The following is a 72,089-nucleotide window of genomic DNA, read 5'->3' as shown; positions in this document are numbered from 1 at the left end:
AAAGGTGAGTCGTGTAGCTTGTGTAGAAATTTTTTTTTGAAAACGATATGTTGGTTGTCATAGAAAAACAAATTCCTGTTTTAGGTAAAAAAAAAAGATTTTATAAGTTCATATACATAAAAATTACTTAACAAAAATTTTTTGTTTAGAGTACATTTTAAAAAATATTTAAAATATATTTGCTGCACTGTTTGGATGGAAATGAAACATGAATTATGAGAAAACATGGTGTTTAAATATAATAGTAACTTACTTGTAGTAGGAAAGAAAGAATGCTTCTCCAATGGATTGCAGTGTTCTCTCAGTGTAGGAGTCAGAGGGTCAGGTTTTTGCGTCTGGTCTCTCTGGGACTTGATAATCAACTGATTGTAAAATGGTGTCTTGCTGGTATTTATAAGTTTTAGTCAGTGTCATTATTAATTTTTTTTAAAACAGCGTTCGTTGTGTTTTTTAGTATACTTTTATTTGCTGTGGAAAATGATAATTTAAAAAAACATTAAAAGATGTGTTGTTTTCACTTATTCGCTCCGTTTTGGCATCCATTTTGGAACATGTATTTTGCTATTGTTTTCATAGAAAGTGTTGTAGGACAAGTTTTAGAAGTGGGATGGTTAAAATGACGACTATGTGTATGTGTTTTGTGTTTTAATCCGTTTACTTATTTTGTGATTTAATCATGATTTGCATGTATATGAACTGTTGTTTAATTATTCGTTATTTGTGTAAAACTTGTAAATTTGTTACATCGGATTTTTTGGGTAATAAGAGTATTAATTGCAATACTTGAGTATTAATTTTAATACCCGAGTATTAATTTTAATACTCGAGTATTAATTTTACTACACACGTGTTAATTTTGTAATGCATTTCAGTTACTTTACGTTCAGTATTGCTCCACATTTTAATACACTTCCCCACCCAAAACCCCCAAATTTCCCTGCATCCCGTGCCAGATTTTATTGTACTTTAAAAAAAATATATATATTTTGGCGTTGTAATGGTATGTGTTGTAATTGTTTTCATTGTATTTGCACTTTTAAGTAATTTACTCACTTTTGCGTTGTAACAGTATTCGTTGTAAAATAATGCGTTGTAACAGTGTTTGCGTTGTAAAAAATGCATTGTCATGGCTTGCGTTGTAATAGTATGCATTGTAACGTCATACATCCGCTTTTCACATGTACCCCTAGGGCACCATCACTACATTGATACAGGCCGTACTCACGCGTGTACGGCCCGTATCACTAGGCCCTACGGTACCCCCAACGATAGTGATAGGCACGTACTCACGCGTGTACGGCCCGTACACGCGTGAGTAAGGTGCCTATAACTATTGTTGGGGGTACAGTAGGGCATAGTGATAGGCACGTACTCACGCGTGTACGGGCCATACACACGTGAGTACGTGCCGTATCACTAGGGCCTATGGTACCCCCAAAGGGCACCATCACTACATTGATATGGGCCGTACTCACGCGTGTACGGCCCGTATCACTAGGCCCTACGGTACCCCCAACGTTAGTGATAGGCACGTACTCACGCGTGTACGGCCCGTACACGCGTGAGTACGTGCCTATCACTATCGTTGGGGGTACCGTAGGCCCTAGTGATACGGCACGTACTCACGCGTGTACGGGCCGTACATGCGTGAGTACGTGCCTATCACTATCGTTGGGGGTACCGTAGGCCCTAGTGATAGGCAAGTACTCACGCGTGTACGGGCCGTACACGCGTGAGTACGTGCCTATCACTATCGTTGGGGGTACCGTAGGCCCTAGTGATAGACACGTACTCACACGTGTACGGGCCGTACACGGGTGAGTACGTACCGTATCACTAGGGCCTACGGTACCCCCAACGATAGTGATAGGCACGTGCTCACACGTGTACGGGCCGTACACGCGTGAGTACGTGCCTTATCACTAGGGCCTACGGTACCCCCAACGATAGTGATAGGCACGTACTCACACGTGTACGGGCCGTACACGTGTGAGTACGTGCCTATCACTAGGGCCTACGGTACCCCCAACGATAGTGATAGGCACGTACTCACGCGTGTACGGCCCGTACACGCGTGAGTACTTGCCTATCACTAGGGCCTACGGTACCCCCAACGATAGTGATAGGCACGTACTCACGCATGTACAGCCCGTACACGCGTGAGTATGTGCCGTATCACTAGGGCCTACGGTACTCCCAACGATAGTGATAGGCACGTACTCACGCGTGTACGGGCCGTACACGCGTGAGTACGTGCCTATCACTAACGTTGGGGGTACCGTAGGGCATAGTGATAGGCACGTACTCACGCGTGTACGGGCCGTACACGCATGAGTACGTGCCGTATCACTAGGGCCTACGGTACCCCCAACGATAGTGATAGGCACGTACTCACGCGTGTACGGCCCGTACACGCATGTGTACGGGCCCGACACACACCCTCAGAGCGTGTGTACTGCGTTTCACTGCCTACACTGGTGATAGGAGGCGCACACGAAAGGAATGGAGGTGTCAGACTCGCACAAGGCTGTACATCAAGTCATTGTCAGTGCAGTCCTTCGTGTGCAGGGCCTAGGTGTGTCAGGCAGTGATGTGGCACATGTCTCCTCATGTTGTGGCACAATAGATGTGTGATGAGCTGTTTACACATGTCATGTGTGATTGGGCACTATGTGGCACACTTCCCCTTCACACTTTGCACATGTGTGCATGTGCGACACAGGTGTCAAGCACTGCATCACTGGTATGGCACAGTCAGCAACACCCGCAACTGTCCCCTGATGGCAGGTACACGGATAATTACACCTCACATGTGACTCCCAGTGTGCTACGATGTGACTATGTCATGTGTGTGTCATGTGTTCCCATGAGCTTTCCGTTGGTGTTCCGTCAACTCCATCTGCTGTTGCAGCATCCAACATGTGTATGTGTGCATTTGTGCATGACACACACATATAGGCACACCATGCCACATGTGGACTCACATGTTACATGTGTCATGATGGTTCGAAGATGACTTCCTGAAATGAGGCAATATCTGCGTTGTCTCAATGTCTGTGACATCAGTTTTTGACATGGTCCCCTTAATGGAAATGTGTGTCATCTGTCCATTTCCAGATAACATGTGACCTGTGCGTCTAGACTCCCGCCAGCTGTCTGTATGAGATGACATCCTTCGAATGCTGATCTGTGGATGTCTGTCACTCATGTAATGTGTCTGGCTTGTCACTTACACTGGCCCACAGCTATTTTAATGGCATGTCACGTCAACATTGCCATGCAACTATTGTGGCTGGCTCTTCGTAGGAGTATCACCTGGCTGGCCTACGTGTCCTGGATGTATTGCACAGCACAGACTCTGTATTAAGCAGATGTGTATTAGCTGGTGAACATGTGCTCACCTCAGTGACATTGGTGTGGTAATGTACTCACTCTTCGTTATTCCTTCCAAATCTCTGCAGGGCACCGCCTCTCCCCAGACGAATGCAAGACCTGGATGCCATGCGTGAACATGACTGCATACGCAGATACCGATTCTCGCAAGAGTTGATAGAGGACTTGACCCGCCGGCTTGCACCACACCTCCAACCACAACACAGGTATCCTAGAGCTCTGACCCCCAAGGTGAAGGTGATGGCAGCCCTACATTTTTTTGCCACCGGCACGTTTCAATTGACCATAGCTGATGTCGGTGGCATGTCCCAGACTATGTTCAGCTGTGTCCTGCATGATGTTATAGAAGCCATGTTGTTGCACCTGGATGAATTCATCCATTTTCCCACTTGTGAGCAGTTGACAGGTGTCAAGGGTGAGGTCTATGCCCTGGGAGGGATGCCTCATGTAATTGGGGCCATTGATGGGACACATGTGGCTTTGGTACCACCACAGGCACAGGAGGTAGCCTTCCGTAACCGTAAACATTACCACTCCATTAATGCCCTTGTGGTGTGTCTTGCTAACATGCTGATTTCCCATGTCTGTGCACGTTTTCCAGGGTCCGCACACGATGCATACATCATGAGGCGTAGCAGGGTGCCAGAAATGATGCTGCAGCTGCACGCGGAACGAGCATGTTTTGTTGGTGGGTATACTCTGTTAGTCCTGTGTTCAGCGCTATCTTTGTATCTTACGGCATCTCCTGACCCACTTCTTCACATGATGTTTCCATGTAGGGGACTCTGGCTATTCCAACATGCCATGGCTGATGATGCCTCTCCGCAACCCCAGAACAGCTGCAGAACACCGGTACAACGACACCCATGGGCAGACGAGGCACGTGATTGAGAGGACGTTTGGACTCCTGAAGAGCATATTCCGGTGCCTCCACAAGACCGACGGCGCCCTCCCATATGCCCCGGTGAAGGTCTGCAAAATCTTCATTGTGTGCTGCATGCTGCACAACATGGCAGTGGAGAAGGCCGTGCCACTCATCCTTGATCCGGATGAGCAGGATCATCCACCCGTGGAGGATGAAGGGCTCGGGCACGGGGCAAGTGAGGATGAGGATGAGGATGAGGATGAGGACATCCGGAGTCAGCTTATCCGCAACTTCTTCTCATGATGGTGAGTCCCTGTGTCTGAGTGTTCACGCTTTGAGCCTTGTGTGGCATGTGTTGCAATGTGTGTGTCGAGCTGACTGTGTGCACAGTGACTTGGAGGTGTGTTCTGATGTGTCATTCAAGTGATGATGTCATTCCACACATATTAGCTGGGACACTAAATTTGTTAAGGGCATGGTGACAACATCATTCCTGTAGAGTACATGTGCATGTCTGCGAATTACTAGCTCTTCGCTGAATTGTTGTGTGTCTGTCCTCCCCAATTTCTTGCGGCTGTCGTCTGCTCATGTCATCATTGCCCTCCTGCTATTCCTCATGAGTATTGCAACATGTGCTGGATCAGAGTTATATGCACAGACATGGTGAACAGTCATTTGGGGTAAGGAGTGCAGCAAGGCATTTTGTGGGTGGTACGTGTTTGTGATATGTGGGGACTGCTCCTGTGCATGTTGTGTTACCATGCATACATGTCGACTCACCATGGGCCACATGATGTTTTGCATGGCTCCCATGAATTGATGGTCACCCTTCCTGACAGTCATCTGTAATGGTGTGTGGATTCTGATGAAGGTATCAATGTGTGTTTAACGGCTCCAAGGAACATACGGGATGCTAATGGTGGACATAGTGTGGGACATCCCCATATGAGGCTCAATGGGGAATTGTAGAATCTCCGTGTGCAGCAAGAGGTGTTAGGCTCAACCCCTCCACTTGTGTGCCAGCTCAGTAGGATTTACACATCTGTGTGTTGAAGGGGGTGTCCAGTGTAGGTCACACATGGTCAGCCAAATGACCTGTGAATCTGTTCCAATTGATGCATTTCCCTTAGTGTGCGGCTGAGTAATAAAGGTGTTCGTCACACTCCAAGGTGCCTCATCTCTGTCAATGCAGGTCTCTTGCCATTTTGCATGCGGCATATCTGGCATAGTTGTGGAAGATTATGCATAGGAGTCCGTGTGTAGTTTAGCAACATGCATGCAGTTGCTCATGGGTTAGGCTCCCTATTGGGCATGAAGTACATGGTCGTGTATGTTTTTTTGCATGTTGGTCAGCACAATGGGCCACCAACAGCTGCTGAGGGTGTGTCTCCTGTGCGCAGGTCGGCCTTCAGTTTCCTGATCTCGTGTCATGCTTCTTTGGTGATTGTGCATGCATTGTCTCTGGGTGTGCCATGTGACACTGTACACTCCTTACTTTACACACGCGCCTGTTGCAGTTGTCCTTCTGACATCCTAGTCTATGTCTGCAAAATCTGTCATTTTGCAAGGAGATGCCGCCTGCTGCTGCGGCCCCTGCAGCAAGGGCCAACAGAGTATCCAGATTTGGCAACACACACGCCTCCAGGATGCTCCTCACTTCCTCCCTCCACCCATTCATTTTGCTGTCCTCAGCTTGTCTATGCCACTGTTGCCGCCATGTGGTGCCAAAGGCTGGACCATCAGCACATGCAAGGTGCACATTGCACCACCATCCTGTCCTTGCATTACCCACATCACACTACGGTCTGATGTATCAGCCACACTCCGAGCTATGTCCATCCGCACATCTAACGCCTGCTGTCAGACATACCCTGGGCACACACACGACACCTTTGCATGCTGAGTGTGCAACTCCAACTGCCTACACTGCGCTGCCCCACCTTCCAGGCCCTGTCACACCAACCAGGTCACGTCCCTAATACTCCCCACCGGCTCTGTAGCCCAGCAAGGGCATGGGAGTGGGACTCTAGGTTTCAGCATGTAGTATGGTGTTTATCGTCTGGGGCATGGCACAGGTATCATCTCTCAGCATGTCAATCTACAGAGTGTCCAGGACCCCCCTCTCCACCATCACATGCACACAGCACCTCACCATCAGCTCGTATGCCATTGACAGCCAGGTGCTCCTCACCCTCAACAAAGACACAGACATTGGCAGTTCCATCATTCAAGTATGCAGGAGATCTATTGATAAATGGCTGCACACAAGCCACCTGAGGCTGGACTTGTACAGGACTGAGGTGAACATCTGAGTATTGTCCCCTTCCAGCTGGGTCAAGTGCCTGTTTCCCACCCGCAAGAGCCCTGCACAAGCACCCAGTACCACACACACAAGATGGTGTGCATCATGTTTGGCTCGCTCACATATGCCATGCTAGTCCACAGCATCTGTACCTCATGCTGCAACGCCCTCTGCATTATGCACATGATCCACAGATGGATCCACTCCCAGAAAAGACAGACCATCCCCCAGGTCCATGACAACATCCGTGTCAAATACTGCCCTGCCCTCTACGGAGCAAGTACATCCAAACTCCCAGGAAACTGGTCCACTTCCAGGGGGCATCTGCACACCTCAGATTCAACCCCCTGCGCCCCAGCCACCTCACCGTCCACCATGGATAGCTGCAATGGATCACTGTCTGCTGCAGGGTGACCTCCAGCCTCCCCACCCATACTCAGGAGGCAGTCCACAACCCCGACCCCAACCAACCTTGTACGTCTGTCATCCTAGATCCCGTTGGGCCATCTCCGTGCATCCAACCTTGCCCTGGCCACCGTTCTTCACATCCACCGTACTCCAGCATACAGGACATTGTTCTCCCACCTGGCCACACATACCTGGGACTCCCTCCCCGGGAACCTCCACATGAGCCATGACCTCTACGCCTTGATTTTTTTTTTTTTTTGTCCTCATACATGCCACCAGATATTTTAAACTCTAGGTGGAAGATCCTCATACCTTCCACACTCTCCGATATCCTTACCGCCCTTAACACAGTGTGTGGAAAAAGAAAAGAGATCTCCCAGAGGTAGGCTGTCATCGTGTCCGACTCCCATTCCCATTCACTAAACTGGGCCACCCTGGGAACTCGGGAGGACTGAACCACAAACTTCTGGCATAATCATAGGACCACCCTTAGTTTTTCAACCAAGCAACCAGGGCCGACCACACCCCCTCGGCGCTTGCGGCCTCACAGGCCATATCAGACTTGCTAACCATCATGATGTTTTTTAAACAATCAGCAAATCTTGGGGGGGCCTCTGATTTCCATTCTTTACATATTTCTCTTCTGGCTATAACTATCACATAGAATATAAATTGTGAGGCATAATTATTAATATTATAATTTGGTAGCAAACCGAAGAAAATCAGACTAAGAGAACATGTAATAGGGGTTTTTAAAACCTTTTCCAAGAAACCACAGACCGCCTCCCAATAACCCGAGAGTTCTGAACATTCCATAAACATATGTAAATCGTCCGCTGCCGGGTGTTTACATCTGGGGCAATGATAATTATTGGACGTGATCTTAGATAGCTTTGCCGGAGTCCAGTAAATCCTATATGCCGTAAACAGGTGGTTTCTCCTCAGATTTGCTGGTTTAATTAAACTCTGTGAGATAGAAAATGAGTCCATCCAAATTTTTTGCACCGTCTCCAGACCGCCACCTAAAACATTGCCCCAAAGGCCCCCCAGTTCCTGGTTCAGAGTTTCTTTTACACCTAATAGTGACCTATACCAAAATGAAACCTCCCGTTTCCAAACTCCGCCTCTACAGACAGCATCTAAGATCCCCCTTTCATCTTCAAACACCAGCGACTGCCCTGACCACCAGGCAGAAAGTTGATAATATTTAAATCTTGTTAAAGACCCGTTGGTCAAAGCCGCTATAGCCTCCCTGCCCATAAGACACGAATCAAGACAGAGGTCACCCCATCTCCTACAACCTGCTTTCCTAAGTGGCTGGGATAGTTGGTCCTGCAGGCATTCCGGAGTACCTGGCGGATCTCAGATTGGGGCATGAATGTTATAATAGGGGATCCCCAACGTTCTCCGCAAATATATCCAGTTGCTTAATGCTGTCTGCAGGATCTTAAGGCGAACCTTTTAAAAAAAAATTTGATCACCAAATTTAAAAAGGAAAAATTCCTGACCCTGAGGCTGGTCATACAATAGAGCCTGAAATAGGCGACCCTGTGAAGAAGAGTCCAATTTGTTAGCCAATAATCTGAAATTCTTAAGATGGAAGGCGTGACAATATAACAACAGATCAGGTAGGGCCAAACCCCCTATCTTTAATCCCCTCCTTAATTTCTTCCATGCAATCCTAGGCGATTTCGAGGCCCATATAAAGGATCCTATTTTCCCTTGTAGGCTCGTAATATCTTTTATAGGGAAAGCCAGCGAAATAGCATTGAACAAAAAATTTCTTTTAGGGAGGATTGTCATTTTAATCAGATTGACTCGCCCATACAAATTCAGTGGCAAATTGGCCCATTTTAATAGCATTTTAGAAATCTCCTTAACGACTAACTGCCAACTGATTTTAGGAATATCAGTCAGTTTCTGGGTAAGATAAATTCCCAGGTATCTGATTTTATTTCTGGCCCCCGGGATGCCTGTTGAATTATTCCACCCAATTATTTCAGTCTTCCCCTTATTAATTTGATACCCAGATAGTCGTCCAAATTCTTCAGCTAATTCAAATAGTCTAGGGATTGCCTCAGTATGATTAGAAGTATATAGCAGAAGATCGTCCGCATACAACGCTGTTTTAAGCTCTAAATCTGCTATTTTAAAATGTGAAATTTTTTGATCAGCTCTAATAAGAGAGACAAAAGGCTCTATGTAGATATCAAACAATAAAGGGGACAAAGGACATCCCTGTCTGGTTCCGCGGAAGATGTTAAACCAATCTGATAGACCCCCATTTACCAAGACCTTAGCTCGCGGACTCTGATAAAGTGATTTGATCCCTTCTATATAAACTTGTGGAAAACCAAAGCTGGCCATTGTTGCCCAAAGATACTCCCAATTAACCTGATCAAAGGCTTTGTCCGCATCGATTGCGACTATTGCGAATGGCAACCCCCTCTACGCCTTGATGATGATCTCCCAAATAGGTCTCTCCGCACAGTTTAGCAAGCCCCCCCTCAGCAGCCAGAGGCCATCACAGGTGAGTGTTGTGCTCCATGCCTACATTGAATGATACCTTGTGACCCATGTGTGTCCTGTACCAGACTCTGATCCCAGGGTATGGATGGCTGGAGTTGGTTCAACACTCAGCCATAGTTTGACATTTCCACACACATATGTCGTTGAATAATGCAAAATGACAGGAACGTCTCATGTCCAAAGTGACATTTTTATTTACGGTGGGGTAAGTGGTTTGGTAGGTGCAATTGGGTGCTGTACCGGGGGAATAGAATCCAAAGTTCACAGGGGGAGATGGTATCCTTGGCATTGGAAGTCATCAGAGTCCAGACCACAGTGTTGGTCATCATTGGTCAGACTGTGACCAGCAAGTCCATGTGGCAGAGAATGTCATTGGATGAGGTGCTGCTGTTGCGCCAGAGGGCCAGGTGCCAGGCCAGGTGACCTGGGAGATGGGGATTGTTGGACCCGGCCTCGTAGAATGGCCCTCCGTGCCCCCGCACCACCGAAACCTGGTACATACAGCCCAAGCCCCCGGCCCCGCCGAACCTCCCCACCAGGACACACGCACCGACCCGGACATCCCCGTCCCTGGCCTCTCCCCTTTCGGCCACCCCGGGCCCGCGTGCCCACTTCATGCACCAAGATGGCCGCCCGGCCCCAGCGCGACCCGGGCATAGAGGCGCCACTCCGGCTGGAGGACATCCCGCTTCCAGGGGATGAGAGAGGGAGGAGCAGTTTCTATCGCACCTCTGAACTCCCCCGGGACGATGGGTTTCGATCGGCCCTCCGGCCTCCCTGAGGGCTGGCTCCACGCCTGCTGGGTGTCTGGGACTCCTCCCGACCCGGCCCTGAAAGAATCAAAAGACTATAGCAGGAAATCCCGACAAGCGACCCCCAGGTGACAAGACCCCTGCCTGCACAGACTCCGGACATCAAAGAGGGGTCGAACTATAACAAGGGGTGCTCTGGGGCTGTCCGGCAGATTCGACGCTGGAACAACGAGAGCCTGCTGACGTGGTCGCGGCTCCTGGAACTGGAACTCACCTGAGCCCTGCTGAGTGACTCGCGGCTCCCTGAAGATTGTAAGACCTCCGAACTTGTACCTGAGCCCTGCTGAGTGACTCGCGGCTCCCTGAAGATCGTAAGACCTCCGAACTTGTACCTGAGCCCTGCTGAGTGACTCGCGGCTCCCTGAAGATCGTAAGACCTCCGAACTTGTACCTGAGCCCTGCTGAGTGACTCGCGGCTCCCTGAAGATCGTAAGACCTCCGAACTTGTACCTGAGCCCTGCTGAGTGACTCGCGGCTCCCTGAAGATCGTAAGACCTCCGAACTTGTACCTGAGCCCTGCTGAGTGACTCGCGGCTCCCTGAAGATCGTAAGACCTCCGAACTTGTTCCTGAGCCCGCTGAGTGACTCGCGGCTTCCACAGACTCCACCGGTCCCGCCGGACCCCACGACAACCAGCCTACCCCCCCAGCTCGAGGATTGTGAGCTGTGCGCCGGGTACGTCCCCCCTTTGAACCGTTACCAGAGACAGTCCCGCTACCCCCTACCTTTCCGAGACTCTTGAGCCCGTGCTCACCTTGTACATATTTGCTGTGATACCTGTTTGATAAAACTTGTTCTGAGAATACCCAGTGTGGTCCCTCTGTGTCGTGTGGTACCAGAAGTACGATCCTAGTTGCGAGAGTCCTCCCCCTGGGGAATCTCCCGCCAGTGCCCGGCTACGATACTTTGAGGGTGGGTCTCAGGGTAGTCAGGACCCCTTTCCGGGCTCCTCTGAGGTCGCCGTCTAACATTGGTGGCAGCGGTGGGATTCGGGCCCATCACCTAGAGATCGTACAAGTAAACGACGGACGCACGACCAACAAAGATGGCAGAAGGAAGCGCCACGAGCTCCGCAGAAACCAACGCCAACAGAGTGTTCCAGGTGGAGCATCTGGAAGAATACACACACAAAGAGCTAAAACAATTTTGCAAAGAACTTAAAATCGCTACCACTGGCCTCAACACTAAGGAAGACTTGCAGAAAGCACTGAAAACTTGGGTGGAGACCGGGGCCTCCCGCCCAGAAGGCACGGGGGAGCGCCCCGACGAAGCCGAACCCCCCCAAAGTGAAAGCAGTAGCAATCAGGTGCGAGGCATCGTACCAGACGGGGGCCTATCCCCGGAAGAGCTCGCGGACAGAGAGAGAAGCCGCAGTCATGAACTCGAGTTAGCCAAACTCAAAATCGAGGGCGAATTGAAGTTAGCGGAGAAGAAGCTAGCAGTAGAGCAAATGCGTGTACAAGGCGAACTGGAAGAAAAGAAGCTCCAACGGGAGCACGAAGGAAGAAAGCTCCAACTAGAGCACGAACGGAGCTTAAAGGAACTCGAGCTCAAGGCCCGAAATGAGGACGGGAGGCCCTCGGAGAACCGAGAGACGGCCCCCCCAGCGGAACAGAAGGTCCACATCCCCAAGGATGTGGTCAAAGAATATTATAAAAACGATGACATTCAGCAATGGTTTCGGGCCTACGAGGTCGCCATGACCTCCCATCGGATTCCACAGAAGGACTGGGGGGCGGGGTTGTGGGGACGGTTTCTGAGCGAAGGAAGGGACACCCTGCTCGACCTACCCCTCTCCCTGCAGACCTCCTACAGCCACATGAAAGAGGCTCTCCTCACAAGATACGGCCTCACCCCAGAAATGTACCGCCAACGGTTCCGGGACTGCAGGAAGATCCCGGGCACCACCTGGGTGGAGTATGTAAACTTTTTTAGTCGGGCCTTCGATGGGTGGGTCAAGGGCAGCAAAGTCACCACCCTTGCCGAACTCACTGACCTCATGTTATGGGAACATCTGGCTGTGAACTGCTTCGTAGAGCTACGGCAACATCTGCTGGATAGCAAGCTCACAGATCCCCGGAAGCTGGCCGTGGAGGCCGACCGCTGGACCAACACCCGGGTCTCCCGGGGCATGGTAGGAGAGTACCCCCGCACCAGTCAGGGACTCCCCGAGTGGGTGTGTGCCACCACCCGATCTATGACAGCCCGACTCACTCCCCGGAGAGAAATCGAGCGCACCCCGGTCGAAGTAGCCAGCACCGTCCCCGCCGAGGGTCCTCCCGTTCCCCCATCGGAAGGGTCCGTCGCCAGCGACGAACCCACACCATCCGACCCCGCCTCGGTCCCCGAGTTGGGGGATCTACCCGAGTTGGCCCATTGGCGCCACGAGGGCGGGCCCACCCGAGAAGAATTTTGCCAGGAACAAGCCACCTGTCCTTCCCTGGTCGGGCTGCGGTGCCAGGCCGAGGGCCAAGCCGCAGGTGACCAGACCGGAACGCACCGAATCTATTGGGAGAATAACGTCCTGTATAGTGAGCAGAAATCAGTGGAGCTGGGATCCGGACGGGTACTGGTGGTACCCCTCCGCTTCCGGGATTTCCTCCTGGGCTTAGCCCACGATGTCCCCCTCGCCGGTCACCTGGGTCAGGACAAGACCTACAGCCGTCTCGTGACCCATTTTTATTGGCCTAAGATGAAAGCGGCGGTAGAGGCCCACTGCAAGTCCTGCCCCACGTGCCAAGCCAGTGGGAAGAGTGGGGGGAAGCGCAAGGCTCCCCTCCAACCCTTCCCGGTCGTCAGTACCCCCTTCGAACGAGTCGGGATCGACATCGTGGGGCCACTGGACCCCCCCACCTCCCAAGGTCACCGTTTTATCTTGGTCCTAGTGGACCACGCCACCCGCTACCCAGAGGCTATTCCCCTACGCACCATTACGGCCCCCGTGGTGGGCCGGGCCCTGATGGGGGTCTTCTCCAGGGTGGGTTTCCCCCGCGAGGTCGTGAGCGATCGCGGCACTAATTTTATATCCAGGTATATGACGTCCCTGTGGCAACAATGTGGGGTGTCCTATAAGTTCACCACCCCGTACCATCCCCAAGGGAACGGCCTAGTAGAGAGGTTTAATAGGACTTTGAAAGGGATGATCGCTGGCCTAGAAGAGCCCCTCCGGCGTAAGTGGGACGTCCTGCTCCCCTGCCTCTTGTTCGCTTACCGGGAGGTCCCCCAGAAGTCCTTAGGGTTCAGCCCGTTTGAATTACTCTATGGGCCCCCCGTCCGAGGTCCCCTCAGTTTAGTTAAGGAAGGGTGGGAGGCAGCACCCCAGACCACCCCCCGAGATGTGTTCCAATATGTCCTGGCCCTCCGGAACCAGACCAGGCGGTTCCGAGAACTGGCCGAGGCCAACCTGGAGGCGAGTCAAGAAGAAATGAAGCGCTGGTACGACCAGAATGCTACTCTGGTCGAGTTCCAGCCGGGCCAGCAGGTGTGGGTCATGGGCCCCGTGAAGCCTGGCGCTCTCCAGGACCGATGGACTGGGCCCTACAAAGTGGTCGAGAAGAAGAGCCAAGTCACCTACTTGGTGGACGTCCAGTCGCCTCGGGATCCCCTCCGGGTCCTGCACGTGAACCGACTCAAGCCTCACTTCCAGCGGACAGAACTGAGCCTCCTGCTGGCCACCGATGACGGGGCCGAAGATGAGTCGGATCCCCTCCCGGACCTCCTGTGTATCAAGGAGCAGGATGGCTCCGTGGAAGGAGTGAACCTCTCCCCAGCCCTCACGGCCCAGCAACAAGCGGACTGCCGCCAGCTCCTAAGACAATTTTCTGACCTCTTCTCCCTGACCCCCCGGGTCACTAACTGGTGTGTTCATGATGTGGACACCGGGGACAGCCCGCCGGTGAGACACCGAGCCTACCGGGTTCCTGACCGGGTCCGGTCCTGCATTCAAGCGGAAGTCTCGAAGATGTTGACCCTGGGGGTGATCGAGCCCTCTGACAGTCCCTGGGCCAGCCCCGTGGTCCTGGTCCCGAAGGCAGCGGCCCCCGGTGTCGCCCCCGAGCTCCGATTCTGCGTGGACTACCGGGGGCTCAATGACGTTACCCGAGCCGATGCCCACCCCATTCCACGAGCCGACGAACTAATTGACCGACTAGGGGCAGCCCGGTTCCTCAGCACCTTCGACCTCACCTGCGGATACTGGCAGATTGCGCTCACCGAAGGGGCCAAAGAGCGGTCCGCTTTCTCCACCCCCGATGGGCACTACCGCTTCCGCGTAATGCCCTTCGGGATGAAAAATGCCCCGGCCACTTTCCAGCGACTGGTGAATAGAGTCCTGGCCGGGCTAGAAAAGTTCAGCGCGGCATACCTGGACGACATCGCTGTCTTCAGTTCAGAGTGGAGTGAGCACCTCCAGCACCTCCGAAGGGTGCTAATCGCCCTGCGCCAGGCAGGCCTCACAGTAAAAGCCAGCAAGTGCCAGATCGGGCAAGGATCCGTGGTCTACTTGGGGCACCAGGTCGGGAGTGGCCAGGTCGCCCCGCTACAGCCAAAGATCGACGCCATCCTGGCCTGGGACCCACCCATCACCCAAACGGAAGTCCGAGCCTTTCTGGGACTCACGGGCTACTACCGAAGATTCATTCGGGGGTATGGCAGCCTTGTCGGCCCTCTCACAGAACTCACGTCTAAAAAACAGCCAAAGAAAGTGCAGTGGACGGCTGCCTGCCAGGAAGCTTTCGATGCCCTAAAAAGGGCCATGTGTACTGCCCCCGTCCTCCAGGCTCCCGACTACGCCAAGGAGTTCATAGTCCAAACCGATGCCTCCGAGCATGGCATTGGGGCCGTCCTGTCCCAAGTAAATGACCAAGGCCTAGACCAGCCCGTCGCCTTCCTCAGTCGGCGGCTGTTGCCCCGAGAACAAAGATGGAGCACCATAGAGCGCGAAGCCTTTGCCGTGGTCTGGGCACTCAAAAAGCTACGACCCTACCTGTTTGGCACCCATTTCAGAGTACAAACTGACCATCGGCCCTTACGTTGGCTCATGCAGATGCGAGGAGAAAACCCCAAGCTACTGCGGTGGTCAATCTCCCTCCAGGGGATGGATTTCACCGTGGAACACCGCCCTGGTACGGACCACGCCAATGCTGACGGCCTCTCCCGGTTCTTCCGCCTCAGCGAAGAGAACCCCCCAAGCTGATGGGCAGTTCTCTCTGGCTTTCAGCTGGGGGGGACGCGTGTTGGACCCGGCCTCGTAGAATGGCCCTCCGTGCCCCCGCACCACCGAAACCTGGTACATACAGCCCAAGCCCCCGGCCCCGCCGAACCTCCCCACCAGGACACACGCACCGACCCGGACATCCCCGTCCCTGGCCTCTCCCCTTTCGGCCACCCCGGGCCCGCGTGCCCACTTCATGCACCAAGATGGCCGCCCGGCCCCAGCGCGACCCGGGCATAGAGGCGCCACTCCGGCTGGAGGACATCCCGCTTCCAGGGGATGAGAGAGGGAGGAGCAGTTTCTATCGCACCTCTGAACTCCCCCGGGACGATGGGTTTCGATCGGCCCTCCGGCCTCCCTGAGGGCTGGCTCCACGCCTGCTGGGTGTCTGGGACTCCTCCCGACCCGGCCCTGAAAGAATCAAAAGACTATAGCAGGAAATCCCGACAAGCGACCCCCAGGTGACAAGACCCCTGCCTGCACAGACTCCGGACATCAAAGAGGGGTCGAACTATAACAAGGGGTGCTCTGGGGCTGTCCGGCAGATTCGACGCTGGAACAACGAGAGCCTGCTGACGTGGTCGCGGCTCCTGGAACTGGAACTCACCTGAGCCCTGCTGAGTGACTCGCGGCTCCCTGAAGATTGTAAGACCTCCGAACTTGTACCTGAGCCCTGCTGAGTGACTCGCGGCTCCCTGAAGATCGTAAGACCTCCGAACTTGTACCTGAGCCCTGCTGAGTGACTCGCGGCTCCCTGAAGATCGTAAGACCTCCGAACTTGTACCTGAGCCCTGCTGAGTGACTCGCGGCTCCCTGAAGATCGTAAGACCTCCGAACTTGTACCTGAGCCCTGCTGAGTGACTCGCGGCTCCCTGAAGATCGTAAGACCTCCGAACTTGTACCTGAGCCCTGCTGAGTGACTCGCGGCTCCCTGAAGATCGTAAGACCTCCGAACTTGTACCTGAGCCCGCTGAGTGACTCGCGGCTTCCACAGACTCCACCGGTCCCGCCGGACCCCACGACAACCAGCCTACCCCCCCAGCTCGAGGATTGTGAGCTGTGCGCCGGGTACGTCCCCCCTTTGAACCGTTACCAGAGACAGTCCCGCTACCCCCTACCTTTCCGAGACTCTTGAGCCCGTGCTCACCTTGTACATATTTGCTGTGATACCTGTTTGATAAAACTTGTTCTGAGAATACCCAGTGTGGTCCCTCTGTGTCGTGTGGTACCAGAAGTACGATCCTAGTTGCGAGAGTCCTCCCCCTGGGGAATCTCCCGCCAGTGCCCGGCTACGATACTTTGAGGGTGGGTCTCAGGGTAGTCAGGACCCCTTTCCGGGCTCCTCTGAGGTCGCCGTCTAACAGGGATGGTCCGCTGACTCTCACGGTCTTTTCCGTGGACGACCGACCTTCCTCCGGGGACCCTCAGATGCAGGCCTTGACGATGCTGGGGACGCTCCGACAGATGAATCCTTCTCCTCCCTCCCTGTGTCTGGTGCTGGTCTATGCATGGTGGCACAGGGAGGGTTTGCCAAGCTTTGGGCGATCTGACGGAGTGATTGGCTCACGTCCCTGTGCACCGCCAGGAGCTCAGCCAGTCTTGCCTCCATCCGTCCTTGGTGTTGTTGATGACTGGCATGATGCTCGACCTGCAGGTTCTTAATGTCATCGAGGGTCCCCTGCATCTCGGAAAGTCTTGACACGACCTGGTTGATGCCTCTGGTGTCACGCCGGTATGAGTCCAGGATGTTGCGTATGTGTGACATACTGGGTCCTGAGCTGGCTGGTCAGGTTCGCGCCTCCGCCTGCCTCCACTCCCACCACCCCTGCCCACTTGAGCCTGGCCTGCCCTTGTGGGCACATCGGGTCTACGGGACCCCTGAGGGATTTCATTTGCAGGGTTGCCTGCCTCTTCCTGGGTGCCCGGAGAACCTTGTCCCTCCTGGTCAAACTGGCTCTGTTGTTCAGTGTGAGCAGGGCTCCTGGGTGTGTCCTGGGATGTGGCAAGAATGGGGGTGGTGGTTGGCACAGATGTACCTGACGCAGGTGCTGCAGGGGTTTGGGCACCAGAGGGTCCAGGTTGGTCGGGGTCATCCACGGAGTGGTGAGAGTCGTCGCTGCCAGTGGGATCGTCTTCACGCGGTGCCTGGGACTGTGATTCTTCCCCCCCAGTGTTGGTGGGAGATCAACAATGTTGCCCTGTGTGTGAGAGAGAGACAATGTTAATGGTGTTTCAGGCGACATCTATGTTTCATACATATTCAAGTTGACACATTTCCTCCAGGTAGTTGGATGTGCCTAGCATTCCTCTCAATGTCCACTTGGGGATGGGGATGTTGCGGCGGACAGATTGGGATGTTCTCCTGAGTGTTTGACCTGTAGATTGTTTGCTCTGATGCTTATTTGGCTCTGGATCGGTCTTGTTGTGTCACATGTCCATTGTGGGAGTGTGTAAATCCGTTGCCTGCCCCGGGTGTGTGTGCTTGTGTTAGGGGGGGTTGTGACCGGGCCTGCTGTTGTGTGTAGTGTGAGTTTTAATTGGGTCTCCCAGGTGATGTGTCTGTCCCCTCATGGTGCATGCTGGCATGACAGTGAGTGTGAGTTCCTGTGCTAGATACCTGTGCTTGTGGAGTTGGTGTTTGAGTGTACAGTGGTCCCAGGAGGGCCTTGTGATGCATACAGCAGGGCCAAGTGTCATCTACCTTGTCAGTACTTTGCCAGTCCCTGTGCATTATGCATGGTTATGTACCTATGCCATATGGCCTGAGGGCAGTGGTGTCTGCGTCTCATTTTCACAATGTGCTGTGTGGGGCCCACACTCTCAGCCTCCCGGACATCTGGTCTTGTGTTTTTGGTTGTTGTAGGCTTGGACATGGCCTTGCCTTGATTTGTGAAGGGTGCATGGTGACGTTAGTGGCATGAGCGTGGTTTTTGAGTGTGGTTGTTTGCGGTGAGTGCTTGGGGGTAGTTGGGTGCATTTGGTGTATATGTGGTGTGGACCCCATTGCCTCCATGTTACGTAAGTTGTTTGTGTACTCACCAGGCTCTGCGACTCCTTCGACTTTGTGTACTCCCACCGGCGGTAGCAGGGCCATCACCTTCTCCTCCCAGGGATGGTAGTGTACGGGTCTGCGGGGCGGCCCACCTCCAGTGATGTTAGTCTGGGCATATTCTTCATTCATTTTCCTCTTGACCGTCCTGCGCAGATCGTACCACCTGGCTTGGCATTCATGCCTGGTCCTTCGGATGGGCGCAACAGCATTCACCTTGTCGACAATCCTCTGCCACATGTCAGATTTTTCAGCTATGCTGGTCTGTCTGACCAATGTTCCAAACAGCTGTGGCTCGACTCTGATGACTTCGTTGACAAGGAGGTCCAGCTCCGCCGTTGTGAACTTTGGATTCTTGTCTGTGGGCATCGTGTGGGGTGTGGGTGTGGATGGTTGTGGGTGTGTGGGTGTGAATGTGACGGTGTGTGTGTGAATGTGAAGAGGGGGATGTTTGTGGAGGAGGTTGTGTGAAGGTGTGTGAGTGAAGGTGTAGTGGAGGTATGAGTGATGTGGAGTAGTTTCTCTGTGGAGTTGTTTCTCAGTGGGGTCTGGCAGCAGTGGGTCTGTTGCAAAGGCTCATGGGTTGTGTGTGTGGGCCCTTTTTATTGGTCCATTTTTGGGTGTGGCTGTGTTTTAATTTTGGTGGGTGTGTTATAAGTGGTGGTTGTGATTTGGGGCCTCTGTTTGCCTGTTTGGATGTGCCAGGTCAGTCATTGAGATGTATTTTGTCATGTAGACATGTCTTGTGGTGTTGTGCGAGTCGAATTGACCCTCCTTGTGCTGTTTTACAGTGTTCTGGTTCTGTAAGAGTCATTTTCGCGTAGGTACGATCCATACATACGCGATGCTGGGTGAAGGTGCTGGGGTACGGTGTTGGAGTGCGGCGCGTACATGCGGTGGGGGTTCGGTGCGTACACGTGCGGCCCTGGGGTATGGTGCGTACATGTGGAGGTAAGGCACATACATGGGGGGTGAAGGCACGTACATGGGGGGAGGGCGTGTACATGCGGTGGGGGTACGGTGCGTACAGGTGCGGCCCTGGGGTATGACGCGTACATGCAGAGGCACGGCGCATACATGGGGGGTAAGGCGCGTACATGCGGTGGTGGTACGGTGCGTACACGTGCGGCCCTGGGGTACGGCGCATACATACGGAGTTACGGCACGTAAATGGGGGGGTAAGGCACGTACATGCGGTGGGGGTACGGTGTGTACATATGCGGCCCTGGGGTGCGGCGCGTACATGCAGAGGTACGGCGCGTACATGCGGGGATGATGCGCCTACAGGGGGGATACAGTGCGTACATGGAGAGCGGGTATGGCGCGTACAGGTGTGGGGCTGGGGTTCAGTGCGGACAGGGGGGGTAAGGTGCGTACATGGGGGGGTACGGCACGTACATGGGGGGTACGGCGGGTACAGTTGCGGGGCTGGGGTACAGTGCGGACAGGGTGGTGTACGGTGCTGACATATTTGGGGGTGGGGGGGCTGTACGCCTCGTACACAGGCATGAGTTTACCCGTGTACATGTGTGCTACTGCGTTGGCTCCATACGGGACTTTTTACGTGCGATTGTGTATTCGGACGGATGGTCGGGATCGTACTTGCGCGCTCGGACTTGTGTTTTACGATTTGCACGTAAAAATGTCCGGATCACTCTCGTACACTTTTCCCGACGATATTTGAACGTGAACACTTTCCGACGCACTCTCGTAGACTTTTCCAGACGCTATTCGTAGTTATTTTTCACAGACGAATCGTACTTGGCCGTTTGTACGGTGCTTCTCCGACTCGTACGTAAACAAATACAGATACGGGTCGTACGCAAATTATTTTTACCTGATCGGAATCCGCACCTTAGTGTCCATGAGATGGTCAAGGCATCTATTCTATTTACATGATACATTTTAGGAAACAACAAGGCCAAGCAACAAATACCTTCCTAATCTGCAGGTAACTGGTATGAACCCCTGGAACAACTGCTTATTTTCCCTGTTAGAATTTGAACAGGTCCTCCCAAAACCTTAAATGTGTGTTCACAAATACTGATCTCAATGTGCCGTTTAGTTTCCTCTGTTATAAATACATAATTTCCCTGTTTATCATCTATCTAATTTCAATTTTGAATATATAATTTTCTTTTTATATTCGTCTTCCTCTTTCTTTCAAACATACTTAAAAACATCCTCTTTGTTTTTACTATGGAAAATGTGAGCTCACCTTTCCTCTAGTGCCAAAATATATGTATTTTCTAAAGGTCTCATTAAACAGGTCAAAATATGTTCATTTGCCTTGACAGTGTGGGTGATCTGAAGAAATACCATACAGTGTCTTGTCTTTTGCCTGTTGGTGAAGATTAATACTTTTTTGTAGAGGAACATTTTAAAGAATCATGTTGTAATTGGAAAAGCTAAGCAGAAAGCTACATGTAAATCCATGTGATAGTGGGATGGTGTGAAAGGCCACGTCATGTGCAGCTGAGGAAGGTAAGTGTGCACATACATAAAAATCTTAGCATCTAAAGCTTTTGTATATTCCTGAACCATTATAAAATAAACATGAGTTAAAAACTCTTCTTTCAAATAGTCTACAAATGAAGCTTCCAATTTTAATTTGATTTGAAAAATATTATTCAAAGTGTTCCTGTCTATAAAATAAGTTTGGCAGAAAACTACATGTAATTACATATGATAGTGGGATGTTGTGAGAGACCACCTCATGTGCAGCTGAAGAATGTAAGTGAGCACATGCATAAAAATCCTTACCATCTAAAGCTTGTGTATATTCCTAACCCATTATAGAATAAACTTGAGTTGAAAACTTTTCTTTTTCTTTCACATAGTTTACAAATGAAGCCTTCAATTATATTTTGTTGATTGTGGGAGATGATGTTGTAGTTGCAGTTGTAAATACAAGCATCTCTATTTCTGGTGTAAAATTGAGTTTGATTACTATTAATAAAACTATAAAAGTGGCTCCTAAAATGATCTAAGCAAACACAAGGAGTTGATGGCTGGAGCACTGAAACTTTTCTGACACTCACCCCCAGTCTCAGATCTGGGTTGAATCCATCATTGTTCTTTAGCTCACTTTGCCACCCCAGTTCAGATGTAGGTATATGCAAATTAGTCTTGATCCTGTGCCTCATGGGAACAGTCCAGCCCGAACTGCCAAGCCATGTCTTCCCTGGACCGGAAACAAGCATTCTGGGACCGGTTTCGGGCTAACAGCCCTCATCAGCCAGGCTAGCTTGAATCCAATGGCCAAGTGAGCAAGGGACCCACGTCTGGGCACACCCTGCCAACTTAGGGTGAACAAAGCAAACACAAGGAGATGATGGACGGAGCGCTGAAACTTTTCAGACACTCACCCCCAGTCTCAGATCTGGGTTGAATCCATCATCGTTCTTTAGCTCACTTCTCCACCCCAGTTCAGACACAGCTATAGGCAAATCAGTCTTGACCCTGTGCCTCATGGGAACAGTCCAGCCAGAACTGCCAAGCCATGTCTTCCCTGGACCGGAAACAAGCATTCTGGGACCAGTTTCGGGCTACATCTAGCTTTGGTCTGTTTGTTTTTTTCTATAGTCAGACTTTCAGCAGAATATAACAGCCTGCAATTTTTCTTCTCTGCCTTAACCTCTACTTGTGAAAAACAGCAACATTATTTGAAAATTGACTTGCAGTTATTTTAACCAGTATATATACAATAATCTTCATGAGTCATCTTAGGCCTGTTTTCTTCTAAATGTGTCATCCCTACTCTTATACTGCAGTCTTGGCCCTAGGGAATACTTCTTAATTATTTTTGTTCTTTCTGTCACTTTGACTTTTTGACTTTAACACAGTTAATCACTTGTCGTTTAAGCGGCTTTCAGTCTCAAGTTCAAATAGTAATGTTTGTCAAGTTCTCAATTGTAATATTTGTTTTACATTTTTTGCTGCTTTCAATGCTGTTTGTCAGTGTGGCATGTCATGAAGGTTCAAACAAATTGGAGCTCAATTCATCTGGACCTTGATTTGAACCATGTGGCACATTTCTAGCATAGTAAGTCCATTGAGGCACTGAAAACCTTTGACAAGGTAATCTTGCTCTCTTGGATCTCCTTTGTTCTGCTGATCCTCTTCTGTTCCATGTATACCGGTGGATTCTGTTTCCGATGATTGTTTGACGTATACGTTCAACTGACACACTCGCTCTTAATTGCCGCCTATCACTTGGCCATTCAAATCTCAATATTTGTCTTTCTCTCCTCACACTCGTTCCTTCATCTGTGTCATTCAGTTGCTCTTGTGATAATCAAACAGTTTATTTTGTGGATATTTCCACACCACTGGCGTGATATCTTGTTGTTATTCACCGCTCTCTTGGTCTTTTGGATTTACATTCACATTTGCTCTCAGACTTGGGTCAAAGAACACCATTTCTGCTCCTGATTCGGATTGGCGGAGACAGCAACAACCTGGTAAGAAACAGAATGATCATGTCAGCCAGCCCTTTGCAATAATCAAGTATCATTTCACCTGTGAAGTTCACAAATGCATTTGTAGATACAGCAGGTAGTCTCATTGTTATGCTAAATTATGTTATATTACAGCATATTTATAAAAGGCAACTTACACCAAAAAAGGTTTCATGGTGCTGAAAACACAGAGGCAAGAAAGACTCAAATCTGTCTAAAGAGTTATGTTTTTAACAATGACCTAAAACTCAAATAAGAAGTCATGGCTCTGATGTTAGGGAAAAAGGAATGGCAGATGCCTGAGGAAAGCGCGGAAAATCTAGCTCCACCCAATATCTTTCTGTTAAATGTAGGGAGCTGTAATAGATTTTGAAGCGCCAACCTCAGATTGTGCTTAGTAGGGTATTTTTGGATTCTGGAGGTCACAAATATTGGTCTTTTGCCAAATTGAGTCTTGAAAATAATATACCCATTTTTGAATGGGGTCCTCTGAGTGACTAAGGCTGTGTAACTTTACCAACAGAGGACTAGTGTGGCAGACCAATCTAGCCACTTGGTTTTGGACTAACTTGAGCCTCTGACTCAAACCTTTGGGAAGGCCCAGGTACAGAGAGTTAGCATGGTCACTTTGTGACATGACAAGAGCAATTATGACCTGGATGATGGTCTTGATGGAAAAGTGTTTTTGAAGTTGAAAGAAAGTCTCTGCGCCTATCTGGGGCTTCATTGAGAGGTCTTCATTGACTAGAATCCCGAGGCTTTTAACTTCTTTTTTGGGGATAAGAGTACCCATTTCCAAAGGCCAGATAGAGGGATTCCACATATGCAGTGACATTGCATGACCCAAGAGGGTTTCATGAGGTGATAATCCTGTTCTCCTTTCAGGAGTACTCCGAAGACTCATCAGAAACAATGGTAAAGCATCTGGACATTTCAGAGAACTAGAAGCAGAAACTTTGGCCTATCATGACTTCAAGGATCCATTTACTTGCTCCACTATCCCGAAGCACCAGAAAGATTGCTAAAATGTAATCTCTGTTCCACTTGAAGAGCTACGCACAGTATTCTAAGGCCCTCATTGTTGAAATGAGTCCCTTGGTCTGACTCCACAGAAACCAGAAATCCATACCTTGTTATGAGTTCACATATCAGCAGCTTAGCTACAGTGAGAGTGTCATTTCTCCATTTTGGGTAGGCTTCCCCGGCACACTATATGTAGGATGTATCTAAGCCTGTTACATACAGGCATCTTGATAAAGTCCAACTGCATTCTGTTAAATTGTCTACCTGGTCTTCCCATGTGACTCATGGTTACTGGTGTTGTCATTCCTACATTGATCTGTTGACATGTTACACATCTGTGACACAATTCTTCGGCTAGACACTGTATCTTGGATTAAACCAGTTTGCCTAAACAAGCTAACCATTTCATCCCTTCTGATGTGTTGGGACCTTAGAAATGTTGTGTCATGTGAAACAATGAACAGTCTGGCAACACTGGTCATCCATCAATTTTAACCCAAATATCAATGTCATCCTTAACACAACCTGCTCTAACACAACCTAGTTGTTCTGCTTCTGAAACCTCTTTTCGCAACCTTTTAGTCTCTTCTCAAGTGTCAGCTGCTGACAACAACATAGAAAAAGCAGTGTTATCATCAAATTTATTTGCATATTCTCCATTAAATGTATAAGCCACAAGCACACTATACTGGGCAACTTCATCTGCATATCAATTTCCAATTGTGACAACGTTGCCAGATCTGTGTGGTAGATGCCTAACCCCTCCATTTTCCTGGGGAAGCTGCAAAGCACCCAACAATTCTTTCACATATTACCCATTCCTAATGGATGATCCTGATGATGTCATAAACCCCTTTGTGACCATGAGTATACAAAGCTGTAGACTACACCAAGGCCATACTTACTCTCTGTTATGTATATCTTCCTCATTCTATTCGAATACTCTGCAGACTTTCCGTTCCATGGAACGTGAAGCCTGTTGGTGGCTGAGAGTCAGTTACAGATGGGATAACTGGCTGACAAGTTGTGTTCCTGTACCCGCCTGTCATTGTATGGAATAAAGCTCCTATGAAGGGAAATCCTATGTGGACTTCATAACAAATGGTGACGAGTGGTATCTTTAAGGACCTGTGAAGGAGTGAAGGAGGACACAACCGATAGAAAAGTACTGACAGCTAGAGTTAACGTGACGGCAGAGTGACACATATTCTGTAGGAGCTCATTTGCATTTGAGCGCTAAAGAAACAATGCAGCATTTTCGGTGAGCAGCTCCGCTATTTTTAACCCTAAAACCATACTTAGCGATTTACCGTTTAAAGTTGGAACTCTCCCGAGTTCAAACGGTAGTTGCCCAGCCTTGGTGTTTACGGCCGTGATCTGCTTGCGCGCTGCTCCTCACCCACTGCTCATGTTTGTTTCGGTATTCTGTTCGCGCGTCAGACGTCCATGGAAACGGGACGCGGTGCATTATGACATCACACACAGCGGCCATTTTGGATTGCGAAGGCCGAAATAGATCTTTTTTTTTTTTTAAACTGAAGTTGTACGTCTAGGATCTCCTTTATAAAGAAAAAGGAATGTACGCGTCAAGGATTCCCACGATTGGATTTCAGTTGCAACCTAATTCTCCAGGTGATTTTGACACTTTCTTTGTTGGGAATCTCATTTCCCTCGGCACAAGTTCATTGTGGTGAAGAAAGGACAGTGTCTACTTCTGATTGCACTGAACAATTACACTTTATATTGTGTTTTGATATTACTAAGAAATCCTTTCAGCAACCATGAGCCAGAAAACGTTTACGTTAAGCCCTCCAGAAGCATTTTAGCCGGGTGGATCGGAACCCGTTCTTAAATGGACAGAATGGAAAGAATATTTTTTAAATGATATTGAAACTGTAGACTCTGATGACAAAATGTTGGGTCAGCACAAGAAACGTATTTTATTACATTCTTTAGGCCCCCAAGGACTTAAGACATACAATCAAATGAACAAACCTGGGGTTGGTAGTGGTGATAGTAATGTTTTTATTTTAGCTCCTGCTAATCTTGATAAGTATTTTGCCCCCAAAGTGTGCATAGGCATCACTCGCTACAATTTTTACAAAGAAAACAGCTTAAAGCAGAATCAATAGATGATTATGTGAGTGAGTTAAATAAATTGGCTACTGATTGTGCGTTTTGTGGGCTATTGGAAGATTTAGTTCATGACCAGGTGGTTATGCATGCGTATAATCCTGCTATTCAGGAACATCTTTGGATGAATGGTGATGCCTGTTTGGACGATATTCTTGCCATTGTGCGCAAAGCTGAAACATCTAGTAGGTGTGCTAGTGCCTTGAAAACTGAAAACTGCTTAGAAAACTGAGGCAATGGTAAGTGATACCATAGCTAAAATAAGACCAAACACCAAGCCAAATTTTAGCAGTGCGCAAAAGTCTGAAGGATGGAGCAACTACAGATCTAACAGGGAACCACCTAAATGTTATAGATGCGGAAGTCTTGAGCATTTAGCTTTTGCTTAATCTTGTCCTGCAAGGAAAGTTAAATGCAGTTATTGCGGTATTTATGGGCATTACACTAAGGTATGCAGAAGAAGATCTAAATCTGTGAAATGTGTTCAAGACGATTTAGATTCCGACAGTGAGTTGAGCAGTAATGATGAGCATGTTTCAGAATGTACGTCTGGAGTGAAAAAGAAGTTACTTCTGAATATCAGGGGCGGATGTTCACTTATTGAAAAGAAACCTGAATGTTGGATTTGCATTGGTGGAGTGGGTGTTAAAATTTACGCAGACTCTGGTTCACCTTATCCTATCATGAATGAGGATGTTTGGAAAAAGTACTTCATATGTAAAGTTGGCACTAAAATATTTCCTGATATTGAACTACAAGGATGTGGTGGAGAGAAAATTGATATAGTTGGTTATCGTTGGCTCAAATTTGAGTTTAAAAATCACCACTCTTATGGCAAATTGTACATTTCCAGAAAAGGTCCATTTGTTCTTGGATGGAAAGATCAGAAAAACTTACATATTATTCTTGACCCCAATGCTGTGGAACAAGTATTGGTAATGGATGAAGGTACAAAGGTTGGAGAACATTTTTTAAATACATTTCCATCATTTTTTCAAAAGAAAATTGGTAAATTGAAGGTTTTGAACACAGAATAATTATCAAAGATGAAGCTACACCCAAAATTAATAAAGTTAGAAATATTCCAATTGCTTTAAGGAATGATGTTGCTGTGGAAGTTGACAGATTAGTTATCTCTGATATCATAGAGCCTGTTGAGGCTTCAGCATAGGTTTCTCCCTTAGTGGTGGTCAAACGCAGTAATGGAAAATTGAGGCTGTGTGTGTGGATATATGCCATTTAAATGAGAACATTGTAGTTGATCAATTCCCATTGCCTAAAATTAATGAAATGATAGCTTTATTAGCGGGGGCCAAGTGGCTTTCCACTATTAATTGATCTGCTGCTTATCATCAGATTCCCCTTTCTAAGAGCAGCAAGAAATTGACAGCGTTTATTACACCGCAGGGTTGTTTCCAATTGAAAATGATGCTTTTTGGTATGGCGTAAGCTGCAGCAATTTTTCAACATTTAGTGCATCAATTATTTGCCAGTATCAAACACATAAAAAAATTTAAGACGACATTCTTGTTTTTGGAAAAAGCTAAATTGAGCATGATAAATCTTTAGAGGCTGTTTTATCCATTTTAGAATCAAATGGATTAACCATTGAATATTCAAAATGTACATTTGCCAGGAATAATGTCACATATTTAGGACATGGTATTGATTGTGATGGAATCAGACCCAAGCCTAATCTTATTGATGCCATTAAGAGTGCTCCTGCTCACAACAGCAAAGATGATGTAAGATCTTTTATAGGTCTTGCTGAATTCTGCTCTTAGTATATGCCTAATTTTGCTTCAAGAACGTACAATATTAGGCAATTATTAAAAAACAGAAACAAATTTGAGTGGTCACCAGAGTGTGAACAAGATTTTTGCGATATTAAGGATTGCATTACTAAAGTTGCATCTTTGAAGAGTTTTGACCCTGATGCCCAGAGTGTAATTACAACAGATGCGAGTATGAAAGGTCTGATGGTAATGAACATATCATAGCATATGCCTCCAGATCTTTGTCACCCACCGAAGAGAAATACTCAGTAACTGAGAAGGAGACTGATGTAGACCAATTGTAGAAACAATACAGGAGTCTCTTCTGAGTTAAGCAGGATATTTATTCTCGGAGCATGGATAAAGCGTACACCACACCAGCTGACCGGACACCAACTGCCACAGCTAGAATCCCCTCTGCAGTTACACGCTAGCACTTAGAACACCACAAGCGTTCCAAGGACAGAACAGGGAAAGGACACAAAGGAAGGCTTATACATCATACGAAGTAGGGTAAGTACAATAAAAGATAATAAATATTTACAACACATCTTCTTCCCTAAAAACTAAAACAAATGAACAACCCACACAACGATCCAGTTAATCACATTTAACATAAATAGTCATTCAGATAAGCCGGAGGTCTGCGAGACCTCACAACCCTGGTCTCATCAGATTGATGAGAACCATTATTACAATAAGCTTGACTCTGCACATCATATGAACTACAAGCATCCCCACCACCTTCCTATCTACAACGAATTGCATTCTGAACCGGAGTATAGCCCTCCGGAGTAGATAACAAGTAGCCACTACTAGTTTGAACAGATTCTGCAGACCTTGTGATATCCTCAGCTAAATCAGGCTTACCATACAATGCTACCCTTCGAAGATTCCATTTCTCACCATTGTCAAGTACAACATAATTCTGAAAAATCTTCTTAACCACATGTGGACCCCTAAATTTAGAAAGGCCCTTGGTCACTCTCCCTGGTTTGACTTTGACCAAATCACCTACAGAAATCGTTTTTGCAGTATCAACACTTGACTCCTACTGAGTGCTACCAATGAGAGAGTTTTTAATCCAAGACGGTGCAAGTTTGGTGCCAGGACGTCTCCCCCGCATGAGTTCAAAAGGAGATTTATAATCTTCTTTATGAACAGTGGTCCTATAAGCCCACACCATATTTTTGACCATTTCATCAGCAAACCCACCTGAAGCACACGACATCTGAATGATCCCTTTAACCACTCTGTTAGCCCTCTCACACACACCATTTGCTTGCGGATTATATAGGGAAGTGCGGTGATGAGTCACACCACACCCAGTTAAAAATAAACGCATCTTCTGTGAAGTTAGTTGAGTACCATTATCCGTGATTAATACTGAAGGATAACCCTCATTCAGAAAAATGTCTTTAAGAAACTGTATGGTGCAGTCAGTGGTTATGTCTTTAACAAATTCCACCGCAAGCCACTTTGAATAAACATCAATTATCACAATGGCAAACCGTTGACTGGATGGCAACTCGTCCATCGGACCAATGAAATCCAAACATACACTATGCCATGGTAAATCTGGAGTGGTAATGTGGCTCAGCGTTGAATTAGACCCAACCTTGAGTCTCTTTTCGCTGTCTCTACAGACGGAGCAATTCTCCAGCCACGATGCCACCTGTGTATCCATGGCCGGCCACCAGAAATCCACTTTTAATCTACGCTGTGTCAGTGTTTGCCATAAATGACCTTCATGAGCCAGTTTTACAATTTTCTGTCTTAAACCGCATGGTGGAATGTACCTATCACCTCTCATTAGAATGCCATCACCACAAGTTGATAACTCATCCAACACCTTAATGAAAGGTCGCACTGGTGGCTGAACACAACTCTCCCGTCGGGAACCTAATTTTACCAAGTCAATCACCCTCTGCAGAACTATGTCTTTCTCCATAGCATCAAACCACTCCTCCTTTGTAAAACTACCATCACTCAAAGCCACAACATCCTGAATAACGGCAACAGCCCCATCATTATGCACATCCGAAAACTCCTTCAACGTATCGTCCCCCTTAATAGGAAGCCTTGATAAGCAATCAGCCTGTACATTGCGCCAACCTTGAATATAGAAAATGTCATACTGATATTCTTGAAGCTTTGAAGCTAATCTCGCCAACCTTGGTGAACCTTTTCCAGCTCCCCCTGGCGACAAAACCTTTAACAAAGGTTTGTGATCCGTTTTGAGTTGGAATTTTGTTCCCCACAAATATGTCCTAAAATATTGGACACCCCAAGCAGCAGCCAATGCCTCTTTCTCTATTACAGAATAATTCGGTTCAGAAGGCGAAAGGGTCTGAGACGCAAAGGCAATGGTCTTCTCCCCTTCCTGCCATTTCTGCAACAAAATCGCTCCCACTCCAGTGGCACTAGCATCCACCATCAATATAGATGTACGACTGATATCAAAGGGGGTTAACACTTTAGCCTGACACAACTCTTTTTTTCTCAAATTTAAAAATTCTTCATGGCAAGCATACCAACAAAATGTCACCCCCTTTTTAAGTAACAATCTCAACGTCATAGTTTTATCTGAAAAATTCTTCACAAACTTGGAATAAAACTCTATGAGTCCCCTAAAAGATCGAAGTTGTTCTTTATCTGTGGGACGGGGAGCCAGATTTATGGCTTCAAGCAGATCTTTCTTTGGCTTAACCCTTTGAGCTGAAATCTCATAGCCCAAATACTCTATGTTTTGGACAAGGAAACAACATTTCTCCTTACGTAGAGTCAAACCAGCATCTTGAATTCTTTCCAGCACATTTTTTAGCACGACATTGTGTTCTGTAATAGTATCACCAAACACAAGTATGTCATCCTGAAAGAACACAGCTTTTTAAAGTCCTTTAAAAATCTCAGTGACCATGCGTTGAAAAACACTAGCAGCAGAGCTTAAACCAAAAGGAAGTCTTGTGAACTGAAACGTGCCCTCAGTGGTAATGAATGCTGTCAGATGCTTAGACTCATCATGAAGACGAATTTGGTGATATGCACTCTTCAAATCTAATTTCGTGAAGAACTTAGCCCCTTGTAAGGTTGAGAGCAACTCACCTATATTTGGAAGGGGAAAGGTATCCGCCACAACATACTTATTCAGCGATCTTAAGTCCACACAGAACCTAATTTTGCCATCTGCCTTCTGCGTGATGACGACCGGAGATACCCATGAAGAAGCCTCAACTGGTTCAATGACACCACCCTGTAACATCTCATCAATCACTTTTTTAACCTCATCCTTAACTGAAAGTGGGACTCTCCTCACTTTATGTTGTACTGGAACCGTGCCATGCTTTATGACTATTTTGTGAACATACCCCTTCAATTCTCCCAATTCATCCCTAAATACGTTTCCTGCTTCATTGAGTATGTCACTGAGGGTATGATCATCCACTACCATTACTTGATCGGGTGCTCTCGGGTTCACTATTATATGTAAGTCATATTGATGAATCCAACCAAGGATTGGTGGGCCATCCACTGCAACATATACTTTTCCTTTCATTGACCTTCCTTCAAAATGAATATCCGCATCAAAGTACCCCAACAAATCTATCCTCTCCACTTGGTAACCCGTTGGAGAGATATCACTCTCCTTCAAGGACATATCACCCCACTCACCCCTAAATAAAGGCTCAGGAATGATTGTCTGTCTTGAACCCGTATCAACCATCAGGGTTACCCTGCGATCATTGATCACAAACACTGTTTTGGGTCTTATTTCCCTTTTCTCATTACAGCTGTTAACGCCATCATCCTCCACACTCAAAATGTTATCCTTTTCACGCTTCAACTCTTTGGGTTCATCTTCAACGACAGCCACACTGGTATTTCCCTTAGTCCTACACATCCTCGAAAAATGTCCCAACCTCCCACACTTGAGACACTCTTTATTATTCGCGAAACAGAATTTTGCATCTGAATTATGGCTACTACTACCGCATCTAGAACAGCCTCTGTTACTTGGAAATTTTGCAAAATTACTTTTCTTTAAGGGATTCTTCCCCTTATATTTAATCACCCCTACTACTTCTTCACAACCTGACTCACACTCATTCTTTGATTTCTCAGTCACCACTGAAATCGTACTTTGTTGTGGACTACATCTTTCTAACTCTTTCATACACTTTTCCGATTCCTCCACCACTTTCGCTAAATCTATTGCCAATTTCAAAGACGGATTCTTTGCTGCCCACAGCCCCTCCTGTATCTTCCTATTGTTGCACTGCACTATGAGTTGATCACGTATCAACTCATCACTCATTGCCCCAAAATTACACTTAACAGATAGTTGCCTGAGGCGCGCAACAAAATCATCAATCGATTCTTCTGTGCGCTGTTTATGGGTATAAAACTTATATCTGTTCATTACAAGGTTCTCCTCTTTTCCAAATCTCACTTCCAGTCTCGTTATGGCCTCCTTATACTCATTAGGAATAGGTTTCCCACTTGCTTGCAAAGCTTGAGGAAGGTACTGAAATTCCCGTTGGCCCTCTTTGCCTAAAGCACTCAGTAGCAGTGCTTTCTTCCGTTTAGCAGCAAATTCCTGACCATCCAAAGCGTCTAAGTAGTTTTCAAACATGCGTATCCAATCTACCCATGAGATTGATGTGGCGCCTGGTTCACTAAGAAACTGAGGTGCTAAGGTCACATTGACTTGTTGATTAGATTGCTGTGACATGCCGTTGTCAGTTCAACCAATTAAACCGTTCTTGAAACCAATGAAATAAAGATATTTGTTTTTCAAACTCTTGTCAAGGACGTGTCCCAAAACCTAGACTTCCTTTCCTATATCACGTTCCAACTTTACAATACACATATATTTATATGTATATGAGTGTAACTCTTCGATCACACTACACTCATAGAATTCTGCTTGCAAAAACGGCTTGTAAATGGTAAGTTGATAGTTGGTTTCTTTTTTTTTTTTTAATATGTGAAACACACTTGTTCACCTCTCCCTATCTGCGCAAAGTTGCACTCGATTTCTTGTAATCCGCGAGCTTCTACTTCACTCGCTTCACCGTTGTGCTCAACAATGATCTTATCCTGTTCCAAGATGGCCGCCCGTGTCGCCGTTGCGCAACCACGCAGGATCGGGATGCAGCCGACAACAAACACCAAGTCCTGCTGCTAGGCAACGCTCAATACAAGAGCGTGCTCGCGCCTTGACGTCCAATTAGGCTGCCTTCTAGACCCGCATCCTGGACCAATAGACGCTTTGGCTTGCTGCCTAGCAACGCTTGATGCAATAGCGTACTCGCGCCGTGACGTTCAACTACGCTGCTGCCTGGTCACGCTTCCGCTCGTGACCAATATTCAGATTTAGCAGACTCACAGTTCGTCGAGTGACGTCAGGGCTCTTCGTCAATGTCGCCAATCACCCTCTTTCTCTTTCCAATAGTCGGCTTCACCGCATCACTTCCTCACGCTACCACCGCCGCACTGCACGTCGTGAATTCTTTTGGAGGGTGTCGCTCGTTATCCATCCGCTCCCATAAACTCCATTAAGCTCGCTCTCTCCTCCGGTCAGCCTCTCAGATCATCGCCAAATTGATGTAGACCAATTGTAGAAACAATACAGGAGTCTCTTCTGAGTTAAGCAGGATATTTATTCTCGGAGCATGGATAAAGCGTACACCACACCAGCTGACCGGACCCCAACTGCCACAGCTAGAATCCCCTCTGCAGTTACACGCTAGCACTTAGAACCCCACAAGCGTTCCAAGGACAGAACAGGGAAAGGACACAAAGGAAGGGCTTATACATCATACGAAGTAGGGTAAGTACAATAAAAGATAATAAATATTTACAACAGAGACATTAGCCTGTGTCTGGGCCATTGATCATTTCCTGGCATTTGTTTGGGTTAAACAGTTCAAATTACGTTGTGATCACAAACCTTTACTTAAAGTTCTCACTACTGTAGGTCCTGTAAACACATCTGCAAGAGTTGCTAGATTAGCTATCAGGTTACAAGATTATTGCTATAAAATGGAATTTGTTCCTGGTAAAAACAATTGTATGACTTATTTCCTTTCTAGAATGCCAAAACAACTTGACAGGTGTGAATATGTAGTTTGGAACTCATATCAAGTTGCTTATGTTCAAGATTTTGGAGCATGTGGTATTCATGAATACAAATGGGAGGAAGAATACCAAAAAGATGAAGATTTGTGTCAAGTTAAATTGCATCTTAAACAGTCTTGGCCAAGGAAATTAGGTAAATAGCACATTCTAAAACCATGCTGGGAAGTTAGATTTGATCTGAGCATTCAAGGTTAGAATATTTGGAGAGGTGAAAGAGTAATTCCCCCGAAATGTTTGCGCACATCTATAATTGCTCTATGTCGTGAAGGCCATTTTGGTATTTTAGGTTCTAAACAGACTGTTAAAACTTTGTTTTGGTGGCCAGGTATGGATGGTGACATAGAAGCATTTGTACGACATTGTGAGTTGTGCAAAGTGGCTGAGAAATCTTTAGTCACACTCAAACCTCCTTTAGGTGTGATGACTAAGCCAATTTCACCTTGTTAACCCCTCCAGCGCGGCGCGGATTTCCGCGCCACGCTGAAGATTCTGTGCGCGGGCGGGGCCATGACGGAACGGTTCCGTCATGAGCACAGCCCAACCGACGTGCATGACGGAACCGTTCCGTCAAGCGCGTCGAAGGGGTTAATGTACTGCAATTGACCTCATGGAAATTAGCAGAAATACATTTTGGTACTTATGGATTTATTTTCAAGATGGCCTTTTATCAAAGTGGTGAGTAGGGCAGACACTGATACCGTACTTTGATTTCTTGACCAATCGTTTTAAATTAAAGGCATTCCTTCCATTCTGTTAAGTGATAATGGTGTACAGGTTATGTCAAACAAAGCCAAAGAATATTTCAGCAAACTGGGAATCAAACATAGAAATACATAGAAATAGGTCACTGTACAACCCGAACAGTAATGGTATGGTGGAGCGCTTTAATAGAGTTATAAAAAACACTATCCAGATGTCTGCTAAGCGTGGTGATTGGGAAACCCAAGTGTTAAAAATGGTTTGGGCTTACAGAGTATAAATCTGTGAAGCAACAGGTTATCCACCTTTTGTTCACCTGTTTAGTTATTCAAGTCTAATATTGTGCATTGGTCAGAAGATTCTGTAAGAGAAAAAACCGACGCTCTTCAAACGAAAAGATAAGAATGGTATGATTCCAAACATGGTGTCAAAAAATCTGATATAAATAATGGACAATGAGCTAGGGTAAAAGAAACCTGGAAAGGTTTCTAAAGAGGAGAGTTGTTTTTTGAACTGTTGCAGGTTGTTGAAGTTTTGAACAATGCTGTACACCTCACTGATGGAAAAGTTTGGAACCTCAAGAGGATTGCTAAATGCTCTGCACCTTCATCTTGTACTAAATCAGTTCCAAATATACATGATTTTGTTGATTTACTGTTTGATAGAAATTCTGATGTCAACATTGGTGTAAGTCCACCATTATTGTAAACAATATTACTTCTAATGATTCACATGATCTGAGGCCACAAAGTTCTGAATGTGATGTTGGAAGTTCTTCTGATTTAAATCAAGAGAAAGTGGTCTCTGACTCCAAGCAGTCCAAGCGGGAAAAAAACCCTCCAGTATGGTTAAAAGATTATATTTCTGAAAATGTTCCTTTGTAATATTTGCTCTGCATTCTTTCTCTCGTTCTGTTCATCTTGATATTAATGCATTTCCTTAGTTTTTACTCTCCATTGCTTCAGTATTAAATATTCTTTTTTTAATTTATTTTTAATTTTTTATTGCTGTTAAAAAAAAGAGGAGGATAGGATAGCTGGCTGACAAGTTGTGTTCCTGTACCTCTCTGTATGGAATAAAGCTACTATGAAGAGCAATCCTTATGTGTCCTTCGTAAAACTCTCTGTAAATATAGTCACTCTCATTAGTGCTGAAAGGCAACATGCTCTCGTAAGGGCAATCAATTCCGTCACTTGTGCAGAGGCAACACCTCCAAGCCATGAGGTTTCTACCACTTCTTCAATTGTGCAGACTGTTTAAGTTACTTTAAAAGTTCCCTCATTGCGTCTTAGACATGAGCTATTCACACAGATTACATAATCAGGCTTATCGAGAGGTTCATCTTTTATGTCCGGTCTCAGCTTGGAGCATAGGTCAGTAACATCCAGACAATCAATTCATCCTCATCCCCATGAATTTTAATTTCAGGTGATGGCAACAAGGTGGCTGGATTCAGCTTGTAAAATCTTTCCAACATTACATTTTCTGCTGCAAGTATCTGTTGTTCATAATTTGTAATTCTGCTGTTGGTCAAATATTGTGTTCAACAGAATGAGGAAACATCACTGTAAGAAGACATCCCTTCACTATGCTCTCACATCTTCCAGTACTACTACCAACTGTGCTTTAAGGCAACAAGTGTCAATCCTGCGGCAAAAGTCTGCCACAGGTCTTCGTGAATTGCCATGCACCTGAGTAAGCACTGAGAGAGTGCAGCCTCCTTCTCACTGCAAAACAATGTTCACATTTTTCTGTAATCAGACATTCCCAGTGCCGGGGCACAACAGAGACTTTCTCTCAACTCTAGGAAAGCTTTCAAGCAATTGTTTTTACATGTAAGCGGATCAGGCACATCTTTGTGTGTCAGCCTCTGTAAAGGTTTAGCCACTAGGGAAAAGTAGAGTGAGAACCTTACTATCAGTCGTCTAAAACAACAAGCATCTATTTACTAGCTAATAAACAGTAGCATCAGAAATTGCAACAAATGCAGTAAAGAGAAACAAAGTAGGGGTGGGCGGAATTTGCGTAATTGCGTGACGCAAATCTTTGCGAAAACGTCAAAAATCTCTGCGAACACGCGGAAGTGCTTGTCCCGCCTGTTCGCGATGTTTTTTGCATGATCGCGTTGGAAATGTGTTGCCAACTTGCCCATGCGGTCGCTAATGGGTGCGGCCATCTTGTTTTCACTTGTCCCGCCCGCCCGCGATGCTATTTCCTGTTCCAGGTCGCGCAATGCATGCTCGAGCCTGTTCGCGATAGGTATTTCATGTTCGGGAATGCATATTACGTGTTTGCGGTGCTTTTTGCATGCTAAGGGGGGAAAATATCTTGCGAACTTGCCCATGCGGTCGCAATGGGCGCGGCCATCTTGCTTTTCACTCTATTTCTATGGTTCTTCGGCCTGATTTTCAATCCTCCCTCTATCTTTTCAATCCTTTGTTTCTTTTTTATTTGATATCTCTCTCTCTATTTTCCTGATTCTATATTTTTTGTTTTTGTCTACTTTTTGTGTGTGTTTTAACTACTTTTTCACTGTTTTTCTATAACCTGTTTTTTCCATTTCTTTTACTTTTTTTTTATTTTTACCTTTTCTTTTCGGCCCCCGCCTACCCCAGAACCATGGCAAAGGGCCACAGGGCGCATCGCAGCCAGAGCTGCGACCGCCTTCTTGCGGAAGGCGGCGCCCACAAGGGATGCAGGCACGGGCCTTATTTGGGGAGGTGGAGTTGGCCGCACTGGTTTTTTATGTGCAGTGCCACCTCCCCTTAATCCTGGCAGCAGGCGGCAGGCCTTGGTCAGGGTACGGGCTCCGGGAGCGTCGACAGTGGTGGGGAAAGGTACGCCGGTCAGTGTTTCGCTGCTCTGGTGTCCTGCGCAGCCAGAACCAGTTGACGCACCGGTGGTCCGATATCCTGGAAAGGGAGCAGGACCTGCTGGACCTGCTAGGAGTGGAGGTCCCGGGTCTTGGTGAGTAGATATTTAATTATTACTACTTTGTGTCTGTTCTTCTGCTCTGTGTTATATATTGCGAATATATTTTTTTGCTGCTGCTTACATTACAAGTAATTTACGTTTAATAGTCTTGTGTGATTGTTATGACACAGGTGCTCTGCGCTACTAATCTTGTTATTTGCAATTTTGCATTTGCGCCCGTTTTGCGTGATTATGTAAGAGTTTATTTTAGAAAACGTAAGTTAGGTAATGCTAGAGTGACTCTAGTCCTTCCTTTGTCCTGTCACTATGGGATAGGGGTGGATTGATACTTAGGTTTAGTTACTTATTAGGAGTTTGTAATTTTTTAGTGGTCTGCATGACACCCCCTCTGTTACGTCACGTGCTGCTGAGTGCTGCTAGTGCTTACCCCAGTCCTTAGTAGAACCTTTTGTAGTTTGTTCAGTGAGTGGTAATAGGCTTAGCACTAGCAGAACATCAGTATCAACCAACCAACAATTTGGTATGTGCAAAAATGCAGGCACGTGTCCTCCATTTATGCATTTTTGAGGACTAAAAGTGGAAATGCTCACTTAATGTACAATTGGCACGCCTGAAATAGGTGGGCTAGGTCAGGTGGTACGTACTACTTAGGCTTAGTTAGTATTCTGGAATCAGAATGGAACACTGGATTAGTGTTGATAAATAATAACTAGTCGGTCCGTGAATCCCCCGATACTACTTATCGACCAGATTAGATAGGTCAATTTTATTGCAATTGTTGTTTACATAAATGTTTTTTTGACAGTCTTTTAAAGATATTTTTTTAATTTCACACCAGTCATCAATGTTTGTCTCTTTCTTTCGTATATCTTTCATGGTCAGCACCCAGGGTCAAGAAGACGGGGTCAGAGTCTGCAGGAGCAGTTCAACAACACCAAGGACAGGAGGACCAGAATGAGGGCTCTTCTGCTGGCCCCAGTAAGTCTTCCTCTTTTTGATATTAATAATTCTTATTCACTAACTTTACTGCACCGTATTTTTTCCACACTATTGTTTCCGTTTCCTAATGCTATTTTTTACCAACAATTATCCTTCGATCTAGACTATCTGTTTCTAAATTCTTGTTATCCCTGCCTCTAACTGCTTCTGCTATGACTCTCTGTACTAGTACTATTAGTCTGTCTGTAGATAAGCTTGCCCAGTTGGCCACTCTTTATATAAAAGGTTTTAAATTAAACTCAGATTCACCAGTAGCTCTAGCCATTGAGTCCAGTCCTTTGGATTGTCCTCTTGTACTCCTTCTAGTCTTCTTAATCTTTGAGGCTTTATTATTTATTGATGTTTTTTGACAATTCCCACCAACAAAATGCCCAACCAGATTTTACTATTTTGATAGGATAGGACATACTACTACTGTTGTAGGGATTTTGCACATACAGAACTTTGCACAAGAAAATAGGATGTTGGTTGGTGATGGGAGGTTGAACCTTCCTCACACCTCAATCAGAACAGAACCCACCACAATCCCCTGCCCGACTAGTTATAGTAGTGTTTCATTACTATTAGCTCTCCGAACCCCCCAACATACCCAATGAGTAGACAACCCAGAACATAACACTCCCGACCTCTCAGTCGTGGAAGCAATGCACATGCACACCCGTCCTTTCGCACACTCACTCGTGTAAGTCCATCCACACCAAATACCACCGAGTCTATGTAAGTTCAAAAGTTTTATTTGCAACTGACAAGCTCTGTACATTGTTCTATAATGCAGCACCAACAGCAAAATGCATAAGATTAAAACTATAAACATTGTTACACTTAATTACACTTACAACAACTACAAGTCCATAGAACGAAGAAAAAAAATGTGAAATCATGATAACTGAACAGTGGTGGAAGCACCACCATCCCCTTTGTAGGAATATAGTTTATACAAAATTATAAATGAAGATCTCTGAGCGAATTCTGTGGACCCCTCACCTTTAGAAGAACCTAGTACTGGTTACATCATGAGCTCTGCAAAGCTCTGGTTCGTAGAAGGGAATCTTCCGTCTGTTATGAGAAAAATGGTGCGCTTTAGTATATTGCAAGCATTTCTCAGTCGTGCCAAAAAGTGTAGCATTTTGGATAAGCAATATGGACTAACACCAGAACTCCATAACAAAGTGGCATGTTTTGTTTGACCTTGTACTCAGCGCTAAGACAGTAGCAGTACTATGAGCTCATGTGGGCTCAAAGACGTCACTCTTTATACAACAAGCTGCGAGGTAACGACGCGTGTGCAAAAATAAAAGACACAAAGGTAAAATGGTTGCATGGCTCGGGCTAACTAAGCAAAGACTAGAATGACCCTAGGGACCATATAACTACTAGTGTCTACTCTACTACTACCTGATTTGTACTAGTGATGTATGTTGTATATGTATGTATTACTGTTAACTAATTTTTCAATCTTGCTAGTGAAAAATAGGGGGAGGTGTATATGACACCTAAAAAATGTGTAATGTTTTTTCAAGGCACACTACCAACCACCAGTGCCGGGGCCAGCAGCGAAGGCGACACGGCTGCTGACTGAGGAGAGGATGCAGCCGTTGCAGGAGGAGCTGCAGGGGGTGAACCAGCAGCAGTGGCGGGCGGTGGTAAGTTAGATTCCTAATCCTTACTTATTGACATTACACTCACTGCAAGGGTGTACTGTATATTACTGTACAGTTGAGACTTACTAAGTAAGAAGTTGTTGTGAACGGTTGAAGACACCCTTTACCTAGCATTAGTAAAAGCATTAGCGGCCTCTTCTATCTGATTTCAACTCAGCTGTGAAAGTTTTATGGAATAGACTAAAAGTCAGATCAGATGACTTTGATGGATGGGTTGAACGAAAAGGGAAAGAAGAGTGGAAGAAAGAAGGACGGGCGAGATTTAATATTTATGACTGGCAGAGAAGGATATGTGGGATGCCTGCATGCATAGGTGGCTGATCGGAATCATATGCATGGTTGGTTGAATGCCTGAAACCCCCACAAATGTTAAAGTCCAAGAAAGTGGGAGGATAGATGCATACCACAAATGTTATGTACTGTGCTTGCTAGTGCTACCGTGCCACTATGTGTAGAATTAATTTCTCTTACTGCTTTGCAAAGAGTATATTTTATAATAGTCTTGTTTTTTCTTCTTGATATATAGCTACTCCTTCCAAGGGGAAACCTGACAGGAAGGAGTTGGCAGCCAAGGCCCGGCGCCGGAAGGTGGAGGCCATACAGAGTGAATACCGTCGGCTGGTGGTTCTGGAAGAGGGGGAGGAGGAGACGGCAATAGCTGCAGCCTCCTCCAATGCCCCGGGCCCCATCCACTGCCCTCCAGTGGTACGGCGCCACCGTCTGGCAGCCACCCGCCACCCCCCTCCATCGGTGCTGACCCCCCGTGGATGCAACTGCCGCACATTGAAGCGCCGTGTTGCCCGCCTGGAGGAGTAAGTCCGAGTCCTCCAGAGTCAAACCTGCCGAACATAAGACCCTGTTCATTGTACCTTTTTTATTTATTCTTTTGGTGGGTGGGAATCGGGCATTGGGTTTTCTCTTTTCATTGGACAATTGGACATTATGTTGGACTTTTTCTTTACGGACATTGGTTGGGGTTAGGGAGAGGGGTGGGTCAGGTGTTGTGGGATTTTTTTTACATAGTTTAGGGTATTAAATAATATATTTCTACTTCACATACAATGTTGTTAATGTTTTCTGGATGGGGTTACTGTTTTACATCACACTGTTTCCTTGCTGGTGCAGGGCCGTCCACAGCCAATGTTTGATTTTAATAATTGGCTGACTTTGTAAGACACAAACAGATAGATGCGGCACCCCTCACTGAGTGACTTGTCCTATTAGTGCTGTCAGTCTCTGCTACTCTAGGCATTCTGCAACTGGACTCAAAGGGGTGTGTGAAATTGAATTAATGAAAACATTATTAATTATGCCTCCCCCAAACTTCTCTTACCTTTGCTTGATGTTTAACTTAGGAACAGCGATGGCGGCATGGTGATGATGGTTTTCTTTCCTAACATGCCATGGTTGTGGTGGTAGTAGTAGTAGAAGACACTGGCAGCAGCATTTGCAAAAAAAGAAAATGAGACAGTCAGTAGCCTGAGAGAGACTCTTTGAGGAGTAGTAGAATGAAGCACAGTACAGACCTTACTGGCAAACAATAATATACAAAAATACAACAAAACATAATGGTGGTGGGGGTAGCCTAGTAGTACACAGAGTTATACACTCTAGTTGTGTTACTTGACTAGGCCTACAGTACACTGGACACAAGCGTAACTGTTAGTGCTATGTAGGAGGATGACAACAAATCCATTAATCCAATCAATGCCGGCAATTAATGCTGATATATTAGGCTCCTTTGGTAAAAAAATTAACTCACAAATATACTGCTCATGGGTGGGCAAGCAGAAGAAGATCCCCGCCCTGCCTTGAAATTGAAGTACTGTTGCTTGTGCCACATCCGCCCCAGCAAGTGTGTGATAAATATTGGTGTACATTTAATTTAGTCATACCTCAATAAGTCACACAGCCCGGGGGAAGAGGGTTAGGGTTTGTTGAACGGTTGGGAACGGGGGTTTGGGGAAAGGTTTGAAAAAGAAAAACAGTACGCATGGACAAACAAACAACAGAATCTTTGTAGACTACCATATCCATATCAATATGTTAAGGAAAAAAAAGGAAATGCATGCATGATGATGATAAGGAGACCCGGCTTACATACAGATTGTGTTCAGTGTTACCGGGCTTACTTTTACAGATGGCAAAGAAAATGTTCTTATAAATTATAAACAGAGAGCAAACCTAATGATAATAATAACAACAAGAACACACTGTTGTAATGATTGTAGACAAAAAAAATTATCAAATTATTTAAAAGATGATGAAAGTTGATACTGTTACTGTGTTATCCTGGTCAAATGGGGAGTTGAATCTCGGAATTCCTCTTGGTCCTCCCTTCCATGGATGCTCCGTCCATCAATCTTGGGTGACGCCACTGCCTGCCTGGCAGATGTAGATTCATTGGTAAGGTAAATGTGCATTGTTTTCCCAAGTATAGCACAGGGTAAGGCCCGGCCTGTAATTGTAGATTGAAAAATAAAAGGGATATTGAGAAACGAAGTTGAAAAAATTGCACAAGTTATGGTGTATTGCAACAAGAACACTTTCTGAGGCGGCATGGATGCATCATCTCTACTCTAGTCTGTTTCCAGCATTAACCTACTACAACACCAACAGGACAGAGCAGGCCCACGGTGATGGCACCCTTTGCACATCTTCCATTTAGCGTACATTTTTTGAAAGAGTTGGACAAAGCACATATCCAGCAACATAGCATTTTACAATTTAAGTGACTAAATCAATGCACCGCAGTCATACCACTGCTACACTTGATTCCACCGTTACACAGACCTTTACGTCTGCTGTGGTTGTTGTTTACTTGTTTATCTTTTATGCCACTCATGAAACGCCCTGACTTATTCCATCAATCATCTCCAACCCGTGTACTAAGTGACTGTGAAGATACTATGTCACTGTGGTCATCATGATGGTGTTGTTCAACTTAGTCTGCAGTGTACCGAGCGAGTCCAGATTCCATATTCAAAAATGCGATGGATTGGCCTGCAGTAGAAGTACAATTTTGATATTAAACAACAAGAGTGGAAATATTGACTTGAGTCACTGTTAGTGTGTAGAATAAATACTAGTACGCTTTGACTTCACTTCATGCACAACAAACAACAAAAACACAAACACCAATCACTCAGAGTCGATGTCCAATGCATGCCATTCATTACCTGTTCCTTCTCATCTTAAGTGAAGGGGCTGTCTCTCTCGCCATCATCATCATGGTTTTGTCCTACTCAGTGTGCAGTGTACAGATTGAGTCCCCTTCCTATATTCAAAATGCAATGTATCGGCCTGCTGCAGAAGTACAAATTTGTTATTAAAAATACAAGAAGGTAAAAAGTGACTTGAGTTACTTTTAGTTTGTAGATTATTACATAAAGTACACAATTAAGTAACTTCATGCACAACAAACAACAACAAAATCACTCAGTCAGCGTCCAATGCATGACATCATTCATTACCTGCTCCTTCTCATCTTCAGTTAATGGGCATTCTCTCTCGGATCAGAAAGGAGGATAGCTATGGTAGTTATCATCAATCATTTTCCACTTCTTTTGGAGGGACTAGGAAAGATTTTCTTTTTTCTTCTATTTTGTTTCATCCAATCATCATCTGTCTTCTTGAGGGCAATGGATTTAGGGAGATTCAGGAGGATGGAGGAGCAGGATTCGGAGGAGTGTACTGTGAAATGCAGACAGCTGAAACTTGTATATGTCAATAAAACGATTAGAAGACGGTGGTGATGGATTTGTTGTGATTCGAAGTTTCTAACCAGAAAGATAGACACACAAATAAAAGAAAATAAGGGAGGAAGACAGTAAGAAGTGCAAGCCTAATTGTCAGGGAAGTATAGCTCATCCTCAAACTCTGGGGGTTCAACCAGAAGTAGGTAATCATCATCTAACACACCACTTCCGTCACCTGAGCCGCTGTCCTCATCTTCCTCCCTTGATTCATGTATTGTGTAATTCGGTGGTATAAAGTGCTGATTCATTTTGATCATGGTTAACCTCTCCATGTTTTTGGGTGAGAGACGGGTCCTTCCCACTGTTACAATGGAACCAGCAGCACTGAAAACACGTTCAGAAGAGACACTTGCGACAGGGCAAGCCAGATAGTTTAGCGCCAGCCTGCTGAGCAGTGGCCATTGGTCCCTTTTCCCATACCAATAACGCAATGGGTTTTGATCAATGTACTCCTCTGTTGGGTCGTCCAGATAGGCCTGGACCATCCGCTCAATGTTCAGGGGTGCTAAACTTTTCTCGTTGCATCAGCACTGGACTTACCAATGCCTTGCTGAAAATACCAATCCTGTAACGGTTTTACTGGGCCTAATGATCCAGTTCTTGCTGTTGTCGATAGAGTTGGTGAGTGTTCTGAGCCAAACGCACTGCCCTCAGGCTCCGAAGTTCAACTTGGCGCCGGATGCCCTGCTGCAGTACTTGTGGTGGGTTTATCTAGCGGGCTTTTAATTAGCAGCCGTTCATTTTCCAATTTACTCGCTGACTCAGCTATCCAAGTTTTGTACCTGGCAACATTAATTTCTGAAAAAGGAATTAATGTCTAGAGTGCCCATTTTGTCAGTGGATCCAGAATTGTGGCACAAATGTAATGTTTTTGTGACAAAATCTTATTTTGCACTCTTGTATTGTCAGCTAAGCGACGTGGTAAGCTCTCCACCAACTCATATGCTTCTTTTTTTTCCTCTACTCCTTTGTATGCTTCAGACACCGCCTTCAGCTGATGCTCTAGCATTTGCAAGAATGAGATAGCTTGGCCCATAGTACAGTCCTCCTTGCTGACTTCACGTGTGAAGACCTCGAAAGGAAGAAGCATCTCAGTCAGGCATTTAACTAGGCACCATTGGTCCATCTGAAGGGTCATGCCTTTCACAGTAGCATCCCCTCTTCACATGACATATTAATTGATTGGCCTGTACTGCTCAAACAGACTGTCAAGCATGTAATAAGTTGAGTTCCAACGTGTTGCCACCTCCTGGATGAGTGCTTTGACTGGCATTTTATAGTCACATTGAATGATCCTCAGCTGCTTCTGAGCTTTAAAAGAGTGGCTGAAATGAGTGCATGTTCTTCGGCAGGTGGTCAGTAAGTTGCTGACTATGGCTTCTTTTTTCAGAAAGTCTTGAACAATAATGTTAATGCAGTGCACCAAACACGGAACCCTGAAATAGCAACCAAGCTCCATGGCCTTAAGTACATTACTGCCATTATCTGTGGAAACAAAATCAATCTTAAGCCCTCTTGGGCGCAGCTATTCAAAAACCTTGCTGTGAAACTCTTCCAATATGTTTACAGCAGTATGAGCTTTATCCATGGCGAACATGAATACAGTTGCATGTTTCCGAGTAGATTTAAAAATCTCAGCTGTGTCAAAAGCACCTACTTCAGATAGCTTATCTCTAACCCCCAAAAAAGAGACCGAGTGTGCAGTGATGCACATGTAATCAGTGGCTTGGCAACTGGTCCACATGTCTGTTGTCAGGTGGATATTGTGACAAGCACTCTGCTGCATAGCTTGTCCAACCAAATCCAGCACATCATGATGTAGTGCTGGAACAGCAACTCTTACGAAATAGGACCGGCTGGGAACCTACCATTTAGGGCGGATGGTTGACACAAATTCAAGGAAACCCACCCCTTCCACAAATGAAAAAGGGAGATGATCCAGCACTAACATTTTAGCCAGCTTCACATTGTACAACCGTGCCGTTGGGTGGTTGCCTTGGTACTGCCCCTCCAACCTAAGCATGCTGTCAATGGAAGGCTGGATTATTTTCCTTTGTGGTGCAGTTGTTTTCTTTAACCCAGTTAGGCTCAACGACGCACTTTGTTTCATTGCAGTACTACTCGGTCGCCTTGGTGTCTCAGCCTGACTCTGACTCTTACTGCGGTACCACTGAGATGTTGTTGAGGAGGATATGGGCAGTACCAATACACTACTGGGGACAGGGCTAGAAATGTCTCCCTTTTGTTCACCTTCCACCGCGATATCATCCCCTGATTCTTCATGCCCAACAACAATGGGTTGAGTTTTACTTTGTTCTAAGCGAAGTAGGTGAGCCTCCCACATGATAGTGTGGTGTATTTTGAGATTACTTGTTTGGAATCCGGTACCATAGTTTGTACCAAGCCTACCCCGCCTAAGAGCATGTCGACAAATTGGGCATATAGCAATGTTCTCCTCCTTACTGCTAACCGAAAAGAAGTCCCAAACTGGGGAAGAGAACTTTCTGATGCTGCTGGATGTGCCACTTTCAATACCAGATTAACTGGAGGGTGTGCTTGGAATGTGATTCTGTGCAGCTACACTGTGGCTTCTACCACTACCTCCTGAGGTGGTGGTTGAGCTGGATGTAGGTCCCTGCCTTTCCTTTGCAAATGAAAATATGGAAGCTGGAGGTCGTGGTGGTGTTACCTGTGTTGCTGGTATCCGTACTACATCCCTTGCAGCCATTTTGGATAGGGTAATAATATTGGTCTCCATATCCTTTGGGCCGGGAGTGATGTCCGTGATGACTGGCTCATCATCATCATCAACCCCCTCTTGTACCTCTACCTCCATAACTCTAAGGCTTTCTGGAACCTTCCTTTTCACTAGCATTGTCTTGTGCTGTGCATCACTCTCAGACTGAACTGGTGGCTTCCAAGTGGCATCAAGCTCATCAGAAGCGGGGCTTGAAGAAGAAGATGATGGACTAACCCTCCTTTTCCTTGCTGGGGGTCTAGAAGAAAATGGATCTTCTGAAATATTGGCTTGCTCCACTTTATCTGCAGGAAACTCGATTTCCTGAAATGCCCCTACTTCAGGAGGAACAGCTACTATTGTGGGCTGTTGTTGTGGCTGTTGTTGTGGCTGATGCTGTTCTTGTGGCGACTGCTGTTCTTGAGGCTGCTGCTATTCTTGCCGCTGTTCTTGCGGCTGTGGCTGTTCTTGCGGCTGCTGCTGTTCTTGCGAATGCTGCTGTTCTTGCGGCTGCTGCTGTTCTTGTGGCTGCGGCTGTTCTTGAGGCTGCGCCTGCTGTTGCACACTTATCTGCTGAGTTTCCACCTGCGTTGATTGGGTACTACTTTGCCATAATGACATTTCAACTTCGCTGCTCGTTAGTAGACTGGCTACCTCTGAGACACTCATGGGCTTGGGCCTAGGTTGGTGGGGTTGGCCCGCTAGTGTGGAGGTGCAGTAAGCCAATAGGAAAACCATGCAGGCCTATATGGCAAAAGCAGCACATTAATAATAACTCCCACCAGGAAAGGCCACCAGCCACATGGACACTCACAAATCACAAGCAACAAGCAGGAGGCCTGGGAAACAATGAACTGACAAAAGGCCTATAAAAGAAGCCAGACAAAAGATGAATGCTAAACCACACTGCTTTGCCTTTTTAATGCAATAAAATGCACACAAAAAATCCACAGGGCAAAACAAGCTCTGCAGGGTGCACACCAACACACCAGGCACACACAACAAAGGCATTTCTTTAACACACACCCAAAAACAGATATACCCCCCAACGAACACATTTTCCAACTCAATCTAATGCCATCCATGCCCTAAATGATGTTTAAATTCAACAGAACACACATAAACACTTGTTTAATGCACCTGTGGCTACCTGCTCTGAGCCTACTGTATGAAAGCAGGCCCGTGGGCAGACAAGGCCACGCAAGCTTGCAGGCCTAGGCTTCACAATGGCCACCAGCCACATGGCCAGGCCCACCCACCTACAAGAAACAGAAGACAGACAATGCAGGAATGTTGCCAAAAACACACTGCCTGCCTTCAAAATGACCGTCAGCCTCATGGCCAGGCCCACAACAAGAAGCCTAGGCCACAAAGGAATACCATGCAGGCCTATATATGGCAAAAGCAGCACACTAATAACTCCCACCAGAAAAGATCACCAGCCACATGGACACTCACAAATCACAAACAACAAGCAGGAGGCCAGAGGCCTGAGAAAAAATGAACTGACAAAAGGCCTATAAAAGAAGCCAGGCAAAAGATACATGCTAAACCAGACTGCTTTGCCTTTTTAATGCAATAAAATGTGAAAACGAAAATCCACAGGGCAAACCAAGGTCTGCAGGGTGCACACCAACACACCAGGCACACACAACAAAGGCATTTCTTTAACACACACCAAAAACAGAAATACCCCCAAAAACATATTTTCCAACTCAATCCAATGCCAACCATGCCCTAAATGATGTTTGAAAAACATTCAACACACACCAAAGGAACAGTTGCTTCATCATGCACCCACCCATGACTAGCTCTGGGCCTACTGGCTACCCCCAACAATAAAAAAAAAAAGAATGATAAGTACCAAAATTGTAGTTGCAGCAACTGCAATGCCCCCAATCAAACAGACACAACACCAACTTACTGGTAAAATATCAAATTCAAAAGTCCTCAAATCCAATGATAATGATGCAGCAGACACAAAGAGTGATCCTTCCAGCTCAAATCCAAAGGCAGAATGAACAGGAGATAGACAAAGCACTGGGAGGAGCCTGCTGGACTCCTTGTACAAAAAATGACAGCCAAATGTCAATCTGAGGAGTTTTTTATATCCAAATCATCATTTACAGAAGGTTTTATGCTGCTCCAGATTGAAAATTTGACATGTTCGCGATCGCGAGCTTTACCACACTTCCGACGGATGTCAATGGCGCGTCCAAAATGACGTGTTCGCGATCTCATGCTCACTGTCGTGGTGGAGATTGATGTGTTTGCGACCTCACGCGCTCTCTCGCGGTGGAAAATGACATGTTCACGATCTCAAACTCTCGCGGTGTCTGATGGTGAGGCGAATGACGTGATCGCGATCGCGAACTCTCGCGGGATAGCGCGACCTGCTATCAACATCTCGTGGAGCACGCGAACGGATTGGAAAACTCGTCAGCAAACGCGGGAATCTCGGTAAGGTGATCGTGTGCACGAGAACGCATTTTCAAAGCACGAACATGAAAAAAATCTTCACAACGCTGCAAATCGCAGACATTTTTGCATTTTTGCGCTCTCCGCGGAACGCGAAAATGTCAAAATATCGCAAATTCCACGAGCGGAACGGAATTTGACGCCCACCCTTAAAGCGAAGAGAAGAAAAACACTTTGCACAAACAACTATTCTATGTATAAAACAGGCCTTACAGTATTAATATATTCTTTTGTTCAGTCATGGTATCTTCGGTTATGTCAAGTTATGAACACATGCTTCATTTCTATGTTACAGGCCTATATCTTTTTAAGAAGGGTCGCCTACAAATTTCATTTTTATACGTAAGCCCTGCACATTATTTTTGTAAATATTTTCTAAATTACTACGTTTGCGGTAGCACACAAATAGTGTTCTTTGGCATGAACATCTCACCATTGAACTCCAGCTGGCGGTCATCTGAACTTGGACCCACACCCAGCATCCACACTAAGAACCTTAGAATCATCCTCAACAGCAAACTGGATGTGACCACAGAAGTAAACGTGGCCACTGAATCCTGCATCAACACCCAAAAGATGATGAGGAAGATCTTTAAAAGGCTTCCAAGCAATACAAGAAAAAATGTCACTCATGCCTTAGTGACCAGCAAGTTGGGCCATGGGAATACCCTCTACACAAACCATCCAAATAACAACCCATCCAGAACTCGGCATCCAGACTTTTCCTCGGGCTCCCACACAGAACTCACATCATACCTCAGGGAGCTCCACTGGCTACCAATACGCAAACATGCTGTTTTCAAACTCCTGCAATGTACATTCAAGGCATTACACATCTTAGGCCCCACCTACATGAACAGCCTCATCTTTTTCACCAACCACATAGACATCTCAGCTCCACAGAATTCCTACTCACACATATACCATGCATAAACTGAAACAGATTAGCAGGACAGGCATTCTCTTCCATCACTCCTAAAGCATGGAATGACCTCCGACGTCCCATCAGAGCCTCCTCCTTATCTCAAATTCCAAAATAAACTGAAGATCTGGCTTATCCCCACCCAGACCATCTCCCCTTACAGGCAAATGGGTCACTCATGACCCACATGTGGCAGCTGTGAAATGCAGCGGTCGCGCCCCCCCTCCCCATGTCCCACCTATCCCCGCTATATTCTTTTAATCCCTGCCGAAGAGTTTCCAAAAAAGAGAACCTATAGGTCTCAAAAGCCAGACAAAAAGGGCTAACCCCCTAGCCCCCCTTCTGCTCTTTCAATTCTGTCAAATATTGTTGAGCCTTAATCTCTGAAAAAAGATCCTAACCTGCCCCTTAACAACAACCTTAAGTCTTGCTGGGTACATTAAAAAGGCCTTGTACCCGAGGCTCTGAAAGGGCACTATCAATTGCCTCAGCCTCCATCTTCTTTCTACGGTAGCATGACAAAAATCAGGCCTGGCAAAAAAAGTTACCCCACTAAATGTATGTCTAGCCTCTGGCTTTGCCTTCTCAATAATCTCCTGCCTGAGGAGGAAGTTGCCCACATTAACCAGGATCGCCCGAGGACTTACTGCCTGAGATGCCCCGTAAGTCTTTTTTTGAATGAAACGGAAGCGATGCACTCTTTGGACTTCACTCTCCCACCCCCAGGTCGCCATCTCGGGGAAAGCTCCCTTAAACAAATTGATAACAAATGTCCTGACATCCTGTCCTTCGACCCACTCTGCTATGCCCAAAAGTCTTATATTGTTAGTCTCTGGCGGTTCTCAAAGTCCTCCAGTTTCCATTGGACATCCTCAGTCAATTTCTCCTGCGCCTCTCTGAATGAGTGCCATCTGCTAACGTCATCTTCCAGCCGGCCCGTCCTTTCTTCAACATGAGCGACCCTGTCAGCCATCTCCTCATATAGTTTATTCATCTTCCGCATAGAACTCTGGATTTTTTTTGCTGCCTGCTCAGCTCTTCGGGTCTCAAGCCTAGCCTCGCCTTGCATCTGTTTCAAAGTAGTATAAAGAAGATCAAGAGATGTGGCCTGGGGCTCACCCTGATCCACCTGTGGATCAGCTGCCACCCCCTCACAATAAAGATGTGACGTTGCCGAATAATCCCAACAGAGTTTCCCATTTTCCCCAGCTTCTGATGGGCTGGGAAGATGTTTTGGTTTGGATTTTGTCTTTTTTTTTGGATAGAGCCCTATGAGTAGCAGGTGCTTTCTGGACTGAAGAGCTGACTGTAGAGTCTAAATCAGAACTAGTATCCAGACTTCCCTCGCTTGACAATAAGGAGTCTGAGTCGTCGTTTAATGAAAAAAAACATTCTCCATCCGGGGTACCAGGGATTCCTCTATTAAGTGATACCTTAGCCTGTCCCATAGGCCCCTTGCCCCCAATCAACACTGATGTTTCCTTTAATGACCCTACTCCGCTCCCGTCAATATCAGTAGGTTGAGTAAATATAATATCACCATTAGAACATGCCATACTATGAGTCAGCTTCACACCTCCAGGGAGCTCGCCTTCTAACTTACTCTGTAGTTTCAGTGCTTCGACTCCCAATCCTATCTATGAAAAAACAATGGTTCCAGTGGATAATAAAAGGTTATTTAAGCAATATATATGCACAATGGCAATAAATTTATAAAGGACTCTGTAATGTCAGAGGACAAAATGAAATCTCTACACAGTTGAATCAATGCTGTATTTTTTACACAGCAGTGAATGGAATGTTCATTTCTCTTAAATCATAAACATAAAAAATTATTTTAGTGCCTAGTGTCCCCAAGTGAAAATTGGAACCAAAGAGTGACTGTACAAAACAATAGTGCTTTTTAGAAAAGTAGGTTTCCATAAATAAGAACAGAAAGAACGACCATGTCAATACAAATTTTTAGACAGTTTATGTATGCAATGATACAGGCTGAATTGTGGTCTGTTCTATATGCTTGTCGACGGCGTTTCGACCCTCCTGTAAATGCGGGGTCTCTTCAGGACTAAGAATACTGGGACATCTACAATAAATTAATAAAAATAAGTATAAGGCCCGTGTGCCGGCATTAGTGCGAGAAACTGTAGTGAAATGGCTAAGTTTAAAGAGGGATTACCTGGATGTGAAAGGCGCAGCCCAAGTGAAATGCCTTCGTGAAAAGTGAAATAATACACTCACGTGAGGACCCAGCCTGGTTCTACAGCAATAATGAGGGACAAAAGAGCTGTTAAGTATTTGCAACCATAATAGTAATCGCAAAGAAATGCAGCAACGGTTAACTGTGAGCAGTGCGAGCGATGCCATGAGATAACAGTTTACCTCGCGTGATGGGCGACCAGCTCTTTGGATAGGGAAGACGGGGCAGAATCGGCTCCTCAGATGCGTTGCTACAGCCGTAGCAATAGGAGTCCCCTTATCTCATCTTGGCATTCGGGGGTGTGGCATTAAATAATATCACACCGAATAGCTACGGAGATAACAAGGATAGTCGCGGGTCAGTGTGGGCTGCATAGGCAGCAAGTAAGTAAATGACGGGGTACTGTTAGGCAGTGCGCATTTGTACTTACATGTAAGATTCAATCTCCGTTTCGATGCAGTGGCCCGGGTATGCTGCAGTAAAGTGAGCGAACAATGCGCTCTTGGTGTGATAACGGTGAACAATAGTCGTCCGCTTTGTTTTATACAGGAGTTGCCGCCAAAACAGCCTGACCTCTAACGCGTAGCATTGTGGAACGCGGAAAGATCGTACTGTCGGGAATCGGAGTGCCGATTTGATGGAAAGTGAGAAAAGACTGTGCCCCGTGATGTAGCATACCGCGGTGCAATGTAACTGATTGGAATAGCACTTATTGCTAATAAGAGAGCTGAAGTGAATTACATAGAATGAGGACAGTTAAACCTGCACCATGGGCGCAACATCTGTCATATGACCTCGAATGAAGCCAATATGCTCCCAATCTTCATGTTACATTCTGAGCCATTCTAGAAAGGATATACTGCAAGACAGATTGAAGTCACAATGTTATTGACAGTGTGATGATTATACTGATGACAACAAGGAACTCCAGATATTAAGAACCTAGGTGAACAATGAATCATGGACATATTATCTGTCATATATCCTCAATTGAGGAAAATATGCTCACATTCTCTGTATTGAAATCTAGGACAACTTGGATAGAATCTAGGGGAGAAAAAATGGAAATATTGTTATCAAAGCGCTAGTAAGAATAGGAACTCTCAGATGCTTGGAACATAGGTATACTAGATGATTCACATGACCCTATGGTATGGTACCTTGTGGGAGTACAACATGCAGGCAGCCTGTCCAATCTACAGGTAGTGAATAGATGGAGCTTGTGTTATTACTACAGGCTGATGACAAAGCCTCTCCATTCATCAGCGGAATTCAGGCCTTCTTCAATCGAATTAACCCTGTCTATCCATCTACATTCTATACGTTGTAGCATGTGGGTTATGTCACCGCCTCTTTCGGGTAGGGAGGCGATATTAATCACTTGCCATTTCATTTCATCGGCCGTGTGGTTTTTTTCATTGTAATGAGCAACCATAGGGGCATTTGGGACGGATCTACGAATACGGCTGGCCGATCCTGGTTTTCACAGGTTGTTGGGTCTGCCCTATATATGGAAGATTACACGGGCACCAAATGCAGTATACAACATTGCGTGTGTTGCAATTTGAAAAGTTTTCTAGGGTGTATTTAAGTCTGCCATGCTCGAAGGTAGAGGTGTTGAATGTGGACTCCCAATCCAGCAGGAACTATGACCGAAATATCCTGAGTCTCAGAGGCTGCCTGTATATCAATGTGTTGCTCAGCAGCAGTACCTTCAGCGACCACTGGTGGAGCTCTATCTCCTGTTTCGGCTTGTCTCACAGCTGTCTCTATCATCATCCAAGAGAAGGACTCCTGCAGAGTGGGCTGTCGAAGTTCCTGTCGTTGCTCCTTGGGGGTTTTGAGGATTTTAAGCTTACTCCCGGCAATACCAGGTTTCGCCGCCGACGCTGCTGATTTGTAAGTACAGCCACCGGGACCTCTACCGGTAGAAGCACTGCTATTTACATAGCCTTGCGCATCTTCCGTTTTCTTAGAACCTCACCGCGCAGCTCGCTGTAGCCCGGGGGCCGATGGATGAGTCGGATAGTCCTTTCCGCCATCACAATCGAGCGGCTCCTTCTGGCCCCCGTCATCCTTCAGTTGCTTGGTTGGCCTGGGCACCATGTCCAGTTCACCTCCAAGCCTCCAAAGCTGCCGCAGCTGCCGGTAAAGCAAACCAGAGTAAAAGTTACGAAGATTTTAAAAAGCTGCTGACAGCTGGGACGCCCACAATTCCCAGGACAGTACAGTCAGATAGTTTGCATGAAGGGGCATCCCCACGCCCTCTCTAAATCGGCATACTCAGGGACCGGGGAGGAAGGAGAGAAACCGCAATCTCACACTGCGGTCAGCCAGCAACCATCTTGGGGGAGGGTCTGGGGGGGAGCTGTAGGGGAGGGGTGGGTTTCGGGAAGGGGAGGGGAGGAGATGGGGTTTTATATGGTTTTGCAAAGCACTTGGTCTAAGATGTTTGAATAATCACAAGAGAGGTATTAATAAAAAAGGGGAGGCAAGGTTACAACCTATTCAAGAAATAAGGAATATATGCAATGATATTTTGGTTATCTGGAGGGGAAAGACATATGATGTATTTTAATGAGTATAAGAATTGCTTCCCTTAATGTGTCTGGGCTCAACGATCAGCTGAAAAGACAGCGTGTTGCAGCTGCTCTGAGATTAATGCGGCTGGATTTTCTTTGTTTACAGGAGACACATGTGGAAGGGATACGGGTCACTTAATTGAACAACTTGGTTTTTCCCTACTTGCATGTTCAAGAGAGGGTACTAGGACTAGAGGAGTTGCTATTTTGTCTAAAAGAAGGGATGTTAAGGTTATCAGGAAGAAGGAAGATCAATGGGGAAGATGGGCCTTGGTGGAATGTGTAATTAATGATCAAACTATCACTATTGGGTCAGTATATGGATCTATCGAGCATGACCCGGGTGTCTTTGAATTCTTAGATTCAGAGCTGGCTTTATGGCCAGAACCAGTTATCTTGGGGAGGATTCTAATATAAATGGGGTTGGGGGTTTGGGTACGGAGAACGGACAGCGATATAGAGGTAGGAAGAAAAAAGTATGTCGAGCAATTTTAAACTTGGCGTACCATAACTCTTTAACTGATGCATGGGGACACCTGAACCCGCTAGATGATGGAATAACTTATTATTCTGCCCCTCATAAGGTGTGTGTTAGGTTGGATTATTTTTTTATATCAAATTCTTTAATCTCTAAAAGTCAGATTGAGAAGTTCCCCCGATTGGTTTCTGATCACAATCCATTGGTGCTAACGCTAAAATCGAAAGGAAGTGATAGGCGAGAACGAACTTGGACTTTTGAGAGGAGGTTGCTTAAGGATGATGGCTATGTTAATCATATGAATAACTGGATAACTATTTTTTGGGAAATCAACCGTGATAGTACCTCCTCAGGTGTGATTTGGGATGCCTTTAAGGCTGGTATTCTGGGTGAGACCTTAAGTTATAGTTTGCATAAACAAAAACAAGAGGAGATTAGAGTTAATAAAATGGTTAAAGTAGCTACTGAGGCAGAGCAGGAGCTGATGCTTGCAGTTCAGGCCGGAGACTCTCCGGATCCGGTGCTTCTCAAAATTTTGTGTATTAAAACAGATATAAATGAGGGTTTTGCAATAAAAGCAGCCACGACTTACCAGACTAATAGGGAACAATGCCACGAGCTGAGTGAGCGGGTGGGGCATATTCTTGCAATTCGCACAAGACAAGGAATGGTATCGGGAGAGATTAAAGAAATATCTGATGGTAAAGGAGGTAAATTCACTGACTCTGAGGAAGTTAGAGAAGTCTTCAGACAGTTCCACGTTAAATTATATAGAGAGGATGAGTTAGTAGATCCCTTAGATATCCAACGGTTCTTGGGGGGGGGTCACTCCTCCCAAGCTTTCTGATGAAGATAGGGAGGCATTAGATGCATCTTTGAATTCGGAGGAAATTCTCGTGGCGCTTAATAGTCTTCCCTCAGGTAAAGCTGCAGGTCCTGACTTAATCCCCATCGAATATTATAAAACATTTCAAAACGTATTGCGTCCCGATCTGGTTGATACAATCTTACAGGCACAGTTAGGAAAATCTGTTCCAGTATCTTGGGCAGGTGCCGATATTGTGGTGATCCCAAAAAAGGGTAAGCCACACCTGGAACCGGGTTCGTATAGGCCCATTACTCTCATGAATTCGGATGCTAAAAATTTTTCTAAGGTAATGGCTCTTAGGCTCTGCAAAATATTAGGCCAATTGGTCAGCCCTACACAGCATGGGTTTATCCCAGGGAGGGGAACCACACAGCATGTTCGTAAGTTAATCACTTTATTTGATGCCACGGAAGTCTCAGGAGATCATATGGCGGTTATGTTTCTGGATGCAGAAAAGGCATTTGACCGGGTCTCCTGGGACTACCTCTGGGCTGCTTTATCATGGGGCGGTATTGGAGTAGGGTTTATTGGGGCAATCCAGGCACTCTACCAATCTCCTACAGCTCAGCTTTGAATCAATGGAGGGCATACAGTGGCAGTACAGATTAAACGAGGCACCCGTCAAGCGTGCCCATGCTCGCCATTGTTATTTGCGATCTATATTGATCCGCTGATTCGTAAGTTGGAAATAAATGATCAAATTATTCCAATTAAGATGCAGGGCCAATCGTTTAAAACTCTAGTTTATGTGGATGACATTGCTGTAGTGACTCCTTCCCCAACTACAGCAATTCTCGAAGTAGAAATAGAGGCTGAGGTGTTCGGTCAGATATCGGGATATGCATTAAATGGCCCTAAGACACAGATTGTTAAGAATAGCCAGGTGGTATGTAACGATGTGCTGGTAGTAAAATCAGCTGGGTATCTCGGTATCGCTATATCAGCAGATCTAGATAGGATAGTAGAGCATAATATTGCGGCTATAATGGTTAAAAGTAAAAAAGATCTAGACAGGATACATAACCTTCATCTCTCTATTGTTGGGCGTGCTAACGTAGTTAAAATGATCATTTTGCCCAAATTCCTTTATCTATTTAGGACCATACCATTGATATTTGAAAATAAATGGTTTATTGCCATTGAACATCTGATTAATAGATTTATATGGGCACAAGGGAAAACCAGGAGAGCCCTCCGATTTATAACTCTCCCTAGGGATAGGGGAGGATGGGCGGTTCCCGATTTCAAGTTATATTACTGGGCAGCAGCCTTCCAGTATATGAGTGGGCTTATGGGAGGAGACACTTCAGATCCGCTGGTTAAGATTGGATCAACTGATATATATGCACTACTAATTGGCGAGGACGCAGGAGATTGCTTCTTGAAATACACAGATCCTGGATATTATAAAAGAACCAGATTTAAGACGCTTATAGCAGGTTTTAAAATTTGGGCATCATTCTGTAAAAAACTTTGGCTAGGTAGATTTAATGCATATACTCAGATCAAAGGGAATGTGTCTCTTCCAGGAGAAATATTTGCAGACACTGTCATGGGTGATTGGGGGCGGCGGGGGATTTGAAAATTGGGAGATCTTATGGGAGCTCAAGGTATTTTACAGTTTACTGAAATTCTAGGGAAATATGGTATTACTAGGAATATTTTTTTTAAGTTTTTGCAAGTCCGGAGTTATTTGATAAATACAAAGGGTGGCACTGCCGGGTTTTGTAAAAACAGGATACTGGATGTTATTGAGGGTGGGGCAGAATGTTCTATAAGGAAAATCTATGCTGAACTGTCTGTCTTAAATAGTGATGATTTGGAAAAATATGGAAGGAAATGGAAAGATAAGCTACATGTTGATCAGGATTGTTTCCAGGATTCTTTAGAGTTGGGGCGGACTATACTCTGCTCAGCATCACTTCAGGCCCAACATTATAAAACGATATATTCCTTGTACCATACACCTGACAGGATTGCTCAATGGGGGGGAACAACAGGAATTACGTGCCCCCGGTGTGACAGCAATGAGGCTGATATTATTCATATTTTTGCGTTATGTCCACAACTTAACTCGCTACACAAGGCTATTGAATCTTTCATAAATAGGAATTTAGGAATCAATTTTGCCCTTACACCAGCTTGGATCCTCCTTGGGGTAGGTAGGGGAAATGAGCAGGTTAGCTCGTCGTACTTCTTATTGATGGCTTTGTCAGTTTTGAGAATTTGTCTGGCAACAACACGGCTGGATAAGGTACCCCCAACATTCCATCAATGGTTGGCTAGACTGTTGTCAGTATATAATTTGGAAAAAGGGATTTACGATAGGAAGGGAAAAAAGGGAAGGATTTTAGGGAAACGTATATGGTAACCTATTAGGAGGTGGAAGGAGAATGTTTGAAAAATAAGTTTTGGGAAAAAGAAAAACTGGAAATTTCTCCGTTTTTCTCCCCTTTTTTTTTTCTTTTGTATTTGAGTGTTTTCTTCATTTTTAGGTATAAAGGATTGTTTATATGTTCTTAGCTCTATTTGCCTCTCGGATAAGGGATTGTGCTATGTGCAAAACTATTGTAATGTTTGTTTTTTTGTTTGTTTGGACATTTGGAAAATTAAAATTCACTAAAATAAAATAAAATTTAAAAAAAGAAGATCTGGCTTATCAATTAGCTAACCTACTGTAGGCAAGACTAGTTACACATACCCGCTCAGCACCTAGATTCCAACAGGTGATAGTGCTCAGTCAGTCAGAATAACTTTATTTTACCAACACACTGTAGGCATAAAAAGTATACTACATATAAAAAAGTAAACATGTCAGAGCATTACAACACAGTTAAAATAATAGCAAAATTAACAAGCTATTACATTTAAAAAACAAATTCATAGTTATTTACACAATAATACATTCATTTAATTTAATGGTATACATTTGTATCCAGTTATAGATCTCTTTTTTAGTGCCGATAATAAGAAAGACACTAAAGAAAAACAAATGAAAGGATCAGGTAGTAGCTGGAGATAGTAAAAGGCTACACGACACTGGTTAAAATTCATTCTACACATAATAGGAATAATAAAGCGTTTCCTTTCTTCATGATAAACTTTACAAAATTCACGAAATGTATATCATCCTATGCAGATCGATTATCACAGGTACAGAGTGGGAGTTCAGAAACAACATAAACATTACGGTGAGAACCCAACATTAGCGTAATGTAATTTAGGCTTAACCTCACCAGAATGTACCTTTGTCGCAGATTATTAACGAAGGATAGATATGTTAAGTTTGGATTCATTAAGTTTATACTAGGGCCGGCCAAGTAGGATTTAACTGTTGACAGATTAATGTTTTTGGTCTCCCTTCTTATCTGTCGGTTAGAAAGCAGCCGTGTTTTTAAATCAATTTTGGATATAGAACTACAGGTGGTAGGATCCAAAAAATGGTAATGTAGTCCAGCCGCCTTCAATGTTGATTCAACATAAGTTAGCCAAATAATATTACCCGCTCCATCTAGTTTCAAAACATCTTTGATAATGTCTCTTGTCAGTGCAAGGGTCTCCTTTCGCCATATTGAGTGCCACATTAAATTTGGGGCCATTGAAATTATATCAGTGATAAAGGGGGTCCTCAATTCCATGTGACACTTATAATTGGCACATTAGTTTGGTAGCGAGTGGACCCTTTTCAAGAAATTGTCTTTAATAATCTGCAATTTTGTACAGCCCCCCATGCCCCAAACAGCTGCCCCATAAGTGGTGGTAGATACAATCTTTGCTTGACACCCTGTTTTTATTAAGTCTATTGGTTTTAAACTAGTTTTTTTTATAAACTTACTTAAGGCCCCAATATATTTTTCCATCAGAATTCCTCTGTTAACAATCATTGTTTGCCACTTTAATTGAGAGTCAAACATAATTCCTAAATAGTTAAAAGAATCGACAACCCCCAGTTTTCCCCCTTCGGTTGTAATTTGCAGATAGTTTTGATGTTTTGAACCTGCTTCTAAGATAAATGACTTTGAGTAATTAGCTTTCATACCTAGATTGGACATAAATTGAGTGTAATCCTGGGCCAGGCGACGCAATGCATTACTGGTACGATCTAAGAGAACAGCCCAGTCTGCATATAATAAAATTAGGACCTGCACTGAATTAATATACAGGACATCTGGTGTAGAGCCCAACAGTGCAGATTCCACACCTTTCGTCTAGAGTGTGAACAGGAAGGGGGCAAGTACGCACCCCTGCCTAACACCTCTTGCAAACTTTAAAAGACCTGGTGCACTCACCATTCCTCCCATAGCGAACACAGGCTGAGGCTTCTGTAGATAGATCACAAATGATATTAATAATCTTCAGGTCAATACCCATTGCCTCCATGATATGCCACAACCTAGGCTTTACCACGCAGTCAAAGGCTGCGGACAGATACATAAAGGTTAATGGAAATTACCTTTTTTTTGCAGCTATGTATTTTGCTATGATCAGACACTGATCTACAGTGCCTTTCCATTTTCTGAAGCCACACTGGCATGGGATAATAATATTCTTCTCTAGTGCCCAATCCTCTAATCTGTTTAAAATCAATCTACCCATTAGCTTTGCAGTAGAGTCTATTAAGGAGATAGGTCTATAGTTTTTCGGAATCGACCTATCCCCATTTTTATATATGGGAACAATTACAGTTGTTTTCCACGATGACGGTGCATTTGTCTGAGTAACTTTATTAAAAACATTTGTTAAAAGTGGAGCTCATAGATCTTGGTTATCTAGGAATACATCTATAGTGACTCCATCTGGACCTGGAGCCTTTGCTCGTTTGCATTGATTTAAAGCATATTTCGTTTCAGTAAGTGTAAAACTAACAGGAGGCTCATCGATCTTCAAAGCATGGGGAAGGGATTGAGAAATTGTCATGTCATCCACTCTGAAAAGAGCTTTAAAGTGAACCACCCATGTCTCCTGGTCGACATTGGTATCTATAGTCATAGCCTGCTCATCCTTTAAGAACGGGGCGTTAATCAAGGACCAGAAAGCTTGTGAGTTTTTTAGTATAGCAGCCTTCTGCAAATTTTCCCACCATTCTTCTTTTAAAAACGTCAACCTATTGGTCCTTGCATTTTTGTAGGCTTGACGCAAGCCTTTTACCAATGATGTATCTCGCGGTTTAGCCTTCAAAGCTACGTGCAGGCTCTTCACAATTGTTATCAAACCAGCTATATTTTTTAAGTTGTCCTTTCCGGATAACACGGGTTAAATTATTTTTAACATCAATTAAAATTGATTCAAAATCCAAAAGCATGCCATCGTGTAAATCCGAGTCTAGACAACAGATTATTTCCCCATATCGTTTGGACACTAAATTTGCTAAAAACCTCCCAGTGTACACTTTTTCCCACTTTAAAACAATACCATTCTCTCTTGCAATCACAGGGTTTATGGGGAGTTTATAGGGACACTCAATTTCCTCAGTGGTTTGCATACGAAAGGTTACTGCAGCATGATCACTAAATGAATAAAACACAGTCTTAAAGTTAAAAAAAAGGCCTATTATTACATCGGAAACAAAGACATAATCAAGGGTAGAAGAAGAAAAATGGTTAAAAAAAATACATTCTAACTGACCGGTTAAGTCATCAATGATGTTTAAAAAAACAAGGTTATTTATCGTTACTAATCTGTTTAGGGTGTTACCATACTCTGTGTGACAAAAATGGTGGAAACAGTCCTCTTCATCATCCTGTATTCCACAAGGTAGCACATTGAGCCAACAGTAATCCATACAATATTCAATTAAAATGATATGATAATAAGAGGACCCATTCAGAAATACCTTCACTTTAAATGAGAGAGCCTTAGAGAATAATGTCAGCAGACCGCCCTTAGCCCGACCCGCAGATGACGGAACGGCTGAAGTATGAAAGGAACGGTAGCCATTCAAATATATTGGATCACTTTCCCAGGTCTCTTGAAGGCAGACTATATCACTAGATGTCAACAAGGAAAGCCATTCATTATTAGACATGTTTTGGTTATAACCAGCAATGTTCCAAGACATAGCCGGAATGAAACCAGAAGAATTCCCTTGAGATAACAAACATTGGGGCAAGTTGTTTTTCCTCTTTTCACCACTGTACTTGTGTTCTGGGGCTAGGTGGATCGGGAATGTTTTAGTACTGACCACATAGAGAGTACACGATAGGTTGACTACAGGGGGGATTGCAAGGGAGGGTGACAGGCCTACTCCGCCAGCGGTCCTGTTTCCGTGGGAATCGGGACTGAAGGGGGGGAGGTGGGGAGGGGGGGCACAGGGGAGTGATGGGGGTTCGCAGTTTGGGGGGTTTGGGAGTTGGGGGGGAGGGACTGTTGGGGGGATAGGGTGGGAAAGGGACGGGGACAGGTCAATGAAGGCACACACGACACAGCACGGGGCCTCACCGCCAACAGGGAGCCATCACACCACTCATCACAGATGGAGACGCAATGCCTGACGCCCAGGTAACACAGGAAATGGACCGGGAAGGGCTCTCGATCCTAACGTGGAACGTAAATGGGCTGGGTAGTAAAATCAAACGAGGCCTGGTAAACGCATACATTAAGAAGCTAGGCCCGGACTTTGCGTTATTGCAAGAAACACACCTTATGGGGAGTAACTGTAGATTCCTAGCACGAGGACAGTACAGGGTTCTAGCACATGCGGGATTCACTAAAGGTTCGAGGGGAGTGGCAATCCTGATAAGGAAAACACATCCGTTTAGGGTGACACAGACATGGACAGACTCGCTGGGGACATATGTGGGTGTCCGGGCCATGTGGCGAAGGAAAGAATACACAATAGTGTCTGCCTATGCGCCACCTAAACTCCAGGCAGCCACGTTGAAAGGGGTCACGGAAATGCTGCTCGATACGTCAGACACTGTGCAGGTGCTTGGGGGCGACTTCAATGACGTGATGGCCCTGACGCTTGACAGAACGGGAGAAAGGGGGAGTGACCCGCCCCCGACTGCCCTTGCCAACATGATTGAGGCTATAGGTTTGACGGATATTTGGAGATGGTTACACCCGGAAAGGCGAGAATATTCTTTTTTCTCTGGTGCCCACAAGGTGTACTCCAGACTGGACTATATCTTCATGGCTCGACACATTCTGGCTAGGGGGGATCTAGCCGAGTATAGAGCGAGGGGTTTATCAGATCACTCCCCCCTTGTGGTGAAAATAGGATACCGGAGACAAGGACAGGGGCACTGGAGGGTGTCAGCGTGGGACCTGCAGACCTCGAAGGTACTTAGGGGCATACGAGCAGATGTTAAAGTCTGCTTAGCCGAAAATGAGGGCTTGATGTCGTCGCCAGTGACCCTCTGGGAGTCCATGAAGGCGGTCATGAGGGGTAGGGTCCAGGATAGGATTGCAGAAGAGAATAGGGAAATGCAGAGGGAATTGCAGACAATGGAACGCCACATATTACAGCTAGAGAGAGAATATCACATTAGTCAGGCACGTGGGACACTCCGTCAGTTACTAGACGTTCAACTGCAATACAGGGATCTCGCCACGGGGGAAGCCAAAAAACAGGCGATGGCGATGCAAGTCGGGCAAGTTGCTGACGTGGTTAAGTAGAAAGGAGAGGGACGCGAGGTGGATAGAGCAGGTGAGAGATGCACAGGGGAACCTGGTGAGTTCCGATGCCCAGATCTCGGAGGTGTTCGCGGCACACTTTAGGGCATTTTATGCGGCACGGGACCTGGGCACGCAAGAAGACGCACTGACATACATGGCAGATCTTGACCTACCAGTGCTCACAGCTGGGGACCTCAAAGAGCTGGAGGCTCCCCTCACGTTAGACGAGGTCAAAAAGGCACTGACCAGGCTTCGGGTGGGAAAGGCACCGGGCCCGAACAGGTTTCCGGCGGATTTCTTTAAAAAGACGGCGGACCTTGTGGCTCGCCATTTGCTGGCACTCTTTGAGGGAGCGAGAGAAGAGGGGAACCTCCCCCCGGACCTGCGGTTGGCCACGATCATCCCGATCTTTAAGGAGGGGAGGCGGCCGGAGGAATGCACCTCATACCACCCGATCTCCCTTCTTAACACTGAAGTGAAACTATTGGCGATGGTGCTGGCCCTCAGGCTACGGAAGGTGCTTCCGGGATTGGTTCACTTGGACCAGACGGGCTTTCTCCCAAGCAGAGCGACGAGACTTAATCTACGGAGAACGCATAACTGGTTGCAGGAGGTGAGTGGACGGCAGGATCCCCACTGGTTTCTCTCACTAGACGCAGAGAAGGCATTCGATGCGGTGCATTGGCCCTTCCTGGAGGGGGTCCTGGGACGCATGGGCTTCGGACCCATCTTCCGCCAATGGATACGACTGTTGTATACGGCTCCAAGAGCGCGAGTGAGAGTAAATGGGGTCACCTCTGGGGATATCCCTATCTGCAGGGGCACACGGCAGGGGTGCCCCCTGTCCCCCCTGCTTTTCACAATAAAAATAGAGGTACTGGCGGCAGTAGTCAGGCAACACCCAGAGATTGGGGTTTTTTGAAAGGGACCGCAGGACGAGATAGAGGAAAAAATATCCCTGTATGCGGATGATGTCCTTCTCTATGTTACCCACCCGGCGACAACGATCCCGATCATCTTTTCGGAGCTGGAGCGGTACGGAGCCCACTCGGGATACAGAGTTAACTGGCACAAGTCGGTACTGTACGATCCGAAGGGGCAAGAGCAATGGCCGTGTTTTCCGGACAGGCTCCAGACAACGAATAAAGGGTTTCATTATCTTGGAGTGTTTCTAACGCTTGACCAGAAAGTCTCCTATGACAGGAATATAGAAAGGGTTTTCAACAACTTCATAGAGGACGCGAACAGATGGCGACGGCTGCCGCTTACGATCCTGGGGCACGCAGCCATGTTTAAGATGATGACGCTGCCCAGGTTCCTGTACGCATTCCAAAATGAATACTATCCAGTCCCCAGAGGGGTTTTCCGGGAGATCGACTCAGAGGTCCGTAGCTTCCTTTGGTTAGGCAAGCAACCCAGGGTAGCGCTAAAGACCCTGCAGAGACATCAATATAGCGGGGGGGATCTCCCTTCCTAACGTTGAAACCTACTACTGGGCGGAACACCTAGTATCCATTAACGACTGGTTCCATGTCCCAGCCACACACCCAACATATGGTTTAGAACGATTTGCCATGAGCACACACTCATACAACCACTACCTCTATGGTGGTAAAGGTGCGGGGCGGCTATTACCGGCAACTAGACTCACCCTAGCGATATGGAAAAGGGCGAACCGGGTGATTGGATGGGATCAGAAACTTACTAGACAAACGCCTTTGTGGCACTGCGCGTGGTTACCGGAACTGAAAAAGTTGAAAGGGTTCAAACAGTGGGACACCATAGGGATTTCGACATTGGGGGACGTGCTAGTACAGGGGGAATTGAAGTCATTCTCGGTACTTAAGACGGAATTTGGCTCCCCACGCAATACTACAAATATGCTCAGCTGACGCATGCATAGAGGGCGGTAGGGCTGCAGACGGCCTCACTCCCGGAATACGCACCCCTGGAGGGGCGTCTATTAGAGGAATACATGATAGAGAAAGCGGTGTCCCTCACATATCGGACCCTCATGAACAACATGCCCAACACTCTGGGGGCGCTTAGAGACACCTGGGAGAAAGAAGTGGGTGAGATGGATGAAGTGGATTGGAACACAGTGCTCATGCATCCACGAGAAGTGGCGATTAAGTCTCGGCTGCGGCTGATACAATTTAATATCCTGCATAGGACCTACTTCGACAGAATACGATTATACAAAATGGGGAAGATAGGGGACACGACCTGTCTGAGATGCGGAAGGGAAGGGGGGGATTTCTATCACATACTCTGCAACTGCCCACAGATTCAGACATATTGGCGAGGGATCCTGGGGGAACTAGGTAAAGTGCTAGAGGTTCCATTGCAGGATGATCCCAAAATGGTGTTGCTGGGCATGACCAACGATGTAGATCTCACTCGCCCACTGCTGACCTTCTTGGTTCTGGCCCTAGTAGTGGCTAAAAGGGACGTGGCGAAATACTGGGGGGCGCCCGCGCCACCCGGACTGGAGGAATGAAGGAGGAGTCTCGACCTTTACATGGCGGCAGAAAGGGTTACATACAAGGCTCGGGGATGTCCCAAGAAATTTAGCAGAGTGTGGTCTAGATGGATGAAATATCATGGCCTGGAAGGGGGTCCCTAGAGGGGCGGATAGGAGGGGGCTCGGTGAACGGTGTGCAAGGGATACCTTTCATGCAAATCTGCGCAGCGTCCCCATTAGTTAACATAGTCTGAGAATCACAGTCACAGACAGACAAGCCTTCTAATGCAGCAAATCTATTTCTTAGTGAAAGCTGGGGAATTAAAGTAGGGAGAAGTTGATTGAACAGGTGGTGGGGAGGCCTCCAGATAGTTTGTCGCCTATAATAAGGCATCTTTGGAAAAATATAAGGTTTATAAAAGAAATCCAAAGGTAGAACAAATATTTCAGAATGAAATGAAGGCGTATTTGGTAGGATTGATAATAGTTCGCCCACTACATTACAGCTATCAAAGTTTACTACGATACAATCGCCTTTGATAGTTTTAGGGGCTCTTCCTACCCAAGATACCCTCCTTGCCATAATGATATTACCGTATACATTGGAACTTTCACCCAAGCAATTAGATAACCAATGCTGGGATTTATTTATTAGCTGCTCCGTATCTTCTAAACTATTATAATTAAGTTCTGGAACGTTAACTAGAACCATAACATATGGACAAGCAGCTGAGGGGAGATCTAATGTTGGCTTAGGCTTCCCAAATTCATCTTGATGTTGAAAAGCTCCCCAACGTGAGCTTGATGGCTGTAACTCACCCAGTAGCCCTCCCTCCCAGCTGCTCCTCCCTCCCACATCCCCTTGTATGGCAGCTGCTGCGCAGTAAAGGGAGCGACTCTTAACCCTGCTTGCAGGTTAGGCTGCTCCCCACGCCGCACAGCTCCGCCTGTGTGTGCCTGCCTCTGTGCCGGCTGCTGCCGCTCCATAAGTTCGCCGCTCCCCCCTACCCTGAGTGTATTTTCTGCATTGCGCTATTTCCTCTGCGCTGACCTTATTGGCTGTCTTTGTGCAGTTTCAATTACTGTATTGCCCCTTTGTTGACTGTTTTTGTGGCGTTTTGTACCTCTGATGCCCCTTTTTTGACTGTTTTTGTGTCGTTTGTACTTCTGCTGCCCCTTTGTTGACTGTCTTTGTGCTGCTTTGTACTTCTGCTGCCCCTTTGCTGACTGTTTGTGCCATTTCTACTTACTTTTGCTGCCCCTCTGTTAACTGCTCTGGTGCCCCTTCCCCTGTTCCCCCTTTCCTTCTGTATCCCCGCCGCTGCCTCCCTGCAGCCCCGCCCCCTCACCAACCCATTCGCCGCTCCCACCTCCCAGCTGCTCCTCCCTCCCACATTCCCTTATATGGTGGACGCTGCACGGTTGCACCACTGGCGGGCCGAAGGCACACCTAGCAAGCCCGTCTGCGCCCGTCAGTGCCTGGACCGTGCCCAGCGCCAGCACACATGGTCCCCGCGAACACCACGATGTCCGCCTCCGCTACGACTCCAGCACCCTCCACGCACTCAATGCCGGATGATCACGCACCTGCTACCTGACTGCCCCAAAGCGCACCCAAGGACCCTTCTCCTGCCGGAACTGCAGCATCACCAGCATCCAGCCCACCAACCCACCTACCAAAGAACCTAACCACCTCAGATGCATCCTCCTCAATACCCGCTCCACACGCAAATACGCCGTTGAACTCTGGGACCTTCTCGACTCCAACACTCCAGACGTCACCTTCCTGATGGAGACCTGGCTGAACCCCTCCTCGGCACCCGACATCACCATAGCCATCCCGGAAGGCTAAAAGATTACCCGCAGGGACCGCACCAATGGAGTAGGAGAAGGAATCGCCATCGTCCACAGGAACACTCTCAAAGTCTCGACAAACACCGACGACACCCTCAGCACTGCCGAACACCTGCACTTCCAGATTCACACCGACCCCAACATCACCCTCAGAGGAACCCTCATCTACAGAGCCCCCGGACCCTGACCACAGTTCAGCGACTCCATTGCTGACTTCATCAGCACACACGCCCTTGCCTCCACGGACTACATCCTCCTCGGGGACCTGAACTTCCACCTCAAGAACAACAACGACACCAACTCCACCACCCTAATCGACAACCTTGCCAACCTTGGACTCAGACAACTTGTCACAACACCCACCCACTCCGCTGACCACACGCTTGACCCCATCTTCTCTGCAAGCCCCCACATCTCCTTCAACCACACCACCGAGCTCCACTGGACCGATCACTGTTACATCCACTTCACCTTCCGGAAACCCACCATGCACCACCACACCCAAAAGATGCCGCGCCGCTGCTGGAGCAAGATCACTGAAGACCAGCTATCCACCACCCTCACCCGGAGCCCACCCGTTGACCCGACCGACCCCACTGCCGCCGCTCGCAACCTCAGACAATGGATCAACGACTGCGCCAACACCCTCACCCCGCTCAAGAAGCCCTCCAACAGCCACACCAGCAAGAAAGTCAGCTGGTTCACCGAAGACCTCCAGGCCTCCAAGCAAACCTGCCGAAAGCTGGAAAAGAACTGGATCTGTGAACGAACACCGGAAAGCTACACAGCCCAAAAGAACGCCACCCACAGACACCACCACCTCATCAGATCCACCAAAAGAGCCTCCTTCAAAGACCACCTAGACAACAATGCACACAACAGCAAAGAGCTCTTCAACATCGTGAAGGAACTCTCCAACCCCAGCTCCAACACCAACGACGTCCCACCTTCGCAAGACCTATGCGACTCGCTGGCCACCTTCTTCCACCGCAAGATCGCAGACATCGACGACAGCTTCAACACTGCGACCGCCCCGGCAACCACTGAGACTCTCGCCCCCGCAACCACCATCCGCACCAACCGCCTGCTCACCTGGACCAACATCAATGACGACGACACTATCAAGATCATGAACACCATCCACTCCGGATGCCCGTCAGACCCCTGCCCACACCACATCTTAAACAAAGCCTGCACCACCATCGCACCCCATCTCCGGAAAGACATCAACATCTCCCTCGAGACAGCGACCTTCCCGGAGAGCTGGAAGCACACAGAGATCAACGCCTTACTCAAGAAACCCAAGACGGACACCAAGGACCTCAGGAACGTCTGACCCATCTCCCTGCTCCCGTTCCCAGTGAAGGTCATCGAGAAGGCCGTCAACAAACAACTGACCAGCTTCCTCGAGGAGAACAGCATCCTAGACCCTTCCCAGTCTGGGTTCCGCGCCAACCATAGCACCGAAACTGCCCTCATCGCCGCCACTGATGACATCAGGACCGTGCTAGACAACGGAGAAACCGCGGCCCTCATCTTCCTGCACCTGTCAGCCGCCTTCGACTCGGTCTGCCACCGCACACTACGAACACGCCTCTACAACGACAGAATCCAAGAGAAGGCCCTGGACTGGACCACCTCCTTCCTCTCCGGCAGAACACAGAGCGTCCGCCTACCCCCCTTCCGCTCTGAATCCACCGAGATCATCTGCAGCGTACCCCAGGGCTCATCCCTCAACCCAACGCTGTTCAACATCTACATGGCACCGCTCGCCCACATCACCCGACTGCACGACCTCAACATCATCTCCTATGCCGACGACACCCAGCAGATCCTCTCCCTCATCAAGGACTCCCACACCGCCAAAACCAACCTCCACGAAGGAATGAAGACCGTTGCCGACTGGATGAAGAACAGCTGACTGAAGCTGAACTCGGACAAGATGGAGGTCCTCATCCTTGGATCCACCTCCTCAGCCTGGGACGACTCCTGGTGGCCAACTGCACTAGGAACAGCCTAAACACCCACTGACCATGCACGCAACCTAGGGGTCATCCTCGACTCCACCCTCTCCATGACGAAGTAGGTCAACGCTGTCTCTTCCTCCTGCTTCAACACCCTCCGCATGCTCCGCAGGATCTACAAGTGGATCCCCACTGAAACGAGAAGGATGGTCACCCAGGCCCTCATCAGCAGCAGACTGGACTACGGAAATGCCCTCTACGCAGGAGCCACGGCCAAACTCCTGAAACGGCTCTAACGCATCCAGAATGCTTTCGCAAGCCTGATCCTCGACATCCCTCGCCTCAGCCACATCACACCCCACCTGATAGACCTGCACTGGCTCCCTGTCAACAAGAAAATAAGCTTCAAGCTCCTCACCCACACACACAAGGCACTCCACAACACCAGACCAGCGTACCTCAACTGCTGACTCAGCTTCTAAAACCCCATCCACCAACTCCGCTCCGCAGACCGCGCCCTCGCCACTGTACCACACATCCGAAGAGTGACCGCCAGCGGCAGATCATTCTCCCACCTCTCCGCCAAGACATGGAACACCCTCCCCATCCGCCTACGGCAGACCCAAGACCTTCTGACCTTCAGAAGACTTCTCAAGACCTGGCTCTTCGAACAGTAGCAGCTTTTCCCCCCCGCCCCCCTTAGTGCCTTGAGACCCTCACGGGTATATAGTGAGCTTTAAAATGCTATGATTGATTGATTGATTGATTGATTATGACGGGCGTAAATGAGTAGCAGTGGTACTAGCGGGTATTTGTTGTTCACCATATAACCTCAAGCGACCAATATTCTTAGGATTACCTTGTGCCTCTATCTGCGTTTGAGTCCTATTGTGGGTTTTATATGCATTATCTCTCAGCTAATTAGCAGAATCACGGTCAAAAACAGGAGGAACAATAGAGAGCCCCGCATTTTGTTGTTGGGTGTTGTTTTCCATCCCTCTAATGTCAGCATTAGGCATATCAGACCTCACAGAGAGGTCTATGCCTTGCTGGGAATTAGAGCTAACTGCATCAGTTAGTACAGTGATACTAGGGAGGGGCTGGGTTGAGAGATAAGAAGTGTTAGAGTCGGGGATCTCTGGTTGGCGCAAGGTTGCCCTTGTGTCAAGCAGGAACCCTCTCCTCCACGTCAGGGCGCAGGATAACCCCTCGCGAATGACCCTTGCTCACCCTCTAGGTGCGTGGCGTGAGCAGCCAAGGCGATTCCTCAGGCGTTGTTGGTTAAGCACTCACAATCGTACACACAGTAAATACATCAATCCCCCCAGAAACGGACACCAGACTTGGATATATAAAAATACGCTTCTTTATGTAAAAATAAGGATATATATCTCAGCAGACTTATCACAAGACCAATAACGGTTTCGCTATGCCACCAGGTTGTAAAGCAGGCAAATGTTCGTTGTTCGTAGCTTCAAATGGACACTTTGTAGTCTCTTGCAAATGTTACTTGTGGTTCCAGTACTTACAGAGATCGGCTCCGGCGAACGGGGAAATAAGGCGTTGCGGGCCCCGAGCCCGATACTGGAACTTCTTTCGTGATGTGGAGAGTCGGCACAGGTCGGTGCGACTCTCAGCTTGGGAAGTGGTCTTGGGTCCTCAATCAGCAGGTGTGGGCACGTAGGCAGGCGCGGCCAGCGACCCTTTAGCACGGCGGTGCCCGAGGGTCTCCACAGCGGGGGCGGCGCGGCCTGAGATGTCCGGGGATAGCGAAG

Source organism: Triturus cristatus, chromosome 4_1 (assembly GCF_964204655.1).
Source record: "Triturus cristatus chromosome 4_1, aTriCri1.1, whole genome shotgun sequence".
Classification (NCBI taxonomy): Eukaryota; Metazoa; Chordata; class Amphibia; order Caudata; family Salamandridae; genus Triturus; species Triturus cristatus.
The sequence above is the reverse complement of the archived record's forward strand: the minus strand, read 5'-3'. Positions refer to the sequence as shown.